The 72,089-nt window shown below is 40.1% G+C and overlaps 1 protein-coding gene across 1 annotated transcript; it reads left to right on the top strand.

Moving 5' to 3' along the window:
- Positions 1–50,830: 50,830 nt before the first annotated feature.
- On the top strand, positions 50,831–62,472 carry RAB9B (RAB9B, member RAS oncogene family). Its single transcript, XM_047764698.1, has 3 exons — positions 50,831–51,014; positions 57,297–57,364; positions 58,966–62,472. Exon 3 carries the CDS (start codon positions 59,008–59,010, stop codon positions 59,611–59,613), a length of 606 nt encoding a protein of 201 aa, XP_047620654.1. The 5' UTR covers positions 50,831–51,014; positions 57,297–57,364; positions 58,966–59,007; the 3' UTR covers positions 59,614–62,472.
- The last annotated feature ends 9,617 nt before the right edge of the window (positions 62,473–72,089 follow it).

Genomic DNA, 72,089 nt, shown 5'->3' with positions numbered 1-72,089 from the left:
GTAGGCCATGTGTAAGTCTTGCTTGGAAAAACATATCTATTCAGATCCTCTGATCATATTTAATTGGGCTTTTTGCTTTTTTATATTGAATTGTGTGCGTTCTTTGTACATTTTGAATATTAGCCCATTGACAGACATATCATTTGCAACTATCTTCTACCATTCAGAAGGGGTAATTTTCTTTTTAAAAAATTTTTAAAATTATACTTGATTTACAATTTTGCCCCAATTTCTGCTGCACATAAAGTGACCCAGTCACATATATATGTATATACATTATTTTTATCATATTATCTTCTATCTTGTTCCCCATGATATATCCCAAGAGACTGGATGTAGTTCCTGGTGATATACAGTAGGACCTCATTGCCTGCCCATTCCAAATGTAATAGTTTGCATCTACTAACCCCAAATTCCCAGTCCATCCCATTCCCTTCCCCACCCCTTGGCAACCACAAGTCTGTCCTCCATGTTTGTGACTCTGTATCTGTTCTTTAGATAGGTTCATTTGTGCCACATTCTAGATACCACATATAAGTGATATCATATGGTATTTTACTTTCTCTTTCTGGCTTCACCTAGTATGAGACTCTCTAGTTGCATCCATGGTGTTACAAATGGCATTATTTCATTCTTTTTATGGATAACTAGTATTCCATTGTGTACATGTACCACTTCTTTTTTATATATAATTATTTTTTAAAATTATAGCTGGTTTACAGCGTTCTGTCAATTTTCTCCTGTACAGCATGGTTACCCAGTCACACATACATGTATAGATTCTTTTTTTCTCACATTATCATGCTCCCTCATAAGTGACTACACATAGTTCCCACTGCTACACAGCAGGATGTCATTGCTTATCCATTCCCAAGGCAATAGTCTGCACTATTAGCCCCAAGTTCCCAATCCATCCCACTCCCTCCCCCTCCCCCTTGGCAGCCATGAGTCTATTCTCCAAGTCCATGATTTTCTTTTCCATGGAGAGGTTCATTTGTGCCATATATTAGATTCCAGATATAAGTGATATCATATGGTATTTGTCTTTCTCTTTCTGACTTACTTCACTTAGTATGAGAGTCTCTAGTTCCATCCATGTTGCTGCAAATGGCATTGTTTTGTTTTTTATGGCTGAGTAGTATTCCATTTTGTATATATACCACATCTTCCTAATCCAATCATCTGTCGATGGACATTAAGTTGTTTCCATGTCTTGGCTATTGTGAATAGTGCTGCAATGAACATGCGGGTGCATGTGTTTTTTTATGTAGAGTTTTCTCCAGATGTATGCCCAAAAGTGGGATGGCTGGGTCATATGGTAGTTCTATGCATAGTTTTCTAAGGTATCTCCATACTGCTTTCCATAGTGGTTGGGCCAAGTTACATTCCCACCAAGAGTGTAGGAGTGTTCCCTTTTCTCCACACCCCCTCCAGCATTTGTTAATTGTGGACTTATTAATGATGGCCATTCTGACTGGTGTGAGGTGGTACTTCATGGTAGTTTTGATTTGCATTTCTCTAATAATCAGGGATGTTGAGCACTTTTTCATGTGCTTATGGCCATCTGTATATCTTCCTTGAAGAAATGTCTATTCAAATCTTTTGCCCATTTTTCCACTGGGCTGTTGGCTTTTTTGCTGTTGAGTTGTACAAGTTGCTTGTATATTTTAGAGACTAAGCCTTTGTCAGTTGCGTCATTTGACACTATTTTATCCCATTCTGTAAGTCGTCTTTTTGTTTTCTTTTTGGTTTCCTTTGCTGTGCAAAACTTGTCAGTTCCATTAGGTCCCATTGGATTATTTTTGCTTTTATTTCTGTTACTTTGGGAGACTGACCTGAGAAAACATTTGTAAGCTTGATGTCAGAGAATGTTTTGCCTGTGTTTTTTTCCAGGAGTTTGATGGTGTCTTGTCTTATATTTAAGTCTTTCAGCCGTTTGGAGTTTATTTTGGTGCATGGTGTGAGGGCGTGTTCTATCTAGTTTCATTGCTTTGCATGCAGCTGTCCAGGTTTCCCAGCAATGCTTGCTGAATAGACTGTCTTTTTTCCCATTTTATGTTCTTGCCTCCCTTGTCAAAGATTAATTGACCATAGGTGTCAGGGTTTATTTCTGGGTTCTCTATTCTGTTCCATTGGTCTGTCTGTCTGTTTTGGTACCAGTACCACACTGTCTTGATGACTGTGGCTTTGTAATACTGCCTGAAGTCTAGGAGAGTTATGCCTCCTGCTTAGTTTTTATTCCTCAGAAGTGCTTTGGCAATTTTGAGTTTTTTGTGGTTCCATGTAAATTTTTGGATTGTTTGTTCTAGTTCTGTGAAAAATGTCATGGGTAATTTGATAGGGATTGCATTCAATCTGTAGATTGCTTTGGGTAGTATGGCCATTTTTACAATATTAATTTTTCCAGCCCAGGAGCATGGGATAGCTTTCCATTTCTTTGAATCCTCTTTCATTTCCTTGATTAATGTTTTATAGTTCTCAGCATATAAGTCTTTTACCTCCTTGGTCAGGTGTATGCCCAGGTATTTGATTTTGTGGGGTGCAATTTTGAAAGGTATTGTATTTTTGTATTCCTTTTCTATTATTTCATTGTTAGTATACAGAAATGCAACTGATTTCTGAATGTTAATCTTATATCCTGCTCCTTTGCTGAATTTGTTGATCAGTTCAAGTAGTTTTTGGGTTGAGCCCTTAGGGTTTTCTATATATAGTATCATGTCATCTGCATAGAGTGACAGTTTTATCTCTTCTCTTCCTATTTGGATGCCTTTATTTCTTTCATTTGTCTAATTGCTGTGGCTAGGACTTCCAGTATGATGTTGAATAACAGTGGTAAGAGTGGGCATCCTTGTCTTGTTCCAGATATTAGTGGGAAGGTTTTCAGCTTTTCTCCATTGAGTATTATATTTGCTGTGGGCTTGTCATAAATGGCTTTGATTATGTTAAGGTATGTTCCCTCTATACCTACTTTGGTAAGAGTTTTGATCATGAATAGAAGTTGGAATTTGTCAGATGCTTTTTCTGCATCTATTGAGATGATCATGTGGTTTTTGACTTTTCTTTTGTTAATATGGTGTATGATGTTGATTGATTTGCATATGTTGAACCATCCTTATGCACCTGGGATGAATCCCACTTGGTTGTGGTGTATGATCGTTTTTATATGGTGTCAGATTCAGTTGGCTAAAATTTAATTGAGAATTTTTGTGTCTATATTCATCAAAGATTTTGGCCTATACTTTTCGTTTTTGGTGGTATATTTGTCTGGTTTTGGAATTAAGGTGGTGGCGTCGTAGAATGTCTTTGGGAGTGTTCCTTCTTCTTCAAATTTTGAAGAAGTTTAAGGAGGATGGGCACCAGTTCCTCTTTATATGTTTGATAGAATTCGCCTGTGAAGCCATCTGGTCCTGGACTTTTATTTGTAGGGAGTGTTTTTATGACGTATTCAATTTTATTTCTAGTGATTGGTCTGTTCAGTTGATCTATTTATTCTTGATTCAGTTTTGGCAGGCTGTAAGTCTCTAGAAAGTTGTCCATTTCTTCTAGATTGTCAAATTTGTTGGCATAAAATTGTTCATAGTATTCTCTCATGGTTTTTTGTATTTCTGTAGTATCCGCTATGACTTCTCAATTTCATTTCTTGTTTTGCTTATTTGGGGTTTTTCTCTCCTCTTCTTGGTGAGTCTAGCCAGAGGCTTGTCAATTTTGTTTACCTTTTCAAAGAATCAGACATTGGTTTTATTGATTTTTTTTCTATTTTTAATGTCTATTTTATTGATTTCCTCTCTGATCTTTAAGATTTCCTTCCTGCTGCTGACTTTAGGTTTTGTTTGTTCTTCTTTTTCTAATTCACTTAAGTGGTGGGTTAAGTTGTCAACTTGAGATTTTTCTTTTTTGAGGAAAGCCTGTATCGCTATGAACTTCCCTCTGAGCACTGCTTTTGCAGCATCCTGTACATTTTGAGTAGTTGTGTCTTCATTATCATTTGTCTTGAAGTATTTTTTAATTTCCTCTTGATTTCCTCATTGACCCATTGGTTTTTTAGTAGCATGTTGTTTACTCTCCATGTATTAAGTTTTTTCTCATTTCTTTTCCTATGGTTGATTTATAGTTTCATGCCATTGTGGTCAGAGAAGATACTTGAAATAATTTCTGTACTCTTAAATTGTTGAGGTTAGCTTTGTGCCCCAGTATGTGACAATCCTTGAGAATGTTTCATGTGTACTTGAGAAGAATGTATATTCTGACTTTTTTGGATGTAATGTCCTGAAAATATCAATTAAGTCTACCTTTTCTATTGTGTCATTTAGGATCTCTGTTGCCTTATTGATTTTCTGTCTAGAGGATCTGTCCATGGATGTGAGTGGGGTGTTAAAGTTTCCTACTATGATTGTATTCCCATAAGTTTCTCCTTTTATGTCTATTAGCATTTGTTGTGTGTATCTGGGTGCTCCTATATTATGGGCATATATATATATATATATATATATATATATATATATAGACGATTATAATATCCTCTTCTTGAAATGGATCCTTTTACCATTAGATAGTGTCCTTCTTTGTCTTTCTTTATGGCCTTCCTTTAAAAATCTATTTTGTCTGATATGACTATTGCTACACCTGATTTCCTGTCTTGTCCATTGGCATGAAATATCTTTTCCCATCTCCTCACTTTCAATCTATATGTGTCCTTTGCCCCAAGGGGAGTCTCTTGTAGACAGCAGATTGAAGGTTTTTGCTTTTTTATCCAATCTGCCACTCCGTGTCTTTTGATTGGAGCATTCAGTCCATTGATGTTTAAGGAGATTATTGATAGATATGTATTTATTGCTATTCTAAACCTTGTTTTCCAGTTGATTCTATGTTTCTCTTTTATTCCTTTCTTTTTATGGTTGGATGATTTCCATTTATCTTATGCTTGAGTACTTTTCTTTTCACTTTTTTGAATGTAATGTTTGGTTTTGATTTGTGGTTGCCCTGTTTTTTAAGTATGTTAACCTTTCCTGAATCTGCTTGCTTTAGCCTGATAGTCATAGAGGCTCGAACACATCATTAAAAAAAAAAAAAAAAAAAGAATCTATATTTTCTTACTTTCCTTCCCCACATGGTATGATTTTGATGTCTTCTTTTTTTTTTTTTTTTAACATCTTCACGTTTAGATCTGGATGCTGGCTTATTTAAGTGATTACTTTCCAATTGTGATTTCCTCCATCCTAGTTATTCTTACTTCTTCTTCTTCTTTTTTTTTAATTTAGAGAAGCCCTTTCAACGTTTCTTTTAGAATGGGTTTAGAATTGCTGTACTCTTTTAGCTTTTGTTTGTTGGAGAAATTCTTTATTTCCCCTTCTATTTTAAATGGTATTCTTGCTGGATAGAGTATTCTAGGTTGCAAATTTTTTTTCTTTCAGCACTTTAAATATATCTTTCCACTCCCTTCTGGCCTGTAGTGTTTCTGTAGAGAAATCAGCTGATAGCCTTATGGGGGTTCCCTTATAATTAAGGCTTTGCTTTTCTCTTGCTGCCTTTATTTTATTTTTTTTTTTGTCTTTTTTTTTTTGGCATTTCTTGGGCCGCTCCCATGGCATATGGATGTTCCCAGGCTAGGGGTCCAATCGGAGCTGTAGCCACCAGCCTATGCCAGAGGCACAGCAACGTGGGATCCGAGCCGCATCTGCAACCTACACCACAGCTCACGGCAATGCCGGATCGTTAACCCACTGAGCAAGGGCAGGGACCGAACCCGCAACCTCATGGTTCCTAGTCGGATTCGTTAACCACTGTGCCATGACGGGAACTCCTCTTGCTGCCTTTAGAATCCTCTCTTTGTCTTTAACTTTTGCCATTTTTATTATAATATGTGCTGGTGTAGTCCTATTTGAGTTCAGCTTGTTTGGGGCCTTCTGTGCTTCCTGTATCTTGATATCAGTTTCCTTTAGATTTGGAAAGTTTTCAGACATAATTTCTTCAAATATATTTTCAATCCCCTTTTCTTTTTCTTCTTCTGGAATTCCTATTATTTGTAGATAGGCCCACTTTATATTATCCCATAGATCTCTTATATTGCTTTCTAGTGTTTTCATTTGATTTTCTGTCTGCTGTCCTGATTGGGCGATTTCCATTATTCTATCTTCCAAGTCACTAATTCATTCCTCTGCATTATTCATCCTGCTCTTTAGTGCCTTTAGCTCAGTTTGCATCTCTGCAAATGAATTTCTAATTTTTATTGGCTCCTCATATTTTCTAGTTCCTTTCTAAAAGAATCTGCATTGCTATTCATATCCTCTCTTATTTCCTTGATATTCAGCCTTAATTCCTTCAGTATTTTCACTATCTCCCTTTTGAACTCAGTGTCTATCAGACTGCAGGGGTCTGTTTTATTTTTGACTGCTTTAGGTGAATTCTCCTGTTTCTTTAACTGGGATTGATTTCTGAGATTCTTCATCTTACTTATGTTTTTCTTTTTCTGAGAGTTTAGGGAAGCCAAAGTGTAGTCTTATAATGCTCCTTGTATGCAAGGGCACCCCTCTGTATTTTTGGGGGGGTTACTGTTTACCTTTGGTGTGGGAGTTTGAATATTTGCCCTCTCTTTCTTCGGTGTGAGCAGGCTGTTATCCCCAGGATGCTCAGCGTGTAGGGCCAGCAGTCAGTACCTGGTTGCTGGGCTCTCAATGGCAGCAAGGACCTGCAGGAAGGTGGCACAGACTACTCCTAGTTGCAGGGCCCTGGGAAGTGGTAATGAGCTCTAGGCAGATCTACAAGGTATCTAGAGCATTTGGCAGTAGCATCAGCAGGGTGCGTGAGTTCCCAAGGGAGTGAGAGCAGCAACCGCTAGTTTTTTATTGCAGTGCCATCCTCTGAGGTGATTGGAACCACAGGTGGTGCCTGTTCAGGGACCCTTAGTGGTAGTGGACCATGACCACCTCTGGAGTCAGTGATAACTGTGGTGGTTTGCCCCTGCCACCTGTAGACCATGCATGAAACACCCCATCTCGCTTAGCCCACATAGGAGGTGTTGCACAGGCTGCTCCTAGTTGCAGGATCCTGGGAAGTGACAGAGATCAGGCATGCGGGTACTGCCTGGAGCATTCAGGAGTGGCAGCATCAGGGCGGGTGTGTCCCCAGGGGTGCAGAGCACCAACAGGTGGTGTTTGGTCATAATGCCCACCTCTGTGGTGCCCTTGAGGTGACTGGGGCTGCAAGTGGTGCCTGTTCATGGACCCCTAGTGGTAGCGGGCCACTCCCACCTCTGGAGCCAGAGATAACTGTGGTGGTTTGCCCCTACCTCCTGTAGGCCACGCAGGAAGCACCTCTTCCTGCTTAGCTCCCACAGGAGGTGCTGCACCAGCTGCTCCTAGTTGCAGATTCCTGGGAAGGGACAGTGACCAAGTGTCTGGGCACTGCCCAGAGTGTTTGGCAGTGGCAGCAGCAGGGCGGGTGTGCTCTCAAGGGAGCAAGAGCAACAACAAGTGGTGTTCTGTCACAATGTCCTTCTCTGTGGTGCCCTCTGAGTGGTTGGGGCTACAAGTGATTTTTGTTGAGGTATCTCCATTGACCGTGGGCCATGCCCACCTCTGGAGTCAGAGATAACTGTGGTGGTTTGCGCCCCCACCCCCGCCACCTTTGGACCATGCAAGAAGCACCCTGTCCCACTTAGCCCATGCAGGATGTGCTGTACCAGCTGCTCCTAGTTGTAGGGTCTTGGGAAGGGACAGTGACCAAGTGTCTTGGTGCCACCCAGAGCGTTTGGAAGTGGCAGCTGCGGGGCGGGTGTGTTCCCAGGGGAGTGAGAGAATCAGCGTATGGTGCTTGGTTGCAGTGCCCTCCTTTTTTTTTTTTTTTTTTTTTTTTTTTTTTTTTTTTTTGCCAACCGCTGAGGTGACTGGGGCTGCAGGTGGAGCCCACTCACAGGTCCCCTGTGGTGGCAAGCCATGCCTCCCTCTGGCCTCTGAGACAGCCACAGCAGTTTGTCCCTGCTACCTGTAGATTGTGCAAGAGGCACCACATCGCACTTAGTCCCCTGATGCCCTTAGCCCACACAAAATGTGCTTGACTACCGGTAGCCTGCACAAGAAGTGCCCAGTCTCCCGTAAATGAGCAAGAGGCTTCTCGCCACGTGTAGCCTGCACCAGAGCCACCCTGCCTTCTGAGAGCCTGCAGGCATGCACAAGCTCAGGTGCGGGGAGTTCCCTATGTTGGTCCGCCCCCTCCTCCTTTCACCCTTCCCAACAATGGCACCTTGCCTCTCCTGCAGGCCTGGACCTTCTCCCCGGTTCCCTCTGCCATGGTGTTCCACTACCCAGCCCATAGTGTACCACTTCCCTGCCCATGGCGCACTGCTCCTTAGCCCCTTAGGCAGTCCCCACACAGCCAGCCCCAGTCCTCTCCCCTGGACTAACCTCTGGAGCCTAAGTCTCAGCACCCAGTCCCTGCCCAAGTGTCTCAGGCTGTGGTGCCTGGGCCGGTGGTTCAGATGATCTGTGCGGCTCTCACTCTGCTTTGCTGTTTTCAGTCCAGCTGCTGTGCTTTTCTTGGCGACTTTGAGGTCCCTCCCACTCGGCTGATCTTTCTGTCAGTTAGGTGGCTTCCCAGGATGTGTGTTCCTCTTCTCCTTCACAGCTCCCTCTTAGGAATTCTAGTCCCATCCTGATTACTTTTCTCTCTCTTTGTTGTTCTACCCAGTTATGTCAAGAGTTTCTTGCCCTTTTTGGAGGTTTAAGTTCTTCTGCCAGCATTCAGTTGATGTTCTGTGTGAGTCGTTTTACATGTAGATGTGTTATTTTTTTTATGTGTTTGTGGGAGAAGGTGAGTACGACCTCTTACTCCTCCACCATCTTTCTCCACCCCCTCCACATTTTCTTAATGCATTCATCTGGCAATGGACATTTAGGTTGTTTCCATGTCTTGGCTATTGTGAATAGTGCTGCTGTGAACATACGGGTGCATGTATCTTTTTGAATTGTAGTTTTGTCCAGATATATGACCAGGAGTGGGATTGCTGGATCATACAGTAGATCCATATTTAGTTTCTGAGGAACCTCTATACTGTTTTCCGTAGTGGTTGTACTTTTTTTCAAATGGGCTCACCATTGTTTTTCTGAAAACGCACCCGGCTCTGTAAGGAAACGTGAGCTTTCAAAATTTATTCCAGGTGTGTAGAATATCTCTAGGAACCACAAAGCAAGATCAAATTGCACTGGATTTCATGTGTTGACAAAAATTCTTAAACGATCAAATTAAGAAGAAAAGGGAAATTCATTTTAGCTAAACTGAGGATTATACCCTAGAGACAGGGTCTCCAAAAGCTCTGATAATCTTACGAGGGTTGACTTCTACATACAAATTGTTTTTCTCTTGCTGGGTCTCTTTGGGTTTATCTAATTTGGAAATTTATGGACTTCCTGGATCTAGATGTCTGCTTTTATCCCCACGTTTGGGAAATATTCTACCATTATTTCTTCACATATGTTTTCTACCCCTTTCTCTCTCTCTCTCTTCTCCTCCTGGGACTCCTATAATGTGAATGTTAGTTCTCTTGATTTTGTTCCACAAGTCTCTTGAATTATCTTCACTTTTTAAGTTATTTTTTTCTTTTTACCGCTCTAATTAGGATAAGTTCCTCTGCCCCATCTTTGAGTTCACTGATCCTTTATTTGTTTCATCTACTCTACTATTAAAACCCTCTAGTGTATTTTTCAGTTCAGTTACGGTATTATTCAGTTCTGTGATTTCTGTTTAGAAATGTCTTATATTTTCTAGTACCTTGTGGGAATTCTCACTATGTTCCTGTATTCTCTCAAAATGCTCTCTTCACTGAGCACCTTTATGCCATAATTTTGAAATCTATCAGCTAAATTATTTATGTTTCATTGAGATATCTTCCTGAAGTTTTATCTTCTTCTTTCATTTACAACATGTTCCTTGGTTTCTTCATTTTGCTTGTCTCCTGTATTGGTTTTTATGAATTAGATAAAACAACCACTTCTCCCAGTCTTGAAAACTGGCCTTGTGTAGGAGATAAACCTTATCATCCAACCCTGCCCTAGCTCTTTGTTTCTCTCAAACTTTTGTCATTGTCCAAGCAGCCTATTTTTTTGTCTTTTACCCTTTTTAGGGCTGCACCAGAAGCATATGGAAGTGCCCAGGCTAGGGGTCAAATCAGAGCTGCAGCTGCCAGCCTATGCCACAGCTACAGCAATGCAGGATTGGAGCCGCATCTGCGACCTACACCACAGCTCACAGCAACACTGGATCCCTAACCCACTGAGCGAGGCCAGGGATCAAACCCGCAACCTCATGGTTCCTAGTCAGATTCATTTCTGCTACACCATGATGGGAACTCCCTATTTTATTTTTAATAGCCCCCAGTAATTGAGGGTGTACCAAGATCAGACAATGCCCCAAAGAGTGTGGTCTTAGTCATAACCTAGATTCAGGAAACCAGATCATCAGGCATAAGGCCCACTAATCCCCAAAGTCTGGTGATCTGGAAGTGTCACCTGACAAACAGTCACAAAATCTGGGGCTCCAGACCAGTATATAAGCTTCTTTCTTGGAGATACTGGTGAGCTGTAGTGAGGCAGAAGGAAAGCACAAAGATGGCATCCCCCAGCCTATGTTTCCTGAGAGCAACTTCATAGCTTCTAGATGTGTGCCAAACCTAAAGCCTGACCCTCAGGCTGAAGCTCTAGGACTAGAAAGTAGACTTCTTACCCTGAAAGATGGGGGGAGGGTGTATATTCCATCTGCTGTCTGTGCTGTGCCCTGGGGGTGGTAACCTCTCAAGTACTGTCTCCTTAATTGTTACAGTCTGATGGGACCCAAGAATACAAGCCCCCCAGCCACCAGAGCTAGACAATAAAGGAGTATACCTTTGGTGGCAGCCACAAAAACCAGCACAATAGACATAAAAACTGGATTGCCAGACATGTATTAGAGTTCCCTACAGGAGATGCTGGCATTCTGGAGCATGGAAGAGGAAGAGTGTGAAGAAAGTGCCCACCCTTTGAGATCTAAGGAAAGGTTTATAGTCAGTCCTTAGATGGGTGTTTAATTAGAAGCCTGCCCCTTAGGCTGTAGCTATGATAAGAAGGTAACAAACCTCTTTCACAGAATGACTGAGCCCCTGGATCTGTTGCCTCTTACTGTGCCCTGGAGGTGGTAGCTGTTTAAGAGCACTTTCCCTGTTGGTTATAGTCCTGTGAGATCCATAAGCACATAAGTCCTGCTGGCCACCAGAGCCAGGCAATGTAGTAGCAGCAGCTGCAAAAATCTAAGCACCAGAAAAGAGTATAAGCTTCTTTCTAGAAGATACCAGTTACTTGGACTGAGGCAGCAAGAGCACAGCGATTCTATCCACCAGCCTCCATTACCTGAGAGAAGTTCTGTAGGCCCCTATGTGTGAGCCAAACCAGAATCCTGTCCCTTAGGCCAAAACTCTTAGACAAGCAAATAGGCCTCTTCCTTAGAAAAACTGGGGGCATGTTTCAGTCAGTCTGCTATCTGTGCAGTGCCCTGGGTGTGGTAGTCTGCTAAGAACTGAATCTCTGATTGTTACAGTCACATGGGACTCAGGAACACAAGCCCCCCAGGTCCTGGAGCCAGGGATCAAGGGGAAATTCCCTGAGGGGTAGCTGCTAAAACCTTGTCAACAGATGTGTTCAGAGGCTCCCTTCTAGGAGATACTGGTGCTCTGGAATGCTACAGAGGGAGAGCACAAAGATGGCACCCACTGGCTGGAGTGAGGTAGAGGAGTGTACAGAGACGGTACCAACAAAAAAGAAAAAAAAAAAGAAAAGAAAAAGGAAAGAAATAAGAAAAGAAGAAAAAGGAAAAAGAGAAGAAAAAGAAATGGTGGGGCGGGGGCGGGGGCGGGGGGAGAGGGTGCCAGCCAGCTTTTCCAGGGCAGAGGGAGAGGAGGAAGACGGCACCCACCAGGCCCTGTCCTCAGAGAGTATCCAGAAGGCCCCTGGCCCTCGGATCAATGCTTTACAATTGAGAAATGAGACACTTTCACATAAAATCCAAGTGCTTTTCAAAGGGCTTCTTCTGCACTGAATCCTGGGCTGGGTGAGTCTGCACACCAGCCCTTTAAGAGCCTTTCCTTAGTTGGCCACAGCCCTATGGCTTTTGTGGGCATGAGCCTTATTGTTCTTCAGAGCCAGATTTTTTGTTTGTTTGTTTTTTTGTTTTAAAGGAATATTTTGAATATCGTTCCATGTGCTGTATAGTAGGTCCTTATTGTTTATCTATTTTATATATAGCAGTGTGTATCTGTTAATCCCATACTCCTAATTTATCCCTCCCCCACTTTTCCCCATCAGTAGCCATAAATTTTTTTCTTTGTCTGTAAGTCTGTTTCTATTTTGTATATAGGTTTATTTGTATTATTTTTTAGATTCTGTTTTTAAATGATATCATATAATATTTACCTTTCTCTAATTTACTTCACTTAGTGTGATAATTTCCATCTTTTTTGCTGCAAATGGCAATATTTCAAGGAGGGTCACAAGGCTTCCTTGGGTCATGTTCAATTTTGACAGGAGCCCAATAGCAAGTGAATAGCTATGTTTCAAAAGGGAGTACCTGCTAGCTGTATCATGAAAGCAATGAGTCCAAAACTCTAAGAGGTGCCTCCATGTAGAGGCTGTATCCCTTTGCCAGAGAGTCTGATTAGAAAAATCATCAGTCACAGAAACCTGTAGCTCAAAATGGTCATTAGGGTTGTGGGGCTCTAAAGAAAGAGAATGTGCCATAACTTACAGGATGGATTCTAACTTGGGCTGTTGATTTGGGCTCCCATCAAAGAATTATGCTTTGTGAGTTAGCTGATATGAAGGACCAAATAGAATGCTCAAGTACGGCACATACTGTCCATAATACCTAAAGAGTTCAGAAAGGTTTTTGCTTTGATACATGGAGCCTAAGAGACAGCAGTTTTTCCTTGACAGTCAGAGGGATTAAGCCTTGTAAATCTGCCCATATTTTTTTTGTCTTTTTGCTATTTCTTTGGGCCGCTCCCGCAGCATATGGAGGTTCCCAGGCTAGGGGTCAAATCGGAGCTGTAGCCTCCAGCCTACGCCAGAGCCACAGCAACGCGGGATCGGAGACGCCTCTGCAACATACACCACAGCTCACGGCAACGCCGGATCATTAACCCACTGAGCAAGGGCAGGGACCGAACCCGCAACCTCATGGTTCCTAGTCGGATTCGTTAACCACTGCGCCACTACGGGAACTCCCCTGCCTATATTGTTTCAAGAAACTTTACTTAGGCATGTGGGTGCCTGAATCTTGTTGAATATTATCAGCCTTCCTACTGGCAGGGGTGTGATAATACCACAGTCAGGACTGTTGAGACTGAAGCTTCTGGCTCAACCAATAGAAAAACATCTATATAGTGAAAGGTATGGACATCAGAGGCTAGAGACACTTGTGCTAAGTCCTGACCCACCTACTTGGGGCAGATGGCAGGGAAATTTAGGTATCCCTAGGGGAACACTACAAATATATATTTGAACACTTGTTACATGATTGCAGACTTTGATTTTGTGAGGGTTTTTTGTATTTTTAAAATTACAGTTGATTTACAATGTTGTGCCAATTTCTGCTGTGACCCAGCAAAGAAAGTGACTCAGTCATTGTGTATATATATATATATATTGTTTTTCTCATATCATCCCCCATCGTGTTCTATCCCAAGAGATTGGACACAGTTCCCTGTTCTCTACAGTAAGAGAGTGCAAACTTATCTTGATCCTCCATGGCATTAGTATGGCAAATAAGGCATTGGCAATGTCCAAGACAGCATTCCAAGTGCCATCATTCTGAGTAATAGATTCAGCTATAGTCACAATGTCTAGAACAACCAAGGCTATGGGAACAAAAACTGAATCCAGTTAGTAATAATTCACCATAAATATCTAGCCCCTGTTAATCTTTTTCACTGAGCATGGGTACAAGAGAACTGTGTTGAAATATTGTATCTCATATCCCTGCTGCCTTTAAGGCCTTAATCAAAGCAATTTCTCTTTTTCCTCCTGGGATGCTATACTATTTCTGTTAGCCTACCTGGAAAGATGGGAGAGAAAGAAGGTTAAAGAGCAATGAATGTGTCCCACTATTACTTCTCTGAATGTGGCTCTTCCCAAGTGAGAGAATCTCTACTTATGAGGTGGGAAAGTATAAGTGTACAGCACATCAACTCCTAGTACACTTTCAGATGTGGAAACAGTGACTATAGTATGTTGAATTGGCCCAAAGAGTTTCATTCATAAACTTACATTATTGCTCTGCCTCATTGTGAACCCTGCCCAAATCCCATTCGCTGGATCCAGATACATTTTCCTTTCCATAGCTCGAGGTAGGATAGTGACTTTAACACCCATATCCAATAAGATCACTAAAGTTTGAATTCCAAACCTCCCGTAAATGCTTCAGCACACTCAGATGAGTGTGTATATGGCCTTTACCCCACTTCTGTTTTTATCTTTAAAATAGCTGAAGTTGACGTGCATGGGGAGGTATCAGAGAAGGAGAGAAAAATCTCTGTGCTGTTAAACAAAGCTTTTCATTTGCTTTCAGTTTTGACTGGCATAGCAGCAACTCATGACTCAACCAAATAAATTTACAATGTTTTCAACGTGCCTAAAGCTTTATATTGAGTGGCAAGGTCCTAAAGATGACACAATTTATTTTAGCCTTGAGAACTCAACAGCTACAGACATAACCACATTGCTTTCTGGCTGGAACTGTGAGGTTTGCATCCTCTGGCTGACTCAGGCTTCACTTACATACCATCAAATCGTTGTAAGGAGTCCACCTTAATTGGTGACAGCTGCTGCATCATTGTCATTATATCCAATCTTTGATCCGGTTTCAATATTAGGGCTGAGGGTGTCTTCTAGGACAACAGAACTGATCACAAAAATTTACCTCGATTTCTTCAGGTCAATTTCTCATTCTCCAATGGGTCACCTTCATCAACATTGGAAACCCAATCCAGGGCAGTAATAGCCAGAATACTACAAAACGTTTCATCTATGATTTTCCACAGGAGTTTGTCTGTCTCAAGGAAACCTCCCTGAGAGTACCTAAGTTCTCTTATAATCAGCCAAGATCCAAGGTTGAAATGGGAGGCTGAAGGAGGGGGTTGAGTTATAAGACAGGCCAACTATTTTATTCCTCCTTAAAAAGCATTGCAATCCCCACAAATCACATCTTCTTTACTATAAAGTCAAAGTTTTAAAAACTTACTTGCTTTCTCCCATAGCAGTTGTGTAACTATTGTCTGAAAAGGTGGGGATAAAGGGCTTCTGCCCATCCAGGCTGAATTTTAATGCTAGTTGTTATAGAGGAGTAGACCATAAGGTAAACATCAGATTGGGGAAAACATCTTCTTTCTGTAGGAGAGTTAGCAACAGCCAGAGTACCATTCAGGAAGCTGTCTTTGAACCTACTTCCCAGTTCTCAACCTGAAAACACCTCTGCAACTTCTCATTAATAGAAAATAAAGTAGAGGACCATTTATTGCCTTGTTGACCATAAAATTTGGTCAACAGGTTGCTACTGATTAATATGGACTCTAATATCCAGCACAAATGAACATCTCCTCAGAAAAGAAAATCATGGACTTGGAGAAGAGACTTGTGGCTGCCTGATGGGAGGGGGAGGGAGTGGGAGGGATCGGGAGCTTGGGCTTATCAGACACAACTTAGAATAGATTTACAAGGAGATCCTGCTGAATAGCATTGAGAACTTTGTCTAGATACTCATGTTGCAACAGAATAAAGGGTGGGGGAAAAATGTAATTGTAATGTATACATGTAAGGATAACCTGACCCCCTTGCTGTTCAGTGGGAAAATAAAAAAAATTATTAAAAAAATAAATAAATAAAAATAAAATAAAATAATGAAAAAAATGGACTTTCCCCAAATTCCATTAATTAGCCTATAAGGTTCATCCTCTTCTAGAAAATGTTGTCTTTATCAGCTTCATTGCCCCCTTGTCACCATCTCATTGCCAAAACCATCAAAAACTATAAAAGTTACTTTGCCACAGTTTTATGGATACTACCAGAAAACGTGGAACTCTTGGGGCATGTCTAATACCCAAAGCAATAGTAGTAGCCAGAGTATTAGCATTTTGCATAGGTTTCTGGAGCTCTAGTTACCAGAGAGTGAAAATAAGGGGTCAAGGTGACACCTTCACATGAAGTAAGATGCACTGAAAGAAAGGAAACCTGAGGTTAGGGAGCACAAATATTTTATAATGGGCTATAAGCATGCCTGCCTTTTGGTCCAGAGAGAAACAGTATTTCTGTCCTCCAAGGCTGTAAGGCAAATTGCCCTTTGGTCTTGTGGGAGACATTATCTCTATATCTAAAGTTTTCCCCTTGAAAAGAAAGTTCATAGCAAAGAATCATCAGGTTTTTACTTGTAAGACATGCAGAAACAAGAAAGACTCATGGAAAATTTTCTCCCAACATGATGTTTTCAAGATCAAACAAAAAAATGCAGACTATAAATGCTATACATGTTATAATTATTTGATATACAACATATTAAAGTCTTAGATACATTTGCGTGTATAGATGTTTCAAATGGGCATGAGAGAAAAGGAGTTTTTTAATTGAAATATAGTAGTTTTACAATATTATATTAGTTTCAAGTGTACAGCATAATGATTGTAGTTTTGCAGACTCCATTAAATGTTATTACAAGATAATGGATAATTTACTGTGCTACATGATATATTCTTGTTGCTTATTTATTTTATACATAGTAGGTTGTATCTGTTAATTCCATAACCCTAATTTGTCCTTCCCCCATTCCCTCTCCCCTTTGGTAACCACTTGTTGGTTTTCTATATCTCTGAGTCCATTTATGTTTTGAGTATACATTCATTTGTATTTTATTTATTTATTTATTTACTGGCAGAATTTACCAGGCCAGGGGTCAAACCTGTGCTGTAGCAGTCACCTGGGCCATAACAGTGACAATGCTGGATCTTTAACCACTTGGCCACCAGGGAACTCCTTGTATTATTTTTTAGATTCCACATATAAGTGATATCACACTGTACTTGTCTTTGTTTGACTTATTTCACTAAGCATAATATTATCTAAGTTCATCCACATTGCTGAAAATGGCAGAATTTCTTTTCTGTAGCTGAGTAATATTCCATATATATATATATATATACATACATGTATACATATCTCACATCTTCTTTATCCATTTGTATGTTGATAGACATTGGGATTCTTCCATGTAGTGGCTATTATAACTAGTCCTGCTATTAACATTAGGGTGCATGTATCTTTTTGATTAGCATTTTCATTTTTTCCACATATATACCCAGGAATGGAATTGCTGGATCATACGGTAGTTCTATTTTTAGTTTTTTAAGGAACTGCCATACCATTTTCCATAGTGACTACACCAATTTATAGTCCCACCAACAGTATGGAGAGGAGTTAGTTTGAATTTATAGGAAATCCACTTTATGTTTAAAGGTCAGTTAAAATGTTTTTCTAAAAGAAAAATATGCACATTGAATAAGTGAGTATGGTATTTGCAAAGTTGGTTTCTAAAAGATCTGTATTATGGAATAGGTTATAAAATTGTGAAGAATAAAATAAAATAGCCATTTGGTACCCATCTGTTGTGAGGGTAAGTTAAATGACATTGTTGGGATTCAAGAAAACCCCTGTTATATGACTGGAAAAATGACAAACAAGAATGAGACACATATGACATAAATACATGCATGGGGGTAAGTTGAGTTTGTTATTATCAATCCTTCTCCTGCTACCCTGAAGTAAGTAGGCCTAGGCCACGATGCTTATTACCTCAGCAAGGGAAAAGTAGCATCAAAGATCATGGAGTACTTCAAAAAGAAGATATAACATAAAGAATCTCTCACCTTACAAGAAGAAGTAGAAAACTCTTTTGCTTCTAGGAAATTATGTACAACTTAATCTAACATCTCCATAGCAATGAGCACATCTAGTGCTCAGATCTTGGTTTCTAAAACCATTTCCCACTGAAAGGACTCTTTAGATAAAGGGATTATTCTAGAATTGAGAGGAGATAATATACAAGATGATCCTGGATTGTCTTGTGCCAGAAAGTAATAAAGTGCTCAAAAAATCCCACAAAATTGAGAGTATGTCAAAGGGATATAGGAATCAACTGAAAGATCTCCCACTGGCCAAAGCTAGAGTAATTTGAACAAGAAAATAAACAAAGTAGTACTGGACTACAACTTAAGGTATAAAATAAATGTTCAGGACTCCATACTGTTATAAAAATGATGAAAATAAATAAATGAGGAAGAAAAGATAAATCTCCCATGTGGAGGAATCTAGGTATTTTATTTAGATACTCTTCCCTCAAGGAAGTGAAGTATGTCTTCCTATTACTTAAGTATGGAATGTGCATAGTGACTTCCTTCCAAATTGTGTGGAAAGAGGGTAAAAAGTACAACTTTACAATGAAGAAATCTGACACATAATAACTCAGCCATGCAGTCAAGGTTAACATCAACAGACATAAGTCATGATAGTATGTACCTTTAATATGCTGAGATGAAAATGGCACATTACCTCTGTGGTCTTCTTCCCCCATACACATAACCCCAATCTAATCATGAGAAACACATTAGACAAATCCAAGCTGAAAGACACTCTACAAAGTACCTGACAAGTACTCCTCCAAACTGTCAAGGTCAACAAAAACAAGGGAAGTATGAAAAAAAATGTCACAGCCAAGAAGTGACTAAGAAGACATAACAACTAAATGTACTGTGATATCCTGGATGGTATCCTGAAAGAGGAAATTGACATTAGGGCAAAACCATAGAAATCTGAATAAAGTATGGACTCTGTTTAATAACAGTGTATCAGTATTGGTCCATTACTTGTAACAAATGTATCCTACTGATGTAAATTGTTATTAGTAGGGAGAACCTGGTACAGATTATGTAGGAACTCTCTGTACCATTTTTGTAATTTTTACATAAATCTAAAGCTGTTTTAAAATAGAATGTTTATTTTTTAAAGTTAACCTATATTCCATCCTAACACACTCTTTGCTAACAATGATCCCACTACCTGAAAGATCTTTCTTGTTATATTTTCCTATTTAGAATCCTAATTATCTTTCAATGTTCAGCCCCTGTGTGTCCACTTCCATGAAGCCTTCTTTGATCTACAGAACCAGAAGTGATGATAGTTTCCCTCCTCTGAATCCCCAAGGCACTTTGCTTGGACCTTCCTTATGATACTCATTATATTCTGCTTTCTACTACAGTTATTTACGTGAATCTCTTAGCTCCCCTTTGTTTTATAAATTCCTGGAGGGAACAGAGTATATCCTTAACTCAGCAAACATTTATTTAATGCCCAATGCATTCCAAACACTTTGTCAGGGCTTGAAAGCTGCAAGGATGAATGGGATTCTCTCTGTGAGTTTCTTAAGGAGTTCACAATCTAAAGGGGGAAGCAGAATGTATACAATGATAATATAAATCATACTGTGATAAGTGCTGTGGGGAATTAAGGTATCACCTGCCTTCTATGTGTCAAGCACTTCATAGGCATTCCTTTGTTTAATCACCATACAACCTGAAAGATGAGCCTTATAATTACACTTTACAAATAAGAAAATTGAGACTTGGAGAGGCTAAATAACTGGCAAAAGTTTGGGAATTCAAAGCCAGGTATACTAATGTACAAAACACATACTCTTTCTATCATAACATGATTTAGCACAATGCCTGCCATCTAGTAGATGTTCAAGAAATATTTGTTGAATGAACGACTAAAGCACTTGCACCCACTATCCTCCAATTATACATGTTACATATGCACACTGCATAGAACAATTTTTTAAAAAGCATTAAAAAAAGGCTAAATTTGTTAGTACTTAGTTATTAATCCTCGACTGCAATCCTTAACGGATCCTTTGCTACCTAATCTAGTTTTTTTTAAATTATTTGGTAATTCACCTTGACATTTACAGAGATTTCCCCATGTCAATAATTCTGAACTGCAGAAAAACTATGATCTCTCACTCATTAAAGAATGGTTTTCCACAGCTGTTTCTACAGCAAAGCTCTAAAGGCTTGCTGAAGGCAACTGAAGAGTTACAAGCAGTGGCGAGTGTCTGTCATTTACTTTCATTCATTGGTTCATTCATCAATAAACATTTATTTAACACCTCATATATGGCATAGACTCTGCCAGGAACTGTCAAGAAAACAAATTTTGATTAATGGCATGCTTATCAAGCCATCATATTAGCTAGTTTCTTCAGGCCTCAGAATCCAGCAGCAGCTACTTTGTTAGTCAGGAGGGAGATACAAATTAAATCCACAACAAAATGCCTAAAACCAAAAAGACTGACAAGACCATATGTTGGCAAGGGTGTGGAAAAACCGTAACTCTCATACACTGCAGGTAGGAGTGTAAATTAGAACAATTTGGAGTTCCCATCATGGCACAGCAGAAACGAATCCGACTAGGAACCATGGAGGTCGAAGGTTCAATCCCTGGCCTTGCTCAGTGGATCCAGCGTTGCTGTGAGCTGTGGTGTAGGTTGCAGACGCAGCTCGGATCTGGCATTGCTGTGGCTCTGGTGTAGGCAGGCAGCAACAGCTCCTATTGGACCCCTAGTCTGGGAACCTCCAGATGCCATGGGTGTGGCCCTAAAAAGACAAAAGACAAAAAAAAAAAAAGAACAATCACTTTGGAAAACCATTTGGCAATATTTACCATAACTAAGAATATACATATCCAGTGATCCAGAAATTCCACTCCTGAGTATGTACCCAAGAAAGAAATGAGCATGTATGTACACAAAAAGACATGCACAAGAAAGTTTATAGCCACACTGTTCATGATAGTCTCAAACTGGAAACAATTCAATAGTGGGATGGATAAATAAATTGTGGTATGTGCACAAACTAGAGTGGCAATGAAAATGACCAATTCTCATACAGACAGCAGCATGAATGAATCTCATAAAAATAATGTTGAGTGAAAGAATTCAGGTACAAAAAAGTACATAATGTTTCATTCCATTTACTTAAAGTTCAAAAACAGAAAAAACTAATCAGTAAAACAAGGTTTATGGTTTCCCTTATATGAAGTAGTAATTGTAAGGGGCACCTTGAAGAGCTTCTAGGGTACTGGTCCTTTTCTCTTTCTTGATTTTGGTGCTAATTGCACAGGTGTGTTCACTTTGTGAAAATGCATGGATCAACATATGTGCTTTTCTGTATGTGTAATACTTCAATAAAAAATAAAGCTTAACAACATTCAAACTCTTCATCATCTTCTGTTCTTTTTAGCAGGATCTCCTAAATTTGCCTGATAATGAGAATCACTTTAGCCATTGTTTAAAACATAAATTTCTAGTCCTGGAGTTCCCATTGTGACTCAGTGGGTTAAGAACCCGACATAGTGTCCATAAGGATGTGGGTTCAATCCCTGGCCTCGCTCGGTGGGTTAAGTATCTGACATTGCTGTGGTTGCGATGTAGGCCTGCAGCTGTAGCTCTGATTCGACCCCTAGCCAAGGAACTTCCATATGCCACAGATGTGGCCATAAAAAGAAAAAGAACTTTTGAGTCCTGATTTCAAAACTACTGAGCAAAGATCTCTGAAGGTGGAGTAATGCTGAGAATCAGCATTTTAAAAACAATCTTATGATGTGGTACATATACATAATGGAATACTACTTAGCTACAAAAAAAGCAAAATAATGCCATTTGCAGCAACTTGGATGCAACTAGAGATTCTCTTACTAAGTGAAGTAAGTCAGAAATAGAAAGACAAATAACATATGACATCACTTATATGTGGACTCTAAACTATGGCACAAATGAATCTATCTATAAAAAAGAAACAGACTCACAGACATAGAGAACAGACTTGTGGTTGCCAAGGGGGAGGGGGAAAGAATGGAATGGACAGGAGGTTTGGGGTTAGTAGATGCAAACTATTACATTTAGAATGGATAAGCAGCAAGGTCCTGCTCTATAGCACAAGGAACTATATATATCCAATCTTTTGTGATAAAACATGATACAATATTATATGAGAAAAAGAAAGCATATATATGTATGACTGGGTTACTTTGTTGTACAACAGAAATTGACAGAACATTGTAAATCAAGTATACTTTAATAAAAAGAATTATTTTAATAAAAATAAAAAAAAATCTTCTGAGGATATTCCGTTTTTTAACCACTTCATTGATGTATTATTGACATGTAAAAACTCTAAATATTTAATGTGTACAACTCTATGAATTTGGAGATAACTATACACCCATGAAACCATAAACACCATCAAACCGTAGACATATTCATCACCTCCCAAAGATTCCTCCCACTCATTATTTGTGTATGTGGTAAAAACACAACATAAGATCTACCCTCTTAGGAAAAAATTAAGCATACAGAAAGATGAATATTTTATGGTTAATACTTTTTTTGTCTTTTTGCCATTTCTAGGGCTGCTCCCATGGCATATGGAGGTTCCCAGGTTAGGGGTCGAATTGGAGCTGTAGCTGCTGACCTATGCCAGAGCCACAGCAACTCAGGATCTGAGCCATGTCTGCGACCTACACCACAGCTCACAGCAATGCTGGATCCTTAACCCACTGAGCAAGGCCAGGGATCGAACCCGCAAACTCATGGTTCCTAGTCGGATTCGTTAACCACTGAGCCACAACAGGAACTCCTAATTCTTAACTTATCCAAGATTATAATAAGAATGTCAAGAAGACTTAAGTTATAGGAAGAAGATATCTTATCATAGCTATGTATTGGAAAGGATAAGAGATCCAATTTATGAACACATATGCTCTTGAAAAGATCTGTGTCTTCTTTCTAATATATAAACAATGTCAGGGGGAAAATTTTCAAATATCTTGGAAAAGAGAAATAATCAAAATGACTAATGAAGCCAAATTGTTAAGATTAATATGATACAGTATTAGAAGAACAAACTGAGATAAATTCATATCGATCCAGTTTATACTTAACCAAAAAATGAAAGATGCCATAAAATTTCTAGGATTTAAGTGAAAGAAAGAAGTCATGTAAAATGAAGTGAAAGATGTCATCACTTCCTATCATGCCATGGCAATAACCTAAATTAATTTCTAAAAAAGATTAGAAAGTTCGAAGAAATGTGTGGAGGATAAGCGAATTCCCGCTCTTAGAGGAATTAGAAATATGGTAAGAGGAATAATTGATGACATATAAACCCTGTTCATCTTTCAAGATGTCCAAGCATGGGGTGTGTGTGTGTGTGTGTGTGTGTGTGTGTGTGTGTGTGTGTGGTATTTAATGTATGTGTGGGTGGGTGGTTAATATAAAGATTATTCTCAGGGAAAAAGTAAAGTCAAGGTCTTTAAAGAGAAAATAAATCTTCTCTTCTGCAGAAGAAAATGATGAGAAATCTCAGAAATCCACACATGAACAGGGAAGAATGTGTAAGGCAAGAATAATATACTACCTACAGACCTTCTAGAACTGTGATTTTCAAACTTTAGTGTGTTATCAGAACCACCATGCCCTATGAATTTTATGAAAATGAAGAATTCCTGGCCCCTCTTCCAAGGATACTGATCTATCAGAGCTATGTAGGCCCCAGGAGACTGCATTTTAACAAGAACACCCCCCCACACACAAACACACATACATCACACCGAGTTTCTGATGCACACTAAAGTTTGAGAACCACTAAACCATGCTATATACAGTCTTGGAAGAATGGTGAAACTATGGCTAGGGAAAAATTTCCAAATGCCTCTGTATCCCATTCCTCCATATTAAAAGTCCTAAGAAGGAGCTAAACTCCTAGGTCATGTGGCTCAACGTAGTGTGTAGTCTGTATCCTAGCTGTTGAGAGCAGAAAATAGGAAGGTTTGATGCCTCTTGAGTGAGAGGTAAGGCATTTGCCTCCACCAAGATACATACAATGAACAACTCCCCCAAATAGGAAAGGGGTCCAGATGGTAGGCAACCATAAGAAGATTGGCAAATATTCTCTTGGATACTAGTCGGATTTGTTTCCATTCTGCCATGATGGGAATTCCCACTTGTGAAAATCTTGATTAAACTGTTGATGAAATGAGTTGCTAGGTAGGGTGACCTCATTGCTGAGCCATTTTGATCAGTAAGTATAGAAAGTACCTTGAGACCAGCAACTGATATTAATTTCACAGTTAAGGACACTGACTCAAGAGAAGTTATCATGACTCACCTTCCCTAACTAGAAAGAGGCAGGACTGGGATTAGCACACTCTGTGGTGAAGGGAGAATTTCAGCCAGGCTGCAAAGGAAAAGGAATATTGAAACTACCATAGAAAGAGACAGAATTGGGGAGTTCCTGTTGTGGCACAGTGGAAACAAATTTGACTGGGAAACATGAGGTTGCGGGTTCAAGGCCTGTCCTTGCTCAGAGAGTTAAGCATCCGGCATTGCCGTGAGCTGTGGTGTAGGTTGCAGACGCAGCTCGGATCTGGCGTTGCTGTGGCTCTGGCGTAGTCAGGCAGCAACAGCTCCGATTGGACCCCTAGCCTGGGAACCTCCATATGCTGTAGGTGCAACCCTAAAAAAAGAAAAGAGAGAGATAGAATTGGGGTGAGAAGTCAAGGTTTGGGGTACCTTATGAATAGAAGGATAAAGTAGGACTAATAATATATGTTTGGAAACAGCTTAATTGGGAGGCTTGTACAGGGCAAAAGTGTAGGGAAGATAAAAGATAGATATGAGCCAGATCTTAGAAGGCCACAGATGAATGTTTTAGGAGGAATAATCTGGCACAGGGTATCAGATGGCTTGGAACAGATGCAGGGATATTATTGGAGTGGAAAAAAAAAACATAACATAACATAGAAGCCAAAGCCCCAGTCAGAAGGTCCTCAGACAAGTTATTGAACCTCTCTTTGACTCATATTTTCACATCTATAAGATAAGGTTAATAGTAATATCTACCTCATAGAGTTGTGGTAAGAATTAACTAAGAGGTTGAATGTAAAGACCTAATGAGTATAGTAAACGGGGTGTCAGTGAAAAAAAGGGACTATTAACAAAGATGTGAGTAGGATGTAGGGAAATGACAAGGAATAGTAAAGCACCCAGGAATGCCCTCAGAACCGTAGGAGGGAGGAGAGGGAGAAGTGGGAGAAGTTAGCTGATGAGAGAGAAGGATGTTGTGAAGGTCATCTATCAGGTACTGTGCTTAGCTATCCCCCTGTGACCCTGAAGAGAAGGAGCTGAGTGAATAAATACTCTGACCTCCCTCTCCTTCCTCTCTCAGATCTCCTGCCAGGGCTTCTCAATGGTGAAACCCAAAAGAAAGCCATAACATAAGGAAACCCATTGGTGATGTCAATACAGGTCCATTTCCTCCTTGGACACAAAGCCTGGGGAAGAGTGGGGAGAGACGAAGAGTGAAACTGAAAGAGCAATAAATAAGTGCCTAACATCAACAACGAGGGGTAGTGTGATAAAGATTCAGGCCCTGCAAGGGCCCAAGCTTCCTGGCTTGCTGAGGTAGTGGTGACATTTAAGATTTAGGAGACTCTGGTGATGGTTTGATGCTTATGTTAATTCTGGCCATCATTGTCTATGAGTCTTTACTTCCACTGTGTCCTTATTCTCTTTCCATGCCACATGGGTATGTGGTTCCGTACTGTGTTGCCTCCATGTTCACTCATTGACTTCTTCACTTTCCCATATACCACCCAGAGCTTTGTGTTCAGATTTTACTTGAAGGACCAAGTATTTACAGTACAATAGCAAACAACTTAAAATTAAATGTTAAATATTGCTCACATTAAAAATTACTTAACCGTTCTAATAGGGCTTGGGTTTTCTCAAGGCTGCTCAATTCCGCTTCTCTCTCAATCTTCTCCCTACTTTCCCTCAGATCACAAATACCCAAACCATGCCAATACTGTTAATTTCTTAAACAGAGCTGTTTAGCTCCATGTTTATTCCACTGTTAATTTCTTAAGCAGAGCTGTTTAGCTCTATGTTTATTCCAACCATGCCCCAGGGGTAATCTTTGAGCAATCAAAATGACCAATCAAAGTGTTTGCTAAAACAAACACAGATCTCGTCCCCTAAGAGGAAATCTGTAGTTAGTTAGCTCTTAAACTGACACCTTTATTTTTTTCCCCCATTAGTTAGTTCAGTGGTTTTTGGGGCATGAGTTGATGAGCACATGGTCTGATAGAGTGCTAAGAGGATTGAAAACAAAGGGACAGGTGTGAGGTACATTAGATGAGCAACAAATCAATAGACCATGATGACTAAGTAGATAGGGATGAGAGCCCAGGAGAGGGGAGAGGGCCATCTTAACAACAGGGTTTCCAGTCTGGGTGATTTGAGAATCCTTATGCTTTATGCTTAGCTTTGCTGCAGCTGGCTGAGAGCCATGCCATTATTTTCTCCAGTAAAATAATTAATTTGGTCTCCATAAAATATTAGGCTCCCCCCCACTGTGTGTGTGTGTGTGTGTGTGTGTGTGTGTGTGTGTCTGTGTGTGTGTGTGAAGTCAGTGGAACTCAGTGGATTTAGAATGAAATGAAGAAATTCTGCTCAAGCAACCCGTAACAGCAAGATCTGTCTACCCTTTGCCTTGCTGCAACATGTTCCTGCTCTATTCCTGTTGGAAGAACATTATTAGCAGGATGATTTCTGATGTCACATGATGGCAGATGGAAGCTCTATGACCTCATCTCTTCCATCCATTGAGAGGTAGTTTTTACCCCAGACTAGGCCTCTCGCCTTGGTCTCCTCTCCAACTTTCCCACTTTTACTTGTTGCCAATGGTCCTCTCCCCTAGCTCACTGTCCTCTAGCAGCCAGAGAAGGGGATCTGCTATATAAAGTTATAGCAGCTTTAACCCATATCTATCACCCACAAATTTCCCACACTAAACAATAATTCTTAAATGTTAAAAAAAAAGTGATTTTCTTATAGTTGATCCTGAAGCACTGCAGGAGACTAATAACTGATATGCCCTTTTAAACAATAACAATTTATTGACATATAATTCACATACCATAAAATTCAACCTCTGAAAGTATATAATTCAGTTGTTTATTATACAGTCCCTGAGTTGTTCAACCACCACTATTATCTAATTTCAAAATATTTTCATCACCCCAAAAAAGAAACCGTGTACCCATTAGCAGTCACTCCTGATCTCCCTTCCTTGCAGTCCTAGGCAATCATTAATCTGCTTTCTGTCTCTACATATTTACCTAATCCAGCTATTTCATACAAACGGAAACATTTTGTATCTTTTTTCGTTCATTTAGCATAATTTTTCAAAATTCATCCATATTGTTCCATTCCTTTTTGTAACTAAATAGTATTCCATTGTATGAATATGCTACATTTTGTTTATTATTTCACCAGTTAATGGGCATTGGGGTTGTTTCCATCTTTTGGCTATTGTTAATAAAGCTGCTATTTGTGTACAAGTTTTTATGTGGACATACATTTTCACTTATCTTGGCTATAGATCTAGGAATGGCATTACTAGGTCACATTTTGAGGAATATCTAGACTGTTTCCCCAAGTACCTGAGTCATTTACAATCCCATCAGCAATGATTCAGGGTACTAATTTATCCACATCCCTGTCAACACTTGTTATTGTTTGTTTGATTTTGTTATGTTTTGTTTCATTTTTTGTCATCCTGTGGGGAGTAAGATGGTATCTCCTTGGGGTTTTGATTTGCATTTCCCTGATGACTAATAAAGTTGAATGCCTTTTTATATGCTTCTTATCTATTTGTATATCTTCCTTAGAAAAATGTGTATTCAGATCCTTTGACTTCTTTTAATTAGGTCATTTGTCTTTTTATTGTTCAGCTGTTAAGAGTTCATTATATACAAGTTCTTTATGAGATATATGATTTGCAAAAATTTTCTCCCATTCTGTGGTCTCCGCATTTTCTCGATGATATAATTTGAAGCAAAAAAGTTTTAAATTTTGATGTTTGATGAAGTCCCATTTAATTACTATATCTTTTTCTACTTGCACTTTGGGTCTCATGTCTAAAGAAACCATTGCCTAATCCAAAGTCAACAAAGATTTACTCTTTTTTTTTTTTTTGTCTTTTTGCCATTTTCTTGGGCCGCTCTCACAGCATATGGAGGTTCCCAGGCTAGGGGTCGAATCGGAGCTGTAGCCACCAGCCTATGCCAGAGCCACAGCAACGCGGGATCGGAGACGCCTCTGCAACCTACACCACAGCTCACGGCAAGGCTGGATCGTTAACCCACTGAGCAAGGGCAGGGATCAAACCCGCAACCTCATGGTTCCTAGTCAGGTTCGTTAACCACTGCGCCACGACGGGAACTCCAACAAAGATTTACTCTTGCGTTTTCTTTTAATAGTTTTAAACTGTTAGCTCTTACATTTAGGTCTGTGATCCATTTGGAGCTCATTCTTGTATACAGTGTGAGGAAGAGGTTCCCAACAAGTGGTTGCAAGCAGCTTGCCTTACCTCTCAGTTCCAGGATTATTTTGCTGGTGTCGACTGAAAAAATACACAACCTGAAAGTTGAGAGTCAAGTTTTATTTGGGGAAAAATTATGACTTAAGCCCGGAAGACAGCATCTGAGGTAGCCCCGAGAAATATTTCTGAGGTGGTGAGGGGGGAGCTAGGATACATAGGAGTTTTTGCAACAAAGGGCAGGGAGCAGGAACAAAAGAGGCCTGGGCTCCCTGAAATCATTCCCTTGATATGCACCTCCACTCTCAGGGCCAGTATACCGAGTTTTCACAGCCTGCAGGACTCACCAGCTCTCACCCTTGAAGGTGACTGCATCCACAGATGCCTGTGACTTTCTTTATCCTTAACTACAGACCAGGCTGAAATACCACCCAAGGAGGAAAAGGGGGAACATCAGGATAGGATAAAGGGGAGGGGGAGGTGCATACAGCACCCACACATTGTGCAAAAGTTTGTGGCTGATCTCCTGAAGGTCACTACCAGTCCCAAGGAGCAGACCTCTCACCATGAAGGATTTCGGTGTTTTTCTAGATATGAGGAGATGCAAGAACTGGGCACCTAAAATCTTCTCCTAAAATATGTGACTATGTGAAGACCTGTTCTTCCAGGTTTCCCAGAGCACAGAGTGCCTCTCTCCTGGTCTCCACCCTGAGCTCCTCTCAGGGTGTGCTGTGGGTTTGTAGCTGCAGTGGCTCATGTTTTACTCCCTGCAGAGGCTGATGGCAAGTGCCAAACTTCAGTTCACACTGGTAACTAGCTAGTCCATTCATGCCTTACAAATTCTTATGGCACACAATATGCTACTTCTCTCTACTCAAACTAAATCCCTTTCTCATCACTTACTTTGTCAAAATATGGCTCAGCTAAAATCTAGTGACCATAGGGGGTTTTTTTAAGAGAGAGAGAAAAAAATAAAATCCTCTAAATTCAATTGTACAGTTTAGCTTTCTTACCTGTTGAAGAAATGAAAATTACACAGCTTGTTACTGCCATCTGCTGTCAGGAACAGTTCAGATACAAATTGGTAGCCCTGGAAGTTAGTTCACAGGGCTAGCAAACTTAAATGCTCCAGGAGGTAGGCAGTAAGAATGTGTACAAGGTACTGGTCAGGAGCTATGTGAACTGCTAATACCAGTCCATTAGAAGTTGGTGGCAGCCCCTCACCTCCAGAGAATTATTGCCACAAGGGACTGTATATCCATTAAGGCCAGATCTTTGGGTTTTGTTGTTGTTGTTTTTAAGTATCCAGAAATCTAGATATTTAAATGTGAGCTCTCCCAATTTTTAACTGACTATTTAAGAACACGTAAGTGCGGTACAAACTAAATAAAACATGTCTCTAGAATAATAGTGTGCACCCTCTCTTTCTCCTGTGACAGTCCCCAGGCTCGTTTTGATAAATGCGGGGGTCAAAATTAAAAGCAATTTTCTCTAACAAAATTCAAGTGATGTTAGCAGTGGTCCAGCACCTTCAGGCTGCCTGACTTGTTTTTGAATCTGAAGACCTGAACTTCCTTGAGGGCAGGGACCAAGGCTTCTGCATCTTTGTATATCCCTCAGTGAGTACACGGACCTGGATAAAGTAAGTGCTCAGTCAACACAGAGTAGATGAACAGGTCTATGCTTTGACCTTACTATTAAATAGCTCTATGCTCTTGAGTGAATCAAATAGTTTCTCTGAGTGTCAATTTCCTCATCTGTAAAGTATGAGTTGTGAGGCTCAATCTTTATGAAAGTTATTTTTATCCAAAGATGACTTAATAGTGCTGAAAGATAAGCTAAATAAAGGACTGTTTAAAGTCCTCATGAAGAAGTTCCTGAGCATAAACTGCGTGAACCCCAACATAAAGGTCCTCAGAATTTGGGGAAAACCAGTGTCCCCCATATTTAAAAGAATGCAGCTTGAATCCAGTGTTGCCATGGCTGTGGTGTAGGCCTATAGCTGCAGTTCGGATTCAACCCAGAACAAATCGGCTACAGAACAATTTGACACAGACCGAGAAGATGGAACATTTCAGCTCAATCATAAATTAGAGTAAATTGAACGGTTAAGGCTGAATCCACAAATTTGCCCTCATACACTATTCAAAATCTTCTACCTAATTAGTTTTGTGAAATACAAAATTTTCCAATCTTTAAAATGCCATAGATCGCGATTGTGAGAGTCAAGTGTCAAGATGGACTGATTAATTATAATCTAGATTTAATGCTTCCCAAAATTACCTGATCATAACACTCAACTTACAGTGGAGGCTTGTTAAAATACATATTCTCAGGCCCCCAATCCCTCAAGGCTATGATTCATTAAGTCAAGGTGGCTAGAATCTGTTTTACCTGCATTTCACAAGGCCTCCAAGTGACTCATATGATCAAACAAGTTTGGGAAACTCTAAAGAGGATTTGTTTTCTGATCTTGAGTTCTTGAATCAGTTTTCCCTCCGCTCCAACTTTATTGTCTCTGTCAATGAGATGTTAATTCTGACCCATCCATCTGGGACCAATGAAGAGCCCTGACAGAACTGAGTCGGACAAGAGGGTGTGCTGGTGACATCGGCATGGTCGTGACACTGGCACGGGTCTAGTCATAATCTCAATTAGGCAGAAAACAGTAACCTGGTCAATGTGGGTCATGGAGACAGAGCATGACCAGATAGTATTTAAAGCACATTATATATTGCCAAAAAGGTGCCCCAAAGCCAGGGAAGGCACAAGTAAGTCTGATTATAGCTCCAGGAAAAGCTCTAAGGAAACAGTTGCTTCAACTACATTCTCCAGTTACATTATAATTAGAACAGTTCGGGATTTCTGGCTGGCAGTTATCCCAGGGAAGGACCCTTCAGTGAGTACTTCTTAACTTTTTCTGGGTCATGAACTCCTTTGAGAATCTGATCTAAGCTGCAGAATTTTTCCCTAGAAAAATACACAGATTAACCTGTTCACAAATTATTATATACAATCTCAGAGGTTTCATAAATCACCTCATCCTATTCATAGACCCCTCCTCTAGGCTAAGAACTTCTGCCATAGACCTTAAAGGACCTCGGCTAAACAGAGCGTGTTGAATCTCCTTAGGGGTGAAGTGGGTCAGGGAAGAAATACCCCTTGCTTAGAGGGCTGAATTTAATATCAGAGATTCCTGTGTCTTCCCTGTTCTCTTTCTCAATGAATTCTATTAGGCTGGACTGCCAACATCTATGAAAGGAAGCCCTCATGATTGCTACTTTTAAATTTGGGGGCTCAAAAAGTATTATCTATTGAAAGTTTATTTTATTCCAGGTACAAGCCTAGGACCTGAGAAATCAGCAGTGAACAGGACAGACAAAAATTGAGCTTGTGGTCCAGAGGGGGATACTGACATTAAACAAAGAAAAATACATTAATAGAAGTATGGCAAGTTGTCAATGTTAACAAAACAAACAATCAAGAAGTTGAGATAGAGTGATAGGAGGCAAGGATGAAGGAAATTATCTCTGATAAGGTAATAAAAGATCTGGGGAAGAGACACCTATGCTGAGGTCTAGTGCGTTTGCTTTGAGAAAAATCAGTAAAGAGCATTAAAAATGGAAGATACAGCACGTATAATGACATTGAGATAGGAAAGGGATTGCCTTGTTTTAAAAAGTGAAAAAAGACCAGTGTAATGGGGAGAGTGGTAGAAGATGAGAGTGTCGAAATAGGAAGAGGTCCTATTAGCAGGACATGGTACCTGACTCTGAATTTTTTTCCAAGTGTAATAGAAAGTCATGGAATAGGCCGAAGTAATTAAGTCACATGATTAAATTAACTTTTTTTTTTTAAATCACTCTGCTGGATGGAGAATGAACTAGACAAGGAAAGAATGGGACCAGAGAGACCAGTTTGGATTCTGTTGCAGTGATTCAGGTGTGGCTTGACTAAGATGGTGTCAGTAGAAATGAGAGGTGAATTCCAAATATATGTTGGCACTACAATTGGCATGATTGACTGGTGTATCTGTTTCAGGAGGGAGTAAGGCAAGAGGAAGGTAAATCAAGGAATCAAGATTTCAAAGCAAATAGTTAAGGAATTCATAGGTTTCTGTCTAGAAAAACTGTGTGGATGGATGCAGGTGCTTTTAACTGGAATGGGGAAGATTGTGAATGGGAAGCAAATTTGATAGAAAAAAAGCAATAGTTCCATTTTCAGCATGTCGTTTGATAGTATTATAAGGTATCAAAGAGTTGATTTCAAGTAGACAGCTGGATATAAAAATCTGGAAACACAAATTGGAAAATCATCACCATCAGATTTTATTTGAATCCACAGAACTGATGAACATTGCTCGGGGAAAATGCAGCAATTGAAGAGGATTCATAGAGTGTATGGAAAAATACCAACATTTAGAGTCAGTTATAAGATGAGAAGCCAACAAAGGAACCAGAGATGGAGCAATATGCTGAGGTAGGAACAATACTCAGGAAAGACTAATGTTACAGAAGCTTCTATGGAATGAATTGTTCCTCCAAAATTCATACATTGAAACTATATTTGGAGGTAGGGTCTTTAGGAAGTAATTAAGGTTAAATGAGATCAAAAGGGTTTTGCCCTAACCTAATAGGATTGATGTCCTTATAAGAAGAGGGAGAGATCCAGAGATCATCCTCTGTCTCTCTCCTTCCATCGATATATATGTCATATATATGGACACAGTGAGAAGGTGGCCAGCAGCAAGCCAGGGAGAGAATCTTCACCGAAAATCAAACCATGTTGGACCTTGATCCTAGACTTCCAAACCTCCAGAACTATGAGAAATAAATTTCTCTTGCTTAAGCCACCCAGTCTATGGTATTTGTTATAACAGTTTGAGCCAACTAATGCAGAAGCCATGAGGAGAATATTTCAAGAAGCGAGGAGTTACTTTCATTTCAAGTAAAGTGAAAACAAAGCAGTGACTATTGAACTTGGCAATACTGAGGAAATTATTGATCTTGACAAGAACACCATCTCAAGAGCAGTGATGGGGATGAATGTTGAAAAAGAGTGGGCTGAGGAGAAATGAAGAGGTGAGGATGTGGAGGCATCAACTATGTGCAATTTGGTTGGGAATTTTTTTTTTTTTTTTTTTGGCTTTTTAGGTCTGCCCCACAGCATATGGAAGTTCCCAGGCTAGGGTCGAAACAGTGCTGCATCTGCCAGCCTACACGACAGCCACAGCATGCCAGATCCAAGCTGCATCTGTGACCTACACCACAGCTCACGGCAACACTGGATCCTTAACTCACTGAGTGAGGCCAGGGATGGAACTGGCATCCTCATGAATCCTAGTTGGGTTCGTTAACTGCTGAGCCATGAAGGGAACTCCTCGGTTGGGAACTTTTGTTGTAAAGGGAATCAGAGAAGCAGAAGAGTGGCTGAAGGACAACCTAGATTCAAAACTTTTTTCTTTAAAAGAATGGGAGCTAGAAATTTCCATTGTGGTCACAGACATGCCACAGTTCACAGCAATGCCAGATCCTTAACCCACTGAGCAAGGCCAGGGATCGAAACTGCATCCTCATGGATGCTAGTTGAGTTCACTAACCGCTGAGCCATGATGAGGAATCTGTGAGTCAACTAGTTTAATTGTCAATCCATGACAGCAGACTTCAAACTCATGCCTAACTGTGCTGGGTGAGGCCATTATTTGTCTATGATAATGTCAATGCCATCCTGTTTGAATTCCTGTGCTTTTTGGTAAGTTCTAAAATAAAAAAGTGTGAGTCTCCAACTCTGTTTTCCTTTTTTGGGAGTGCTTTAAATATTTTGGGTCCCTTGCATTCCAATATCAATTGTATCTTTTCTTGCCTTCTGGATTAACTGAGCTTTTCTTCATGATTTATTTTATCTTCACAACTGGCATATTAATGACATTTCTTTTTCTTTTTTTTTTTGTCTTTTTGCCATTTCTTGGGCCGCTCCCAAGGCATATGGAGGTTCCCAGGCTAGGGGTCTAATCGGAACTGTAGCTGCCAGCCTACTCCAGAGCCACAGCAACACAGGATCCGAGCCGAGTCTTCGACCTACAGCACAGCTCACGGCAACGCCGGATCGTTAACCCACTGAGCAAGGCCAAGGATTGAACCCTCAACCTCATGGTTCCTAGTCGGATTCGTTAACCACTGTGCCACAACGGGAACTCCTAATGACATTTCTTATTGATACTTTCTTATGGTTGCTCTGCCACTTACGATTTGCTTCTTATCACAATTTAACTTACCTTAATCAACTTTTCAAATAGATTTATACTGCTTTAGCATACAGTGTAAGAACTTTACGACAGTATATTTTCTTTTCCTCACTCTTGTTTTTTTGTGCTATTGTCTCACGCTTTACTTCTACAATATATTGGGAAGGAGGCATATTTGTTTTAAACAATGATCTTTTTCAGTGTTCACATTTTAAAATTTATTTAAAAATTTACATATGGTAACTTCCTTCCTTCTTTCCTCCCTTCCTTCCTTTCTTTTCTTTCTTTTTCTTCCTTCCTTCTTTGTTTCTTTCTTTCTCTCTTTCTCTCTCTCTTTCTTTCTATACTTCTATGAATTTTCACCAAAAAACATAGCGTTGTTTAACCTCCACCACAGTCAATGTTCGGAACATAGCATGAATGCTGTTCTGGCATGTTTGATCCTTGTAAAAAGGACTTATATTTGCCATTCAAGGTTGTAATGCCTAATTATTTCCTCACCAAATTGGTGGCTGGCCAGTGCAATGATTTACAAGTTTCTTGAGAGCTAGAGACAGTGCCATAAAACTGAGAGAACCAATTCTTTCTTTTCTAAAGACTCATATGCTGATTGCAGTTCATTAATTTATCCTCAAAAGCAGACCAGGGAGAAATCACAGGTCCTCGTGCCCATCAGAGTAGCTGCTTTCAAACTCTAATGTGTATCAGAATCAAGTGGAGGGCTTGTTAATATGCAGACTGCTGTGTCCCACACCCAAAGTTTAGAGCAGGAACAGAGAATTTACATTCCTTTTTTTTTTGCTATTTCTTGGGCCGCTCTAGCGGTTCCCAGGCTAGGGGTCGAATCGGAGCTGTAGCCACCGGCCTACACCAGAGCCACAGCAATGCAGGATCGGAGCCGCGTCTGCGACCTACACCATAGCTCACGGCAACGCCGGATCGTTAACTCACTGAGCAAGGGCAGGGACCGAACCCGCAACCTCATGGTTCCTGGTCGGATTCGTTAACCACTGCGCCACGACGGGAACTCCGAGAATTTACATTTCTAGCAAGTTTCCAGGTGAGGCTGAAGCTTACTCTTAGCGTAACCACACTTTAATAACCATTGGTTCAGATTATAGTGACTATCACTAAGAGCTCTGCATTGCTTCCTTCCAGGCTCCTCTATTTTGTGGTAGCAGCGAGGGGGGACTGTGGGGAGGAGAAAATGGGGGCAACCGAAGGAAGTTTTGGACTTCTGGTACCACTGCCAGCACTAATACCATTTATTTCAAAAAATACTTTGTTATCTTTCTCCTTATGTAAGCCTTAGAAACACTTCTAACAAATGCACTGGAATTCCATAGGCAAATTGAAATAATAGCAAGAAGATCATGACATGAACTTTCCTAACAAATTGGATTGATTGGAGTTCCCGTCGTGGCACAGTGGTTAATGAATCCGACTAGGAACCATGAGGTTGAGGGTTCGATCCCTGGCCTTGCTCAGTGGGTTAAGGATCTGGCGTTGCCGTGAGCTATGGTGTAGGTCGCAGACACGGCTTGGATCCTGAGTTGCTGTGGCTGTGGCATAGGCTGGTGGCTACAGCTCCGATTGGACCCCTAGCCTGGGAACCTCTACATGCTGTGGGTGCGGCCCTAAAAAGACAAAAAGACAAAAAAAATGCATTGATTACATAGTTAGAATGATTTCAAGAGGTGAGGGCTTTCCTCTGTTAATCTTACCCTTGACTGAAATGCACCAGAAAAATATCTTTTTTTTTGTCTTTTTGCCTTTTTTAGGGCCACTCCTGAGGCATATGGAGATTCCTAGGCTAGGGGTCTAATCGGAGCCGTAGCCACCGGCCTATGCCAGAGCCACAGCAACACGGGATCCGAGCCGAGTCTGCAACCTACACCATAACTCACAGCAACGCCGGATCCTCAACCCACTGAGCAAGGCCAGGGATCGAACCCGCAACCTCATGGCTCCTAGTCGGATTCATCAATCACTGCGCCACGACAGGAACTCCCAGAAAAATATATATCTTTTTATTGGCTTTTCCTTTGGTCATATGCGGCATGATTTTTTTTTCAGGAGGCATGATTTTTTTTTCAAAAATAGCTTTTGAAACTTTAAAGCAATATACAAACTGAGGTTATCAGTGCTTATGAAAGAAATACAGGACTGTGTGAGAGGATAGCCTCTTCCTACCATGTCCAGAATTAAAACACAATCACTAATTAATATAAGAAATTTATATTTAGGGAGTTCTCTTGTGGCTCAATGGGTTAAGGATCTGGCATCATCGCAGCAGCTTGGGTCAGTGTTGTGGTGTAGGTTCGACCCCTGGCCTGGGAACTTCCACATGCCACAGGCTTGGCCAAAAAAACGAAAAGAATCTTATATTTCCTTTTTTTTTTTTTTTTTTTTGCTTTTTTAGGGCCTCACCAGCAGCATATGGAAGCTCCCAGGCTAAGGGTCGAATCAGAGCTACAGCTGCCGGCCTACGCTGCAACCACAGCAATTTGGGATCCGAGCCATGTCTGCAACCTACACCACAGCTCAGGGCAACACTGGATCCTTAACCCAATGAGCGAGGCCAGGGGTCGAACCCATATCCTCATGGTTCCTAGTCGGGTTTATTAACTACTGAGCCATGAAGGGAATTCCAAGAAATTTATATTTGGATACTGCTTTTCATTTTCCTAAGTGTTTCGTGAACATTATCTCATTTAGTTGTTTCCAGCAACATTATGATGATGGCAGGGTGATATCACCCTCATTTTATTTTTATAAATGAGGAAATTGTGGGTGAGAGGTTAAATGATTTAGCAGAGGTCACATACATCCTATAAGAGTCAGTCAGCACCAAGACTCAGGCATGCTGACAACTGGTCTCATGCTTTTTCCATGATGTCAACAGCCTCCTCCAAGTAATAATAGAAACACATTTCACCCATACACTACTCTAGCTCCCTATATATATAACCATGAGTCCCTTAACATTCCTTCCAGTCTGTGTCTTAATGTACTGTAAATATTACTGTTCATCCTAAGAGAAGGATCTATACATAGCATTTTCTACTGTAGGAATTGAATGTTTGAGTGTTTGGATTATTGTACTGACAGAAGATGGAAGATATTTTCCTTGATGGAGCATTAAAACTTCGTTTTTTACCAGCAAATGGAAAATTTTATACGGAATTATAAGCCAATCCAAATATTTCCCATGTAAACAGAACCTCTTCTCTAAAGCATGTCCATGCTGTGCAAGACAGGACTGTCTCAGCTTCCTTTTCTGTAGTAACTGATGTAGTTGATGTCCTATATGTACCATAGCATTTCTCTTTTTACTTTCTTAAATTAATATTTTATTTTTAAGTAGTTTTATATTCACAGAAATGTTTAGAGAAAGCACAGAGATATACTCTCTCCCCCACACATGCACGCATGCATAACTTCACTCATTATCAACATCCCACACCAGAGTGGCATATTTTTTAAAACTGATGAACCTACATGGACACATTATAATCATTCAAAGTCCATAATTTACCTTAGGGTTCACTCTTTTTTTAAATTTTTATTTATTTATTTCTAATTTTTGTTATGATTGATTTACAATGTTCTGTCAATTTCTGCTGTACAGCAAAGTGACCCGGTCATACACATATATACACATTCTTCTTCTTTCTTTTTTTAATTTAATTTTTAAATGATTTTTATTTTTTCCATTATAGCTGGTTTATAGTGTTCTGTCATTTTCTACTGTACAGAAAAGTGATGCAGTCACACATACGTATATACATTCTTTTTCTCACATTATCTTCCATCATGCTCCATCATAAGTGACTAGATAAAGTTCTCAGTGCTATACAGTAGGGTCTCATTGCTTATCCATTCCAAATGCAACAGTTTGCACCTATTAACCCCAGATTCCCAGTACATCCCACTCCCTCCCCTTCCCCCTTGGCAACCACAAGTCTGTTCTCCAAGTCCATGAGCTTTTTCCCTGTGGAAAGGTTCGTTTGTGCCATATATTAGATTCCAGATATGAGTGATATCATATGGTATTTGACTTTCTCTTTCTGACTTACTTCACTTAGTATGAGAGTCTCTAGTTCCATCTATGTTGCTGCAAATGGCATTATTTTGTTCTTTTTTATGGCTGAGTAGCATTCCATTATGTATGTATACCACATCTTCTTAATCCATTCATCTCTCGATGGACATTTACGTTGTTTCCATGTCTTGGCTCCTGTGAACAGTGCTGCAGTGAACATACAGGTGTATGTATCTTTTTCTCTTTTTTTGTCTTTTTTCTTTAAGGCCACACCCATGGCTTATGGACGTTCCCAGTCTAGGGTCGAATCAGAGCTATAGCTGCTGGCCTATGCCATAGCCACAGCAATGCCAGATCCTAGCCGCATCTGCGACCTACCCACAGCTCATGGCAATGCCGGATTCCCAATCCACTGAGGGAGGCCAGGAATTGAACCCTCGTCCTCATGGATCCTAGTCGGGTTTGTTACCACTGAGCCACAATTGGAACTCCACATGTATCTTTTTCAATGAAAGTTTTGCCCAGATATATGCCCAAGAGTGGGATTTCTGGGTCTTATGATAGTTGTATATTTAGTTTTCTGAGGTACCTCCATACTGTTTTCCATAGTGGTTGTACCAATTTACATTCCTACCAACAGTGAAGGAGGGTTCGCTTTTCTCCACATCCTCTCCAGCATTTGTTGTTTGTTGACTTGTTATTGATGGCCACTCTAACTGGTGTGAGGTGATACCTCATTATTGTTTTGAGGGTTCACTCTTAGAATCGTACATTTTATGGGTTTGGACAAGTGTGTAATGACATCTATCCATCCACCTTATGATATCCTACAAAGTACTTTCATTGCCCCTCCAACCCCCCCTAGAAATTACTGATCTTTTTACTGTTCTCCATAGTTTTTCCTTTCCAGCATGTCATATAGTTGGAATCATACAGTATGTAGCCTTTCAAATTGGCTCCTTTCACTTAATAACATGTATTTAAGGTTCCTCCCTTTTTTTTAAGGCTTGATCACTCATTTCTTTTTACACTGAATAATAGTGCATTGTCTGAATATACTACAGTTTATTTATCCATTCACCTACTGAAGGATATCTTTCCTGCTTCCAAGTTTTGACAACTGTGAACAAAGCTGCTATAAAAATCTGTGTGCAGGTTTCTGTGTGGACATAGTTCTTCACTCCTTTGGATAAATACCAAGGAGTGTAATTACTGGATCACATGGTAAGAGCATATTTAGTTTTGTAAGAAACTGCCCAACTGTCCACCAACATGACTGTAAAATTTAGATTTTTATCTACTAAACTGTAGTTCGTGAGACCAGGTGCTATGACTGCTTTTGGTCACCACCAGACTCCTACTTTCTATAGCAGGGCTAGATGCAGAGTAAGCACATATATTTGCTGTATAGTATAGATGGATGAATTAATTACCTGAATTAAGGAGTCAAGAACATTCTCGCAAAATTTGTACATGAAAGCAAATTAGAAGGTGAAGCTATCATCTTAAAATAATAGTAAGATTTTTTTGTGACCCTGACCAAAAATGAAATGTAATAAGCATTGATAAGGCAAAAGAGGTAACCATTTTCAGAAATGATTGTTAATATTATAAACATGGTCTAAGCATATTTGTATTGACTTCCTGTCTAGCCACCATGTTTCTAGAGGAACAGTGACAAAGTTGTGGGTGTGTGATAAGGAAGAGAAGAATGAAGGACCTAAAAGTCAGGTCCACATGAAGACTGATTAAAGGACTTGCACAGGAGTTCCCGTCGTGGCGCAGTGGTTAACGAATCCGACTAGGAACCATGAGGTTGCGGGTTCGGTCCCTGCCCTTGCTCAGTGGGTTAAGGATCCGGCGTTGCCGTGAGCTGTGGTGTAGGTTGCAGATGAGGCTCGGATCCTCCGTTGCTGTGGCTCTGGCGTAGGCCGGTGGCTACAGCTCCGATTGGACGAACCTCCATATGCCGCGGGAGCGGCCCAAGAAATAGCAAAAAGACAAAACAAAAAACAAAAACAAAAAAAAAAATAAATAAATAAATAAAGGACTTGCACATACATAACCTGGAGACGAGGATACTTAAAGGGTGTATGAACGCAATCCGGGTATTTATTTATTTTGTTGTTGTTGTTGTTGTTATGGGGGGGTTGCCTTTTTTTTAGGACCACACCCATGGCATATGGAAATTGCCAGGCTAGGGGTCAACTCAGAGCACCAGCTGCCAGCCCCACTGCCGGCCTATGCCACAGCACCACAGCAACGCAGGATCCGAGCTGCACCTGCAACCTACACCACAGCTCACTGCAACACCAGATCCTTAACCCACTGAGCTAGCTGGGGATCAAACACACATCCTCATGGATCCTAGTCGGGTTCATTGACCACTGAGCCATGAAGGGAACTCCCACAATCCAGGTATTTAGAGGTTTGTTACATTGACTGGGGATTGTACTGGATAGCACATGGTGTACAAATTGCCACCATACCATTCCTTTCCCCACAGCAGACATCACAACACATTTTTCCATTGTGATGTAAGCAGTAAATTTCAATTGACCTAAGTTGGCAAATGAGGTGAAACAGTCAAATATCAATGAACTAAGCTAACAAATTTTATGCTATATATAAAATTTTTAAAAACTGTTTTTATTTCTAAGGCAATAGGAAGATGAAACTTTATATTAACTTTAACACTACAATCCAAATAAACTGATCTTTTATAGGTTTAAAATACAATACTTTCTTTAAAAAGTTGAGTAAGCTTACTTTGGATGTTTTCCATTAGCCAACATAATTTTAAAACATTAACTTTTACACTAACCATCATATTATGACTTACACCTTCATGTGAACAATGTTTTGTAGCATTTGCAACAATTATAAAACAACAGATCTGTAATGATCTCAAGAGAAAAAAGTAAAATATAGGATGTTTCAGCCTTAGGACAATTCTTATCTCTTAAAGGAGAAAGTTTGAGGGAATTCCTGTTGTGGTGCAGCAGAAACAAATCCGACTAGTATACATGAGGATGCGGGTTTGATCCTTGGCCTCACTCAGTGGGTTAAGGATCCAGCATTGCCATGAGCTGTAGTCTAGGTCACAGACATGGCTAGGATCCCACATTGCTGTGACTGTGGTGTAGGCCAGCAGCTGTAACTCTGATTCAACCCTAGCCTGGGAACTTCCATATGCCATGGATGTGTGGCCCTAAAAAGAAAAAAAAAATGAGAGAAAGTTTGAGTATTGTAGGGTACAATGATTTTTGCAGAGATGTTGAACATTGTATTCGCTTTGAGTACTTTTTACCCTGCATTCCTGCTGACAAGCAACCTATTTTTAGAAGCTACTCATCATTCTCAAAGGAGAAACTTATATTTCTGATTTTATTTTTCCATCAATTAAGAAAGACTTCTACAAAACCTATCTGCCATCTCTGGCGTCAGAACTAGTACCAAAACAGGGAGAGTTAGAGGTTTCAGATTTCATAAGAAAGACATTTCTAGCAAAGTAAACTGTAAATAATAGAATGGACAGTTTGTAAAGTCATTATTCAGAGGCTGAATGACCACAAGTCAGAGAGTTTTCAAAGAAATTCCTGCAATAGGTGAGAGTCTAGAAAAAGTTCATGGTTCCTGAATACTTGTATATGGGCCAGCTTATCAGATTCCCTTAGGGAACTTGTTAAAAACATACATTTGTGGGTCCCACTGCAGAGATTTCAAAGTAGAGGACTTAAAACCTATAGTTTTGATAAATCCTCTATGAAATTTTGATGTGTAGCTAAGCTTGGAAATCAATGGATTAGATTAGATAATTTCTACACCCTCACACCATGCACAAAAATAAACTCAAAATGGCTTAAAGACTTAAGTATAAGACAAGATACCATCAAACTTCTGGAAGAGAACATGGGTGAAACATTCTCTGACATCAACCTTACGAATATTTTCTCAGGTCAGTCTCCCAAAGCAACAAAAATAAAAGCAAAAACAAACCAATGGGACCTAATCAAACTGACAAACTTTTGCATAGCAAAGGAAGCCAAAAAGAAAACAAATAGAATAATTACAGAATGGGAGAAAATAGTTTCAAATGATGCAACTGACAAAGACCTAATCTCTAGGATATAAACAACTTATACAACTCAACAGCAAAAAAGCCAACAACCCAATGGAAAAATGGGCAAAAGACCTGAATAGATGTCTCTCCAAAGAAGATATACAGATGGCCAACAAGCACATTAAAAAAATGTTCAACATCCCTGATTATTAGATTAGATAATCTCTAACATCCCTTCCAAAACCAAGAGTCTATATATTGAATTATGAAAATACCAGAAGGGAAGTAAGTTTTCCATTGAAGGAGGACCTCAAAGGGTAGAAAGGCTGTGGTGAATAGGCAACATGTTGGATATTATTCTTAGTTTTTCAGGTTCCAGAAACCTGAAAGGAGATTGATATATGCTATTCAAACTTATGGTGGCCATATACTAATTTATTGATTTACAATGGATACGTTGTAAACACAAAACGTCCATAAGGATTTTAGGAACAGCTTATAAATTTTACAAAGACACCAGCTGAGGAGTTCCCCCCGTGGCACAGTGGGTTAAGAATCCGACTGCAGGAGTTCCCCGCGTGGCTCAGTGGTTAACGAATCCAACTAGGAACCATGAGGTTGCGGGTTCGGTCCCTGCCCTTGCTCAATGGGTTGACGATCCGGCGTTGCTGTGAGCTGTGGTGTAGGTTGCAGACGCGGCTCGGATCCCACGTTGCTGTGGCTCTGGCGTAGGCCGGGGGCTACAGCTCCGATTCAACCCCTAGCCTGGGAACCTCCATATGCCGTGGTAGCGGCCCAAGAAATAGCAAAAAAAAAAAAAAAAAAAAAAAGGGCTCTTTTGGAGTTCCCATCGTGGCGCAGTGGTTAACGAATCCGACTAGGAACCATGAGGTTGCGGGTTCGGTCCCTGCTCTCGCTCAGTGGGTTAACGATCCGGCGTTGCCGTGAGCTGTGGTGTAGGTTGCAGACGCGGCTCGGATCCCGCGTTGCTGTGGCTCTGGCGTAGGCCAGTGGCTACAGCTCCGATTCGACCCCTGGCCTGGGAACCTCCATATGCCGCGGAAGCGGCCCAAGAAATAGCAACAACAACAACAACAACAAGACAAAAAAAAAAAAAAAAAGAATCCGACTGCAGCAGCTCCAGTCGCAGCAGAGGTGCAGATTCCATCCCTGGCCAGGTGCAGTGGGTTAAAGGATCCAGTGTTGCCACAGCTGTGAAGTAGGTCTCAGCTGAGGCTCAGATTCAGTCCCTGTCCTGGGAACATCCATATACTGTGGATGCAGCCACAAGAAAAAGAAAAGAAAAGAAAAACACACCAGCTGGAATTCTGGTAGGGATGGCACTGAATCTGTAGGTCAATTTAGAGATTATTGCCATCTTAGTAATATGAAGTCTTCTGATCCACAAAGATGGCATGCCTAAATAAAAAAGATTTATTTAGATCTTTTTGTTGTTTTCAAGAGTGTAAGGTCTTTTTTTTGGTTTGGGGCTTTTTTGTGTTTTTTGTTTGTTTTTGCTTTTTAGGGCCACACCCACAGCGTATGGAAGTTCCCAGGCTAGGGGTCAAATTGGGGCTGTAGCCGCTGGCCTATGTCACAGCTCACAGCAATGCCAGATCCTTAATCCACTGAGCAAGGCCAGGGATTGAACCTGCGTCCTCAGGGATACTAGTCAGATTTGTTTCCACTGAGCCATGACGGAAATTCCAAGAGTGTAAGTTTTACACTTCTCTTTTAAATTACTTCTAAATATTTTATTTTTGATATTATCATAAATACAATTTTCAGATTATCTCTTGCAATTTATTTGTTGAAGAAACCATGCTGTTTTCTGCAGAGTTCCCTTCTATAGCATCCCAATTCTAAACTCAAATCTTACAAAAAATAAAAATAAAAAAACTAAACCCGTCTTACATGTTCTTGCTTACATACTTGTGAAGTTATTTAACATCTTTGCCTTTTTCCTAAAAATTCATAGTTATATCTAGAGGCTTTATCAAATTAAAATTCTATATTTTAGCAAAAAAAACCTTTATAGGCACTGCTTTGCTTTTCCACTAAGAGGTAGGTGATATTTGGTTGTCACTCTTTTGTAATATTGGCAGACAATGATAATCACTGTCTAGATCCATTAATTCATTAACCATGGTAAAATTCTATCATTCTTTTTTAATTTATTAGGTGGAAATCTTCTACTGAAACATTTTCCTCATGAACTGTTTGATTACATAGAGAAAGAATGTATATAAGGAAGGTAGGTTAAATGTTCCATTCATTATTTACCAGTTTCAAAATAATGGGCTAGTTTCATAGCTTTCTCCAAGTTGACACTTTAAGTATCATCATGAACATATATCTTTAAATATATTTTATATATTTCAATTCATTGTAGTTATTGTGCTCAAATTGCTTTCTGTTTGGCCAGTGATAATGTCTTCAATTTGGCTCCTAGTGTATCTGTATAGGGAAAAACAATCGTAAATCCAGGCTGTTACCTGTGCTTCTGAATAATCAGCTGTAAAACAAAGTTTCCCATGACCTCCTCCCCACTGAATTTCATTATTTGCTAGAGCAGCTCACAGAATCCAGGGAAACACTTAACTTATGTTTACGAGTTTATTAGAGGATATGACAAAGGATACAGTTAAGCAGTCAGGTGAAGTTATACATGGGGGATGTATTTGTCAACATGAAAGATCTCCAAACCCCCATAATTTGGGGTATTTTTATGGAGGCTTCGTCACATAAGCATGATCAGTTATTAACTCCATTTCCAGTCCCCTTTCCCCCCTCTAGAGAAATGAGAGGTGGGCTGAAATTCCTAGCTTCTAGCTATGGCTTGGTCTTTCTGGAGATCAGCCCCCATCTGGGAGCCATCCAAGAACCCACCCAGAGTTGCCATATCAGAGCAAAAGATACCCCAATCACTCAGGAACCTGTAGGGGATTTAGGAGCTTGCTGTCAGGAACTGGAGTCAAGGATCAAGTATTAGAACAAAAGATAATATTCTCATCACTTAAGAATTTACAAGGATTTCAGGGGCTCTGGGCCAGGAACTGGGGGCAGAGACCAATACATATATTTTCTATTATCTCACAGCTCCAGATCTTTTTTGCTATCTGATGTGATAAGATATTCCAGGTTCATCTTAGACATATCTTGCCACAGACCTAGAAGCATTCATTTCTCTAAGAAACCTTAATTCCTTTAATTGAAAAATGGTATTTGGAATTTCAATCTAGGCACTAGAAGTGCTCTTTGACACTGGGATTTTCATCATTTCTGTTCTCAGTGAACAGAGTTTGAAAATACATACATTTTTAAATAATAAAACTAAGTTCATAACCATGCTTTCAATAACTGGATTATCTTCAGAGATTGGGTTCCTTCAGGCTATGGAAAAACTTGCAAAGCATGTCTATTCTACAAGATTATTCACATGCCGAATGATTAAAAAACTATTGTGTCACCAGAATAAATGACTTGCTTTTGAACAACAATAGGAAAATATTGACAAAATCTTACTGTCCAATTTATTTTTTACAAATCTGTGCTACTGTATTTTCTGAATAAAACATCAGATGGTCCCATAAGTATTACTGTAAATATAAGGACAACAAAAGAAAATATTCAAAATCAGACTTGTGGTTGCTAAGTGGGGGGGAGTGGGATGGACTGGGAGCTTGGCATTAATAGATACAGACTGTTGCCTTTGGAATGGATTAGCAATGAGATCCTTCTGTGTAGCACTGGGAACTATGACCAGTCACTTATGATGGAGCAAGATAATGAGAAAAAGAATATATACATGTATGTGTAACTGGGTCACCATGCTGTACGGTAGAAAAAAAAATGCATTGTGGAAATAACAATAAAAAATTTTTAAAAAATCAGAACTATCAGAACTGGAAATATAGAGTATATAGTTGCCACATAAATATTCTAGGACAAGGATGGGAAACAAATTGCTGTGTCCATGGTAATCACCGCTACCTAATCACTCTTTTCTACTGAACTAGATGCACCTTAGAATCCTTCACAGTGCAAGACTCCAGAAAGCCACTATAAATCAATCTGAGTGGTCAGCAAGATGACACATATTGCCGTCCATGTTTAAAGCCAACCAATGTTCTGTTGTCACATTATAACTCTGTACAATTAAGACAGTAGTTGCCAAATTGGATTCTGAGGTGTACTGGTCCTGTCAACAGGTGTTCAATAAACAAAAGGAATTTGTGGTCACAAAAGTTTGGGAAATATTGGGTGTTAAAAAATGCTTCCTTTACTGCAAGATTCCAAGGGCCTCTAATATTCTAGTACGAATCGTGATTCTCCAGGAAGGGAAATAGTATGCAGTGTTTATGAATTTGTTTGAACCCTTCATGGACCTCTCATTCATAAGCATCTTAAGAACACAGCATCAGGCTATTCTTTTACATTAATCACATTCAAATTATGTCTTATTGAGAGTTCCCATTGTGGCTCAGCAGTTAATGAACCCTACTAGTATCCATGAGGACACAGGTTCCATCCCTGGCCTCACTCACTGGGTTAATGATCTGGCATTGCCTTGAGCTGTGGCGAAAGCCTGCAGCTACAGCAGACGCAGCTTGGATCCTGAGTTGCTGTGGCTATGGAGTAGGCCCGCAGCTGCAGCTCCAATTCTACCCCTAGCCTGGGAACCTCCATGTGTCACGGGTGTGGCCCTAAAAAGACAAAAAAATTTGTGTCTTCTTTAAGCCCAGATCAATATACTTAAAACTGAATCAAGATTGGGGACTTTTGGGGATAATAGATTTCATACATTGAATGTTGATTTTTGCATATGTGTTTCACTCTCCAAAGATAATCTTTTCTCCAGTATCTAAAGACAATTTTGGTCTAGCCTCCAATCTACTAACTACAGTATGATTCTAGTTTCAGTAGAAAAATGGTGTGTGTGTTTATAAAGATAGGATTGTATTATTATTATTTAATTATGCATGGAAGCATTATCAATGGAGCTCATGGCTTGGCTGACCTCAATGATGGATCATTTGGAATAGTCCAGTCCAAGAGCCACAAAACCAATAGCTGGTACTTTGAAACTTTGGGCTATCCACTTTGTGCTGTTCCCTCATAACTAGTGGTAGTCATGTTGTTTCTTCCTATGTGGATGGTAGTTGCTTTTCAAGTGGCCTCTAAAGACTCTTTTAATGTAGGATTTGCTTAGTAGTCTTTGGGCTAACATAAGATTTTGCTTACCCCTAAGGATTCCAACATTCTGCAAACATGTAATGCCTTCGACAGTTATGAGCTTATGACTACAGAACTGAGTATCCAAGACAAGAAATTAAAAGACCCTTAAAACTTGCAAATAGGTTTGGGGAATTCTCAGAGATGACCAAACTTTTGAAAAATAGCATCTATGAGAAAAGAACATAAGAATCTAGATTCATGTAAAGATGAGAGATCCTAATATGAAAGACTTATTTTGAGCAGTTAACAAAACATTCAATACAATACAGAAAGAAAACATTGGAACATCAACATGGTTATTTGTCATTCTTTTAAAATTTCTGTTTATGTATTATAATGTATATCTAAAGTAAATATGCATAGTAGCACATGTATAAAATCTATAAATACATATATGTGTATTTTATTACTGATCAGAATGTGTGAGTAAAAAATTCTTTAAAGGACTATGTGGAGTTCCCATTCTGGCTCAGCAGTTAGCAAATCTGTCTAGCATCCATAAGGGCGCAGGTTCGATCCCTGGCCTTGCTCAGTGGGTTAAAGATCTGGCATTGCCGTGAGCTGTGGTGTAGGCCACAGACCTAGCTTGGATCTGGCGTTGTTGTGGCTGTGGAGTAGGCTGGTGGCTACAGCTCTGATTTGACCCCTAGCCTGGGAACCTCCTCATGCCGTGGTGCGGCCTAAAAAGCAAAAATAAATAAATAAATAAATAAATAAAGGACTATGTATCTTTCTTCTCCATCAGAAGAGTGTTTCAGTGTTTGTGTAGGGGGTAGGACTGGTTTAAGTAGGAACACAAGATACTTAGTTAGAACTATTTATTTTATTTTTAAATAACAATAATTGTTGAGGAAACAACATTCATTCATATTCAACAAATATTTTCTGAGCATGTCCTATGTAACAAGCATTGCCCTAGGCTCTGGAGATATGATGGTGAATCTAAACAGTCATAGTCCTTGACTTTATAATGCATTATAGTTTAGCAGAGGAAGGCAGTTATCAAGAAAATAATCATGCATTTAACTATCTCGTCATAAAGACAACTTACTGAATGGGATAAAATAGTTGCAAATGACATTACTGGTAAGGGATTAATGTCCAAAATATATAAACCACTCATACAATTCAGCATCTTAAAAAAAGCAAACAATCCGATTCAAAAATTCTCAGAAGACCGAAATAGACATTTTTCCAAAGAGGACATTCAAATGGCCAATAAGCACATGAAAAGTGCTCAACATCGTTAAATCATCAGAGAAATGAAAATTAAAACCTCAGTGAGCTATCACCACACACTTGTCAGAATGGCCATCATCAAAAAGAAAACAAGTTTCCATCGTGGCTAGGCAGTAACAAACCAGAGTAGTATCCATGAGGACGAGGGTTTGATCCCTGGCCTCGTTCAGTGGTTTAAGGATCAAGCATTGCCATGAGCTTTGGTGTAGTTCTCACACATGGCTCAGATCTGGCCTTGCTGTGGCTGTGGTGTAGGCCAGCGGCTACAGCTCCAATTCAACCTCCAGCCTGGGAACCTCCATATGCTGCAGGTGCAGACCGAAAATGACAAAAAAAAGAAAAAGAAAAAAGAAAACAAATAACAAATGTTGGCAAGGATGTGGAGTGAAAGGGTTGTCCGCTGTTGCTGGGCATGTAAATCAGTGCAGCCACTGTGGAAACTAGTATGGAGGTTTCTCAAAAAACTAAAAATAGAGCTACCATATGACCCAGCAATTCCACTCCTGGGTATATATATTTTTAAAAAAAAACACTATAATTCAAAAATTGAGAAAGGTTACCCTGAGGAAGTGACATTTAAGCTGGGGCCTGTGGAACTGACTGAATGGTTGGCTTGACAAGAGGTAGAGAGCTCATGGCCTAGGTAGAGGGAGCGGGTGTGAGGGCCCTGAGGGGACAAATGGGGAGTGAGGGGTAGTGCCACATAGGCACAGGGTAACCAGACATGAGGAATCTTCAGAGGGGAACCTGCCTGACAGAGGTGAAGTGCAGGCTAAACCACCCCAGGAGCGCCACCCTCATTTGATTTCAGGGGAAAAAAAAATCAGGAATTAGTTAGAGGTACCAGAGGGCCACAGGAGACAAAAGGAAGTGACTGGCTAGGTGGCTAGGCACAATTGGAACGTTCCATCTCTACCCAATCAACATTTCTGGGAACCTCACGTAACGCTCTGTGTGGCCCCCTAGAAAGGTGATTGGTAAGGGTAAAGGACAGTGTGTCTTCTAGGCCTGCGCTACAGATGTGACTCTTTCCTTCTGGATTGCCATGAGAATTTCATGAGCAGTAGCCACAGCCAGAGGGCCTAGTCGTGTGTTGCCATCATGTATTTCCCTGAGTTATTTTAAACAAGAGGGTGTATGTGCTACCCTCTTGGCAAAGGCTGAGGGTTTTTGGAGGTAGGGCAAATGAGGTAGGTGGAAGGGTAATCGCCAGAGGAGCCTGGTAATTGCCCCAGGCTGCAGAGGAGCTAAGTGGGAGAGCAGTATTTGACCGTCCATTGTCGCTGTGCCTACTGATCTGCGAGGGGAGGGGAGGGGAGGGAAGGACAAGGGAGATCAGGGTTGGACACTGAGCATGAAAGAAGTGTGAGCGAGCCAGGGAGAGCTCTCGACGCGCGAGGGCGGGAGGCGGCTACCCTGGGTCCCCAGCGCCAGGAAAGGGGCGCGAGGAGACGGCGCGGGCCCCGCCCCCTCCCCTGGCGGGCGCGAGCGCGAGACGCTGCGCGGCAGCATCGGCGGGCGCGAGCGGCAGCTGTCAGGCCACCGAGGTCCAAGCTGCACTTGCCGCCCGGTTGAGGACGGGGAGGCGGCAGGAGCGGTGACAGCGTAGCCGAGGAGCCGAACTGCCGGCACGCAGAGCTGACCTGCTTGGCCCCCGCCGCCCTCTCGCGCCTCTCTCCCATTGTATTGGGTAAGGTGCCGGTGCGGGGGGCTTAGCGGCCGGAGAACGCTGGAGGCCGGGAGGTGGGGGCCCTGGGGGCAGAGGGAGAAAGGGAGCTCTAGGTGATTTCCAGGGGCACTTGCTCTTGGGGAAAGGGGCCTAGGCGCCGCGAGGATCGGAGTTGGGGGGTAGGCGATGGTAGAGGGGGGCGTTGCTGAGTAATCTGGAGCGGCTACCGGAGCCGGGCAGAGAGGCGCAGGGCTCCGTGGGGAGCGGGTGTGGCTCAGTGCGCATGCGCCACAGCCGAGGTCCTCAGAGCTGGGGGCGAGGTGTGCAGACCTGGATCCGAGGTAGTTGCAACTATGCGAGACATCACACAGACCCCCCTGTCAGAGAGATGCCAGGCTTCCCGGCCTCCTCTGAAGCTTCTTTTCCCTGTACCCTGCTCACTTAATGTCACCCAAACCTTCCCTATTCGCCTCCAGGCCATCTACTTAGGAAGAAGTGGCCTGGGGACAGTGCCAAATTGCTATCTGCTGTGCCCAGAGCTGTCTTTGTGAGGAGTGAGAGGTTAGAGGTGATGAAATTCCACATTGGACCTTTCTAGTTGCACGTAAGATATAAATATGGGCATAAATGTGGGAATACCGTTGCAGTGGCTTGATAGCTGTGGCATATGGACTCAGAGTATGGCTGATAACTTGTTAGCTCTATAAAATGAATCAAGTGCGTCAGAGGGCTTCCCAGCTAGGGAACCCTCCCCCTTCTCCCCAGACCCAAGCATCAGGTTGTATCTAGGGAACGATCTACACCATTTAAGGTAGAGGGTCTCAATCATTTCTTATTTGTATTGATTTTTATATAGATTAAAGAAAGCCCCACCCAATTCTCCAGTGCAGTATTTCCAAATATTGTGCCAGGAATCAAGAAGAGTTGAAGAGTCTTAACCGGTGTGTCACCATAAGATAGGCTTTCACCACAGCTCTAACTATGGCTCCTCCTCTGTACAGATTGCCACTAGGGCCACTCTCACCCACTGCCTAGCCCTTCCCCACATCTCTTCCCCCACACTTAGCCCTGCAGTACATAGCCCTCTAAAAACTTGCTCCCAGACAATCTGCCCTATGGATCTGAGCATCATTCTACCCCTGGGAGCTGAACTGATGATGCCAATTTGCCTTTCTTTCTCTCCATCATCATACTAAAATATACTGTTTTCAAAGATTCAACCTCTCTCTTATTTTCTTGTCTCCTCCCTCACCTCCATCCCCATCCCCAAACATCCCTAACAAGATACAATAATTTTAATAAGTCTGTGTGGGTGCAGGCCAGCAGATTCAGAAGGTTTCAAGTGTGTCAAAGAACAAAGAAAGCTAGGGATTACCAGTTATGTGAATTCCTAATTCACCTTACTGTCCAAGATTTGGACCCTAATTGGAGGGGAAAAAGTGAATAAACTATCCTTAGAGAATGTTTGCTAATCTATTTTGGGGAGTGGGGGAATGGCATCTCTGGGATATTTGAGTCATTCAAAGCCAGATCTCCCTCTGAATAGGACCAAAATTAGAATAAACATTTTAGTCCAAATCCTAACTTGATATGGTATCCTTAAGGTATGCATAAGGTAGTTGACTTTCCTATTAAATGTTTTTAGTGTTATCAAAGAATTCCTTTGCCTACTTAATGCTATCTTCTTTAAAGGTTTGATTTTAATTGGGCATATTCTGGGGGAGAAAAAAATTGATTTGCTTTTTGCTTTTATACTGTGCTAGTTCTTTTTAAGTATGTACTAAAGGATATCACACTGAAATGATAGTGATGATGATGGTGATGATGATAATGGTGATGATGGGATGCCAGCGGCCCATGAAAACAAAAAGTGGAGATAATTATTCTGCTCTTGCTTTTGGTAGGATGGAGAAATTTATATATTTATTTTTTAAATGTGAGGGTAGAGGGAGGGAAATTGGAGCATTTCCATTGACCTTCAACAGGTGGAGTTCCTGTTAAGTCCCTTCTAGAAAGTGATCCAGATAAGGCCATAACTTCTGTTCATCAGTCACCTTATAAATAATAATATTTGGATTTACAGTAATATTTGGACTTACAGAACTGTGGCTCTCTTGTACCTTTGCATCAATTCAGAGGCATTAATTCTGGGTACTTACCTAATTAATACCCTTTTTATTTTAAATGATTTTCATTTTTCCATTATAGCTGATTTACAGTGTTCTGTCATTTTCTACTGTACAGCAAGGTGACCCAGTCACACATACATATATATGTTCTTTTTCTCATATTATCCTCCATCATAAGCGAGTAGATATAGTTCCCATTGCTATACAGAAGGATCTCATTGCTTATCCATTCCAAAGGCAATAGTTTGCATCTATTAACTCCAAATTCCCAGTCCATCCCACTCCCTCCCCTTCCTCCTCCCCCTTGGAAACCACAAGTCTATTCTCCAAGTCCATGATTTTCTTTTCTGAATACACAAATATTTATCGATGATTCACATGGAGGACTCTGGTTCTGCATGCAGGGGCTTCAAAGATATACACAAACAAAGGCATTATGAATTTGGTTGTGTAGGAAAGACACTTGTGCAGAGGGGAAAAAAAGACTTTTTTAACAAAATAAGGCAGTATAATGATACCATTCAATCTGTAAATGATGAGATCTGAAGCTTATATGTTAATTTGTAAACTCCTCGAGGGTTAAGACCTTGCCTTAAACATGTATGGTTTCCAACAGTGTCTACCTCCAGTGGATGCTCAAGTGAAAGCTTTGCAAAGTAGATTAGGGTAGGGAGAAACCAGAGGCAGGGAAAGAAGATCCAGGAAGCTTTCACAATAGATGAGATGCAAGAAGATTGTGGACCAAAATGAGGATAGTATCAAAAGATGGAAAAGGATATTCCAAGGAAAAATCAGCAGGATTTAGTGACTGAAGGCAAGGAGACAAGCCTAAAGTGTATTCATTTCTACCTCCGGCAAACAAATGGGAGCTGGAGACAGCAGAGGAAAGTGTAGGATCACCTTAGTAAGGATGCAGCACACAATAGGCACTCAAATATTTTCTCAAGCATCAGTCGCAGAGTTGGACCAGATGATCCTTAAAGTCCTCCAGCGCTGAGATTCCATGGTATATGTAGGTGCTCAAAACTGTTGGGGAACAAGGAATTCTCAGATATGGAAGAAAGAGAAAAGGAAGAGGAGTTCCCGTCGTGGCGCAGTGGTTAACGAATCCGACTAGGAACCATGAGGTTGCGGGTTCCGTCCCTGCCCTTGCTCAGTGGGTTAACGATCCGGCGTTGCCATGAGCTGTGGTGTAGGTCGCAGACGTGGCTCGGATCCTGCGTTGCTGTGGCTCTGGCGTAGGCTGGCAGCTACAGTTCCGATTAGACCCCTTGCCTGGGAACCACCATATGCCGCGGGAGCGGCCCAAGAAATGGCAAAAAAAGAAAAAAAAAAAAGGAAGAATTATCCTCCCATTGGCATGCCCTTTCTGAGAAGGGTTAATACCAAATCACAAGGCCACCACCAGTGAATAAAAGGAGGTGGAAGAGCAAGAGGAACAAAAATCTCAAACCAAAAATTTCAATAAATGCTTGCAAATCTTGGCAAACTTCATAAGTTATTCATTTCCCCCTAAATCCTGTGAGTTAAGTAGAGCAGATATTATCTGCTCTGTTTTCAAATGGCAAAAAACACAAGAAGATTAAGTGACCTGCCCAAGTTCATAAAATCAGTGAATGGGAAAGCAATGACAAAGACTCTTGTCCCCTGATTGCTGCCAGCCCAGTGCACTTGACACTGGACTTCATTGCTTTTCCCTGGTATGGAGCCTATGCACCCAGAAGTTATGTGTGCGCATGACCAAATAGGGAATGCACAAGCAACTGCAGCATTATCTCAGATAGATATTAATACTTCATCCTTATTCCTGGAGCTGAGTATTTGGTTTCCATATTCACTCAGTCTTTGACCCACCATCTGAGTTTATCCGCAGCAGCTGGGAAAGTAGAGTTAGTGTGTCATTTATGATGTCAACACCTGTTTGCTAGGAACTTGAGGAAGCTCATTTGGCATGGGCCCTGAAAACTGTCAGTATTGTGTCCAAGACTGTACTTCCTTCCAGTGAGGGTTCAAGAATTCTGCTCTGTAAAATTATCCCATAGACCAGCATTTTAAAAAGTGTTTCAGGGATTTCACATTGTGGTTTAGCAGAAATGAATCTGACTGGAATCCATAAGGATGCCGGTTCGATCCCTGCCCTCATTCAGTGGGTTAAGGATCAGTCTTTGCTGTGAGCTGTGGTGTAGGCCAGCAGCTACAGCTCTGATCCGACCCCTAGCCTGGGAACCTCCACATGCCATGGGTGAAACCCTAAAATAAATAAATAAATAAATAAATAAATAAATAAATAAATAAATAAGTAGTTTCATCTCCATTTAAAGAAATGCTTGTTTTAAAAAAAAGAAAGAAAAGCCTAAGGAGTTCGCTGGTGGTGCAGCAGGTTAAGGATCCCGCATTGTTACTGCTATGGTTTGGGTCACTGCTGTGACTCAGGTTCAATTCCTGGCCCAGGAACTTCCACATACCACCGGTGTGGCAAAAAAAAAAAAAGAAAGAAAAAGAAAAAGAAAAAAGAAAGAAACGTTTGTTACTTAAGCTAGTTCCAAAGATGGCAATTTGAAACCAGAAAAAAAGGACAAAAATTAGGAATTATAGGAAACTTGAGAATTTTTTCAAATAGAGACAATGAGGAGGATAAAACCTATTAAAAATTATATTTTCTAAAAATATTATTAAATAGTATTAAAATTCATAATTGCTGATTTAGATCTCTGATGAATCCCTTATTAATGCCTTTTCTATATTTGAAAACAATAACGTGAGATTGTTAAGCAGCAGAGTGTCTTAAAATCTTCTTTATTACTCAGTAAGAAAGAACACTGAACAAATCTAGGTGTAGTTTTTCTTTTTAGACCAGTACTCTTGATGCTGCTGAATAAGACACTTGCTATCATTAACTACATTTAAATGAAGTTGTGCTTGAATTTTAAAAGCTAGCTAAATAGTAGAACCTATGTTCAAGACAGAAGTTCCTGTTGTGGCTCTGTGATAATGAACCTGACTGGTATCCAAGAGGATGCAGGTTCAATCCTTGGGTCCCCTCAGTGGGTTAAGGATCTGGCATTGCCAAAAGCTGTGGTGTAGGTCACAGGTGTGTCTTGGATCCCGAGTTGTTGTGCCTATGGCGTAGGCTCCAGCTGCAGCTCTGATTCGACCACTATCCTGGGAACTTCCATATGCTGCAGGTGCAGCCCTAAAAAAAGCAAAAAAAAACAAAAAACAAAAACAAACCGCAAAACCTATGTTCAAGACAGATGACTGAAATTAATGAGTAAAATAAATACCCAAGATTATGTATTTTAAACAAGGAGTCCCCAAACATTTTTTTTCTTTGATCATGTGGAATCATTTTCAGAGACAATCTCAAGGCACATTGGTGAGTGCATTAATACTTTCTTGGAGATGGGAACATTGGGAGGGAGAAAGGGAATGAGTTTCATCTCTAACTTAGAATTTCTTTTTTTTTTTTAATTTATAGCAGAGGGCAAAGGTGGCTATGAGAGCCTTTCCCTTAATTTTTTATTAAAGTATAATTGATTTACAATATTGTGCCAATTTCTGCTGTACAGCAAAGTGACCCCAGTCATAAATATATATACATTCTTTTTCTCATATTATCTTCCATCATGTTCAATCCCAAGAGATAGGATATAGTTTCCTGTGCTGTACAGTAGGACCTCATGGCTTATCCATTCCAAATGCAATAGTTTGCATCTACTAACCCCAAACTCCCAATCCATCCCACTCCATCCTCAATCCCCCTTGGCCACCACAAGTCTATTCTCTATGTCTGACTTAGAATCTCAACATATCTTAGACTCTTCTGTGCTTTCCCTTTCCTGAATATCATCTACTTTCTTTGATTTACTTTTACTTTGAATGGAGAGTGAGTCCAATGGAGAAACAATATAAAACTTTAAAAATCATATAAAGTACACTCAAGTTAGGACAAGTAAAGTTCATGTCATAAAATTATTTTGTCTATGTTAAGCATTTGTAGCATTTGAACCCTTAAGTGTTTTTGTGGAAAGCATCCTCTGTAGGTAAGTTGAAGGTGGTCTGTTTTCCTGACTTAAGTAATATACACATATATGTGTGTGTGCGCGCGTGCACACGTACACCTTAATTTTTAAAATAAAATTTTAAAAATAATGTTTCCCAATCTGTTTTTTAGAATCCCGAAAAGAGAGAATATAACAACAACAAGAAAAAGACTTAAGATTGTGACAAAGACCCAACTGGGTAGGTTTATATTTTATTCTCAACTGAATAGGTATATATTTTACATGTTTTTATTGGATCTCTTAAAATGAACATTAGAAAAATATATAGTTAGTACATGCACAGCAACATAACTTTAAGGGCTACTGAGGTTTTTTAACTATATTTCAAATGTGTGAGCATCCAGAAGCTCTTTTGCATGTCCTCTTTTGATGAGTGATTAGTTTTCATCTATTTGGGTCACTTGCATAGATAATAGCCAATAACCACAACTGACCTAGTGTGAAAGTACCTAAGAGAATCTAGTACAAGGTAGCCGTTCAGTAAATATTTGTTGTTTTTATTTTAAGATGCATTCTAAGTACTCCATATATAGACATGTTGTGAAAGTAACAAGAAGGATATATAATTATTAGCTACATAATTATTAACTCTTTAGTGTTAATAGTATGTTCTCACTGGTGTTATTATGGAATTAGAACCTAAATCCAGATATTAATAAGCTATTCAAGATTTCTTCCTCAGAGCTCCTATCATGGTTCAGTGGTTAACAAACGTGACTAGCTTCCATGAGGACTGGAGTTCGATCCCTGGCCTCACTCAACAGGTTAAGGATCTGGCGTTGCCGTGAGCTGTGGTGTAGGTCACAGACACAGCTCAGATCCTGCGTTGCTGTGGTTGTGGCATAGGCCAGCGGCTACAGCTTCGATTCAACCCCTAGCCTGAGAACCTCCATATGGCCAGAGTGTGGCCCTAAAAAGACAAAAAAAAAATTTCTTCCTCAGTGATACCTTTTATAATGATACCAGTCAACAATCATCAACTTGAGTGCCATTATTCTATGAAAAGCTTAGGGAAGATCCTTTACTTGTGAGGGTATCTGTATCAATGCAAGTGTAATGGTGCAAATGCATGGAGAAATATGATCTTTTCATCATTTCCAAGTTCTAGGATCCAGTGTAATTCTAGTCCAGACCTCTACTGACAGAATCAAGATCCCAAGTTACACAGTTTTCTCTCCATAATTCTTGGGTCCATCAGGAACAGACTTTAAACTCCAAATCAATGTCATACTCTTTGCTTCTTGTTTGGAAATGTCCAAACCAGAAGCCAATATGTTAGCCAATATTTGAGTGGCACTCCTATTCTAGGCTCTTTTCCCTAGAATAGGGTCAGAATTGGACCAGATTATAGCACCATCTGCTAGTCCGATTATCCATGGCATGGGACCATTTTCCTGGCACAGGCAAGAGACTTCAGAAAAACAAGACCTAATTTCCCTTATGCAAAAAGCGTTTTATTCCTTCTGCTGTACTATATCATTTAATAAACATGAATTAAGCGAAGTTAAATTAGGAGTTCCCACTGTGGCACAACGGAATCGGCAGCACCAGGATGCAGTTTCAGTCCTTGGCTCAGCACAGTGGGTTAAAGGATCTGGTGTGCTCGGATCTGATTTCTGGCCCAGGAACTCCATATGCTACAGGGTGGCCAAAAAAAGAAAAAAAAAAATAAGAGAGAAGTTAAATTAGAAGGCCTCGTAATTCAGAGAAATTTACTATGAAGTTGATTTCAGTTTCAGGTTTAACAGTTTTCCCTCCTACTTATTCTTTTATTTTCAGGTTCCCTTGGTTATAAACTCCTCTCCATCTGGTGCTGCAACAATGAGTGGGAAATCACTGCTCTTAAAGGTCATTCTTTTGGGTGATGGTGGAGTTGGGAAAAGCTCGCTCATGAACCGTTATGTAACCAATAAATTTGATTCCCAGGCTTTTCACACCATAGGGGTAGAGTTCTTAAATCGAGATCTGGAGGTAGATGGACGCTTTGTAACTCTCCAGATATGGGACACTGCAGGGCAGGAACGTTTCAAGAGCCTTAGGACACCCTTCTACAGAGGGGCAGACTGCTGCCTCTTGACCTTCAGCGTGGATGACCGGCAGAGCTTTGAGAACCTCGGTAATTGGCAGAAAGAATTCATCTACTACGCAGATGTGAAAGACCCTGAGCACTTCCCCTTTGTAGTTCTGGGTAACAAGGTAGACAAAGAGGATAGGCAAGTGACTACTGAGGAGGCACAGGCCTGGTGCATGGAGAATGGAGATTACCCTTATCTTGAAACAAGTGCCAAAGATGATACTAACGTAACAGTGGCCTTTGAAGAAGCTGTCAGGCAGGTGTTAGCTGTAGAGGAACAGCTGGAGCATTGCATGTTAGGTCACACTGTTGACTTGAACAGTGGCTCCAAAGCAGGATCTTCATGCTGTTAAAAGTAGGAAGGCTTTTAAAAGTGTGCCCCAAATTGGTCAGTCAGTAGTGTAAGAATAAGTGTGCCCCTCTAAGAGCGCACACATATACGGAAGGGTAAGAGATAAGGTTATGATTGCGAATCAGAGCCTCTCAAATTGAAGTTGTAGAGCGATTTAAAAAAAAAAAAAAGCTTTATCAAGCCAAATGTATTTTGTGTGATTTCTGCTATTTCCTTCTGGTGTGTATCAGGACATTTCAGAAAGCTTTAGTCCTGAGAGATTTAAATATTTTTCAAATCACAGTTTTAACTTAGAACCCAGCCGCATGAAGGAGTTAAAGAGCTACAGCTATCTCTCAAAGCGTTCCATTAATCAACTAACAAATGTCACCATCAGCTCTTGCCAAGCAGTTTCTGATGTGTCTGCCAAAGGGGAAAAAAATAAGACTCTGAGCCGTATTACAATAAAGATAATAATGCAAACAAAGATTCCTAAGCTTGAGTCATAAAGAGGTTGTAAAGATTAGGAAGGCAAAAGTTTAATGATGTACACTGCCTTGTTTAAATCCTTATGTACGGTTTACTCCCATCTGATCTTTTAAAAAAAAAAACTCAATAAGAGATATACTAATGACACTGGAAATGTATTATACTCCTTGTGTTTGAAGTAACAGGGTACTAGTGAATGGATTATGCTTAAATATTCCAACCACCCTTGCAAATAAGTGGTTGATCTGCTTTCACTTCATAAGTCTCCTTTTGCTGTACAGGGATGTTGCTTCTCTGACAACCTCTTACCAATTTAGCAATGCTGCTTAGTATATGGCTTTGGATGCAGTGCACTCTGCTCATAATTTTGATGGTGGTCCACCATGCTATGCTCTCAGAGAAGCCTTCAGGACAGATTGGAGGATACTGGGCTTTTCTCACGAAGTTCCTTAACTCGAGTATTTATCGTAGAAGAAGGAACTGATTCCTTATACATTGAACTGTTATGTTCATCTGGCCAAACTAGGACATCGAACGTAACAAGAGAACAAACTTTAACTCAGAAGTACAATGAACTCATAATTAGTGTTGTCCAATAGTGGAATGGACTGCCTTAATAGTGAACCCCCTTCTAGTGAAAACATTCAAGAAGATGCTGGATGACCACAAAAAGAATCTCTGTACTGGTGAGATGTTTGATTTTAAGGTCCCTTCCAGCTCTAGGAATCTAAGTTCTAAGTTCTAGGAATCTATAAGCTACAAACTACATTTCAATGACATGTTATAGTTACATACGTCTTAAGTCAATAGTTAAGTCTATGAAAAGGGACTTTAAAATTTCCCGGGCTATTCTGGGATCAGCATTTAATGGCAACTACCTAGCTTTTTCTTTTATTTTTGCACTATGGCAGGAAAAATTCTTGAGCTCTGAGTAAAATCATTACATGCCCAATATAAACACTCTGAAGATACCATATCTTCAAAAACAGCTCGTCAAATTTTGATTACCATGACTGCCAGCTATATACTACATTATAAAAATGCAGTCTAGTTCTTGTCAGTTGATCTATTTGTCCTGCATAGCTTTTAATCTGTACTTTTAAAACATCTATGATAAAAAAAGTGACCCAATGTAGTGAGGGACAGTTAGAAATGACCCCAAAAAGAGACCTAGGTCAGGAGGGAGCAGGAGCTTTTCACAGGAATATAGCCTAGAACTCTCCATTGGAGCCACACATGGATCAGCCTTACATGTGGGACCTTATGTGCTTTAAGAGCTCTGGGACTTTTTGGCTACATAGATAAGTGGAAGATACTTCAACCCAGTAATACTCAATATTTCCAATTTAAATATGGTCCTGACCCCATGGTCCAACTAACTTTGATACCAGAAGTCAAAGCCAGAACTGGGACCCCACAGCTCTTAAGTATTGGTCCCTATCCTGCCTATGCCTATAGCCAGCCACACTGGTTTCCAAGTTCTATGATCATTTTGCTACGATCATGTTAGAATGAAAATCTATACGTCAGAATTGTTAAATGCTAATTGTTTTTAAGTGCATGAGACCTGGGGCCTTCTCTTTCTACTTGCACTCTGCTTATAATAGTTTCTATTTGTAGATCTCAGGCCTTCACAAAGACCTCCGTCCATTCATAAAAGTACTTGTCACTATTAGAATGGCATGTGATCATTTAAGTTTAAAAAAAAAAAAAAAACTACTTGGGTATCCCATTCATAGGCCTCCTGTCCATCCATGAGAAGTGTGAATTTTATTGGCAGGTCAATTGAAGCCCCTTTCCTCTTAGTCATACCAATTTTTCTTCTGCCAAATCGCTACACAATATCTTAATGAAAGCACTTAATATTAAGTGACAAAAGACAGAGGCATTTGGGTGAGTAACACTCAGTGGGGTGCTGACATATAGTTTGGGTAAGATAAAAAAAAACACCAAAGGCTGAAATCTGTGAGTACCAGAAACTGTGCATATAGGCTTTGAAATTGTGTATGCTAGAATGTGCAGTGCAATATTTTCAGTAGGTGTTTTTTTAAATGAACACGCATTTTTTTTTTGAACAAGGTATTTCTAATTGGGATGATACTGTTTTTCAATGGTCCAGTAAACATCATGCAGAATATTTATTTAATTTATTTTCATTTATTGGGCTAACATTCAGGGGGCCTCAGAATCCATCCGTCTTCAGTGGATTGATGAATTTCAGGTTAATTTGTGCCTGCCTCAGCCATCTCTAGTTTACCTTAAGGTACTCCACAATCTTCTTGTTGCAGGTGCTGCTAAAAACTCAAAATTGTGTATCAGATATTTTGTTTCAACTGTAAAAAAAAATCATCTGTGTTAAAGTGAATAAAAAGTGCATTTTGAATAACCAGTATACAATGTTTGTGCTTCTTTTCTCCCTTTCTCTTGTAGAGCCACAGGTGGGTGTGACAGAGAGTACATATCAATGAAGTCACTCTTTCAGGCTGCCCTATATGTGACCTCTGGTTCATTTTTTCCATGATACTCCAAGAAGCTGCTACCTACTGATCCAGACAGACACTGTTCTACTGATTGAGAAACAAACGCAAAAGATTACCATGGGGGAGTTCCTTTTATTTTACTCCACTTTTTAATATATGAAGAGTATCGAGACTAGAAATTGGATCTTAACTCTCCACTTTATTTCTTCATTATAACTTAAAATTAAACCATCACAAAATACAGACAAAATATACATATTCCATTTATTTTCTTGACTGGTATACTGTCCGGATCTTAGGAAAACATGAAAATATAGGCAAAACAAATCAGAAAGCAAAGGATAATTTCTTTAAATATTCTATTCTCTTGCTTCTCATATATTGGACTTTAAAGAGACGTGGGGAGTTCCCGTCGTGGCGAAGTGGTTAACGAATCCGACTAGGAACCATGAGGTTGCGGGTTCGGTCCCTGCCCTTGCTCAATGGGTTAACGATCCGGCGTTGCCGTGAGCTGTGGTGTAGGTTGCAGACACGGCTCGGATCCTGCGTTGCTGTGGCTCTGGCATAGGCCAGTGGCTACAGCTCCGATTCAACCCCTAGCCTGGGAACCTCCATATGCCGCTGGAGCGGCTCAAGAAATAGCAAAAAAAAAAAAAAAAAAAAAAAAAAAGAGAGACGTGGATTAGCAGTACTTGAACATACAGTACATAGTGGTGATATTTTTTGGCAGCACCCATAGTATGAGGAATTTCTCGGGCCAGGGTTTGAACCCACACCACATCAGTGAACCAAGCCACAGCAGTGACCACACCGGATCCTTAACCCACTGAGCCACCAGGGAACTCCATGTGGTGACTTTTAAATTACAGACATGTAATTTCATTAAAGTGATTCCATTTGTCACAGACTTAGCTCTCTTCTCCCCTCCTTCTATTTTTGCCTATTGGAAATTTGGGCAGTCAAAAATCACAGGGGAAATTTTTTTTTTGTTTTTTTGCCACATGTACTGTTTCCATCACTAAGGATAATCATTTAACAAATTATCAGGCCAACTTCAAAAGTAATACCCAAAATTCTTCCTCTTCTTTTTTTTTTTTCTTTTTTGTCTTTTCAGGGCCGCACCTGCAGCATATGGAGGTTCCCAGGCTAGGGATCAAATCGGAGCTGTAGCCTCCAGCCTACACCAGAGCCACAGCAACGCCAGAGCCAACCCATGTCTGCGACCTACACCACAGCTCACAGCAACGCTGGATCCTTAACCCACTGAGCAAGGCCAGGGATCGAACCGGTGTCCTCATGGATGCTAGTCAGATTCATTTCCACTGAGCCATGATGGGAACTCCCAAAATTATTCTGATTAGACTATACTGATATAACTTTTAGGCTAGAAGGTGATAGATTTATATGCTCTTAAAAATGATTTGCTCATCCAAAAGTGATACTTGAAAAGTGGAAAACTATCTTTCTGCCTTTGCAGGTTTTCTACCTGATTCATAGCCCAGTGGAAAATTTCTTTCTTTTGATTTTTAAAGAAATAGTATAGTGGAGGGGAGGGGGAATTGGATGGAGGCAATCCAAAGGTACTACAAATTCCAGTAAATAACTAAGTACTAGGGATGTAATGTACAACATGATAAATGCAGTTAACATGGCTGTATGTTATATGTGAAGTTTGTAAAAAGCAAGTCCTAAGAGCGAGAGAGAGCAAGAGATTGAGATCAAAAGAAAAGGAAGAAAGGAAGGAAGGAAGAGGGAAGGAGGAAGGAAGAGAGAGAGCGGGAGGAAGAAAGGAAAAGAAACAGTATAGGGAGTTCCTGATGTGGCTTAGTGGTTAATGAACTAGGAACATGAGGTTGCGGGTTCGATCCCTGACCTTGCTCAGTGGGTTAAGGATCCAACATTGCTGTGAGCTGTGGTGTAGGCCAGAGGCTACAGTTCTCATTTGATCGCTAGCCTGGGAACCTCCATATGCTGTGAGTGCAGCCCTAAAAAGACAAAAAAAGAAAAAAAAAAGAAAAAAGAAAAGAAAAGAAATAGTATAGATTTTCATTTTTTGGAAATAATTTTTCTATGGTCATTCCAGGAAGTGAAAGTTGTGCAATACATGGTTTCTCCTCAATTCTTTCTTTGAATTTTTAAAACACACTGGAAAATTGAAGCACCAATCTCAATAATTTCAGATTGGGAGTGGCATCTTTACTTTGATTTGAATTACCCAAAGTACTTTTTTTTTTCTTTTTTGGCAGCACCCGTGGCATATGGAAGTTCCCAGGCCAGGGATCAAACTGAAACACAGCTGCGGCAATGCCAGATCCTTAACCCACCACACCACAATGGGAACTCCTGAAATACCTGAAACAGTTTTAACTGATTTTATATACATAGACACACACACACACACACACACACACACACACACACAATTTTTTTTTACCTCAGTGATCTGGATAATCTTTTCACTTTTTTATCCCCTTGCTATGGAGATACAGGATTCATTACCATGGAGTGACTTTCTTACACTTCATTTTAGGGCAAGTAAACTGTGATACAGCTTTTGATAAAATGTTCATGTATGTGCATGATTTTTAACAAACTGGTCTCTTTTTTCCCCCCGGTTTTATTGCAGTATAATTGACAAATAAAAGTTATATGTATTTAGGGTGTTCAACTGAGTGATTTTGATACACGTATACACTGTAAAATAATCACCACAATCAAGGTAATTAATATATCCATCACCTCTCAGAGTTACCTTTTTTTAAAAATTTTGCTGTCTTTTTAACTTCCTCAAGTTAACATCACCAGTAAAGCCCTCATTCTTTACTCTTTTTTCTTTAGGACAAGGAAAGGATAATGATAGAAGCTAGGCATATTTAAAGAATGAAAGTAAAATTATTGAATGTCCCTTTATTGGTATGTTTGCAAAAACTAGTAAGCAGGGATCTGGGTTTTGTTTTGCTGATGGATGTGGTGATGTGTGTTTAAGGGTTGTGTTTTGGGTTATTGTTTTTTTTTTTTTTTTGAGGGGGTGGAGGGTTCCTTAGTGCTTTCTCAGCAACAATAAACATCTTCACAGCTCAAGGTGTGAAGGAACCGTCACCTTTAATCATATAGGAATTGCTGCAGTAATCTGTGGGTCTTCATAAATCACTTTGTTTTCTTCAAGGTGACACAGAGAATTTTGGTTCAGCCATAAAAAAGTGCCCTTTTAGACGGTACATTCTGTGAGTGCAAGTGTGTGTATTTTTGAGTAATCTGTCAATTCCTCTCATGCTTTATAAATTATGGATAAATATGTAATGAATCTCACTGTAGCACTCCTGAATTTTTTTCAGCACCCTGGGCCAGGAATCGGATTCTAGCCACAGTTGAGATCTACAGCTGTGGCAATGTGGGGTCTTTTAACCCACAGTGCTGGGTCGGGAATAGAACCTGTGTTCTGGCACTGCAGAGACACTGCCCATCCCGTTGCGCCACAGCAGGAACTCCGCACTCCTGAATTTTAGCCAGACATGCCAAGCTGTGCTTTTTATACTAAATTGGTTGATGAAAAACAATTGGGAAATGCTTCCTTGATGGAAGAAACTCTAGCTGTATTGATTAGAGTTAAAATACCAATCATGCTTTCCTGTGGTGCATTCGTGAGGAAGCAAGAGACAGGCTCATCTCCACTTTTTTCTCTTTCGTTGTTCTTAGCTGCCTTAGAAACAGCATGGCCAAGGGTGTGTCCTATAATATATTGTTCAGGATAGAGTCTGATGTACAAGTGTTGGTATAACCTTTGAATTGTCTCTTTTTCCATTGGGAAAACAGTGTCACCAGTAAACCCTTTAAATTTTTTTTTTTCTGGTTACAAAAGTTATACACACCATAGCCTGGGAACTTCTGCCTTCTACAAGTGTGGCAAAAGAAAAAAAAAAAACTGAAAGAACAAAATAAGTAGAAAAACAAGACAAAGAAAATAAATCATCTGTAATCTGACATACCCAGATTTTTTTTTTTCTTTTTAGGACCACACCCACAACATATGGAGGTTTCCAGGCTAGGGGTCGAATCAGAGCTACAGCTGCCAGCCTACACCACAGCCACAGCAACTCCAGATCCGAGCTGCATCTGTGACTTACACCACAGCTCACAGAAATACTGGATCCTTAACCCAGTGATCGAGGCCAGAGATCGAACCCACCACCTCATGGTTCCTAGTCAGATTGTTTCCACTGTGCCACAGTGGGAACTCCCCAGATTTTTTAATATTACATTTTAGTGTGTATAGTGCATGTATTTTAATATACTTATGTAATAAAATTGATGTCATATTGCACATAATGATTGTAATCTTTTTCACTTAACATACATGACACTTTTCTCTAAGTCATTATATATTCTTCTAGGGATTATATTTAATGCTTGCATAACCATCTATTGAAGTATTTACCATAATATATGTAATCATTTATTGCTAGACAGCTAGGTTGTTTTCTAACAGTCTCCTTTTTAGAAAAAAAAAAAAAACAGCAGTGCACATCCATAATATTAATCTTTTTGTTGGTTTGTTTTAGGGCTGCAGGTGCAGCATATGGAATTTTCTGGCCTAGGAGTCGAATCAGAGCTGCAGCTGCCGGCCTACACCACAGCCACAGCAACACCAGATCCGAGCCACATCTGTAACCTACACCACAGCTCATGGCAACACAAGGTATTTTAACCCATTGACCGAGGTCAGGGATTGAACCCGCATCCTCATGGATACCAGTCGGGTTTGTTTCTGCTGAGCAACAACAGAAACTCCCCTAACATTAATCTTAATTCACATTTCTGTTTATTCTCTATAAGTAAAATTTCCGGGTCAAAAATAAGAATTTATTTATTTATTTATTTATTTATTTATTTATTTATTTTGTCTTTTTGCTATTTCTTTGGGCTGCTCCCGCGGCATATGGAGGTTCCCAGGCTAGGGGTTGAATCGGAGCTGTAGCCACTGGCCTACGCCAGAGCCACAGCAACGCAGGATCCGAGCCACGTCTGCAACCTACACCACAGCTCATGGCAACACCAGATCATTAACCCACTGAGCAAGGGCAGGGACCGAACCCGCAACCTCATGGTTCCTAGTCGGATTTGTTAACCACTGCGCCATGACGGGAACTCCGAGAATATTTTTATGGATTTTAATATGTATTGGCAAATTGCCCTTTAGAAGAAAGTTGTCCCAAATTACATCAATGGCAGAAGAGTAAGAGAAGGCCTAGTTCTCTAAACACTCAATCACTCATGGAATATTACCTTCGCAAACCACATTTGCCTAATTTGATATAGGAAAAATAATCTTGAGTAAATGCTTGTTCATATATTTATTGAACTTTTTGATTTTTTTTCTTGAGTGAATGGCCCATTCTAGTTCTTAGCCCATTTTGGGGTGGGAAACATTCATTGTTTTCATTTCTTGTTGATTTCTAGAAAGTCTTCTTTTATATATTATGGGCATTAACCTTTCATCTTATCCATATTGCTGGTTTTCAGAAATCCTCTCCCAAACCTCTTGACTTTTAATTTTGTTTATGGCATTTTTAAAAAATATTGACAGATTGGGAGTTCCCATTGTGGCTCAGCAGAAATGAATCCAACTAGTATTCATGAAGTTTCAGGTTTGATCCCTGGACTTTCTCAGTGGGTCAAGGATCTGGCATTGCTGTGAGCTGTGGTGTAGGTCACAGATGTAGCTCGGATCTGGCATTGCTATCACTGTGGCATAAGCTGGCAGTCATAGCTCCAATTCCACCCCTAGCCTGGGGACTTCCATATGCTGCAAGTGCCACCCTAAAAAGCAAAAAAAAAAAAAAAAACCCCGTCATTTAAAGGGGTATATTCTAATGAAATAGAAAACCAGGGTAGTAGGGGAGAGACAAATGCCTACTTGATCTGTCCTTTTTTCCTGACTGCATTGAGACATTGCAGTTATTTTTGTTTAGAAAGGTTATGAGTCTAATTTTGTGTCACCATGATTTTAAAAAATTGATAGAAAACAAGATATTCATTCCCCCAGTTTATTTATTTGCATGATGTCAAACAGCTGGTTTGATTTGTGTTTATTGCTGTTATTTAATGAAGATCTTTCCGAAATCTTGTAAAATGCAGATTAACAGTTCAGCTTTCAGCCACAAGGGGGCAATGAAGACCAGTTAGTGTTTGGCCATAGAGGCAACGTAAAAAATGATGCCTAGAAATCTTCCAGCTAGTCCACATTTCCCTTATTTTATTTTTTATTTTATTATTATTTTTTGTCTTTTTGCCTTTTTTAGGGCCGCTCCCGTGGCATATGGAGTTTCCCAGGCTAGGGGTGGAATCAGAGCTGTTGCTACTGGCCTACGCCACAGCCACAGCAACGCCAGATCCGAGCCACGTCTGCGACCTACACGACAGCTCAGGGCAACGCCGGATCCTTAACCCACTGAGCAAGGCCAGGGATTGAACCCGCAACCTCATGGTTCCTGGTTGGATTCGTTAACCACTGTGCCATGACAGGAACGCCACATTGCCCTTATTTTATAGATGGAATCCATATGGAATCTGGAGGGGCGAAATGACTTGCTCAGGGTCTCAGAGCTATCTAGCCAGAGAGTTGAGTCCTAAGCACTTTCCAGTTGATCATACTGTGATTTAGTTAAATTGACCCAAACTATAAACACATGCATTTTTTCCTGATTTAAATTTTTTTGCCCTTTGAGGCAAGATCCACATAACATTAAACATTTTAAAGTGTAAAATTCAGTAGCATTTAGCATATTCACAATGTTGCAATCACATTTTAATCTTCTGGATTCAAATTCCAGTCCTGCCACAAAATAGATGTCACCTTAGGTTAGTCATGAAACCTTACTGATCTTCAGTTTCTTCAGCTCGTGTAGTGGGAAAATGTCTTCTTCAACAAGTTGTGAGAATTACCAGAAATAATATTCACAAAGGCCTAGCAATGTTCTTGGCACAGAGTAGATGAGAAATAAAGTCTTTCTTTCCTTCAAGATATTAATCAGCTGCTCCCCATCTAGTAATGATATGTTTATTTCACATTAAGACTATAAACAAATTCCAGAGTAGATTTTTTTCTCTTCTCATGACTATTACTGCATTATTTGTATTGAATTTTGAATGTGCTCAGAGGTTAAACATCATTTTTTAAAAACTCCACCTAAGTCAAAGACAAATATCATATAATGTCACTTATATGTGGAATCTAAAAAAATGATACAAGTGACATTATTTACAAAACAGAAATAGACTCATAAACATAGAAAACAAACTTATGGTCACTTAAGGAGGAGGGATAAATTAGGAGTTTAGGATTAACAGATACACACTAATATATATAAAATAAACAACAAAATTTACTGTATAGCACAGGGAACTATACTCAATAATATCTTATAGTAACCTAAAATGGGAAAGAATCTGAGAAAGAATATATATATATATATATTCATATATCTGTATATATCCATATATCTGTACATATCCATATATATATGGCTCACTTTGCTGTATACCGGAAACACTGTAAATCAACCACACTTCGACTTTTTAAAAAATAATAAACAAATAAATAAAAAGTCTTTCAGATAAATAAATAATGTAAAAAACTATAGCGTAGGGTCTTGTGGCATAGTTGGCAAGGGACTGCAGCATTTAATAGATGCAAAGGCCCTCCTTAAAACAAACAAATTTCTTAGAAGAATTTTGAAAAATGGAAGCTGATACCAGTGAGGTTCGGAAGAAAGCTACCTTAGGTCAAATTTTGGAGCTGACTCTAAGGTAATATCATTCAATCTCCTCTTTTTATCCATAATAAAACTGAGGAGGAGTTCCCGTCGTGGGGCAGTGGTTAACGAATCCGACTAGGAACCATGAGGTTGCAGGTTCGATCCCTGGCCTTGCTCAGTGGGTCGAGGATCCGGCGTTGCAGTGAGCTGTGGTGTAGGTTGCAGACGCGGCTTGGATCCCGCGTTGCTGTGGCTCTGGTGTAGGCCAGTGGCTACAGCTCCGATTGGACCCCTAGCCTGGGAACCTCCATATGCCACGGGAGCGGCCCAGGAAATGGCAAAACGACAAAAATCAATCAATCAATCAATCAATCAATCAATAAAACTGAGGAACAGAGAAGTTAAATTCCTGGCGGCCACACAATTAGCCAGTCACAGATCAGGTCTTAGAATTATCTTCTACTTCTCAGTCCTGTGCTAATTTCAGTACACCTCACTGTCTGGGGCCAGGATTTTTTTTTTTTTTCATTTTTTTCCCCAACTTTATTGAGATATAATAGACATAAAACATTGTGTAAGTTTAAGGTATAAGTAAGGACTTGATACATGTAGATACTGTGAAAGGTTTGCTACAATAAAATGTGTCAGGAGTTCCTGTCATGGCACAGTGGAAACGAATCCGACTAGGAAACATGAGGTTGCGGGTTCCATCCCTGGCCTTGCTCAGTGGGTTAAGGATCCCGCGTTGCTGTGGCTCTGGCATAGGCTGGCAGCTGTAGCTCCGATTCGACCCCTAGTCTGGGAACCTCCATAAGCCATGGGTTCGGCCCTAAAAAGAAAAAACAAAAACAAAAACAAAAACATTAAAGTGAGTTAACACATTCTTCACCTCACATAATTACCATTTTGTTGTTGTGCTTATGGTGAGAATGTGAACGCGAACGCGAATGCTCTCAGCAACTTTCAGATATACAACACTGGATTGTTAATCCTAGTCTCCATGCTGTACATTTGATCCCTAGAAAGTATTCATTTTAGGTAGTTTGAAAGATGCAGAACAGATACGGGTAGGGAGGAAATGAAACCAGAGGGTCAGAGAAAGGAATAAGGTTCAAAGCACAGCAGGGTTGAAGCTTCAGGTAGCAGAAGAGGAAGAAGCCAACAGTAACAAGCAGCTCTTTGCTGGGAGAAATTTCCTGAGGCAGTCATGTCTTTACTCTTCCTCTATGAAGTAACGGTAGGAACTACTGAGAAGGTGTGCCTCCCTTATTGAATAAACAAAACTACTGAAAATTGTTAAAATCAGAGCTGTTTGGTTTTGTAAGCATCCCAAGTCTTTAAAAGTCTGATTAAAAATTAGCCAAATGATTAAAATCGAAGTGTCCCTCATAAACAGAACAAGAAAATAAATACCTGACAGAGGCTCAAAAAAACCCGAAAAAATCCTGTTCTTTAGTACAATAAGAAAAAAAAGTTATTGGTAATCAATTGTGAAAATTGCTGTTAATTATGTGTCAGGTGTTAGCTTTTGTTCTTAGCTAGATCTCAGCCAAGTGAGCTTTCTGATCTGTAGTGGTATGCTTTAGTTTATCATGGCTCTTTGTTTTAATTTTTTTTTAATTTGTAACATAAGTTGAGCTAAAGAATGATTGTCTCTGAGTTATGCGTTTGTTTTATTATATATATATAAAAGACAAATATATATATATATATATATATATATATATATATATATATATTTGTACTGAAGAACAGGATTTTTTCGGGTTTTTTTG

The sequence above is a fragment of the Phacochoerus africanus genome, chromosome X, assembly GCF_016906955.1.
Source record: "Phacochoerus africanus isolate WHEZ1 chromosome X, ROS_Pafr_v1, whole genome shotgun sequence".
Lineage (NCBI taxonomy): Eukaryota > Metazoa > Chordata > Mammalia > Artiodactyla > Suidae > Phacochoerus > Phacochoerus africanus.
The sequence above is the reverse complement of the archived record's forward strand: the minus strand, read 5'-3'. Positions and strand labels throughout refer to the sequence as shown.

Bases quoted from the DNA above. Each gene is read 5' to 3' on its own strand.
- RAB9B (XM_047764698.1), top strand. From the start codon at position 59,008: ATGAGTGGGAAATCACTGCTCTTAAAGGTCATTCTTTTGGGTGATGGT.